This window comes from Bos indicus x Bos taurus, chromosome 3 (assembly GCF_003369695.1).
Source record: "Bos indicus x Bos taurus breed Angus x Brahman F1 hybrid chromosome 3, Bos_hybrid_MaternalHap_v2.0, whole genome shotgun sequence".
Lineage (NCBI taxonomy): Eukaryota > Metazoa > Chordata > Mammalia > Artiodactyla > Bovidae > Bos > Bos indicus x Bos taurus.
Genome location: NC_040078.1, coordinates 89,290,408 through 89,357,396, shown reverse-complemented (window position 1 = coordinate 89,357,396; position 66,989 = coordinate 89,290,408). Strand labels below are relative to the sequence as shown.

The 66,989-nt window shown below is 44.6% G+C and overlaps 1 protein-coding gene across 1 annotated transcript; it reads right to left on the bottom strand.

Annotated features, from left to right (window-relative positions):
• Positions 1-10,302: 10,302 nt before the first annotated feature.
• C8B (complement C8 beta chain) lies at positions 10,303-54,171 on the bottom strand. Its single transcript, XM_027537121.1, has 12 exons — positions 53,589-54,171; positions 46,267-46,423; positions 43,218-43,359; positions 41,105-41,246; positions 37,817-37,949; positions 34,629-34,826; positions 29,547-29,787; positions 27,356-27,484; positions 24,718-24,881; positions 16,550-16,703; positions 14,123-14,191; positions 10,303-10,863 (listed from the first exon to the last, which is right to left on the bottom strand). Exons 1-12 carry the CDS (start codon positions 53,678-53,680, stop codon positions 10,712-10,714), a joined length of 1,773 nt encoding a protein of 590 aa, XP_027392922.1. The 5' UTR covers positions 53,681-54,171; the 3' UTR covers positions 10,303-10,711.
• Between the last annotated feature and the right edge of the window lie 12,818 nt (positions 54,172-66,989).

The following is a 66,989-nucleotide window of genomic DNA, read 5'->3' as shown; positions in this document are numbered from 1 at the left end:
CAGAGGGAATTAACAAGCATCTGTGGGTGAAGGGAGGGACTGAACGAAGAGTCACTTCAGAAATGTGGTCTCTCCTCCACTCCCAGAGGGAAGTGTGAAATCCATGCATCTGCCAGACACCTCAGGCTTCCCTTCGGTTTCAGCTGGTAAAGAATCTGCCTGCAATGCAGGAGGCCTGGGTTTGATCCCTGGATCGGGAAGATCCCCCAGAGAAGGGAACAGCTCCCCACTCCAGTATTCTGGCCTGGAGAATTCCATGGATTGCATAGTCCGTGGGGTCACAGAGTCAGATGGGACTGAGTGATTTTCCCTGTGCTGTGACTTTGCCCACCTGTGGAAGAGCCAGTCATATCAGCCTGCCTCACTGTTCCCACGGTATTCCAATCAGTCCTCAAAGAGTGAACATGGGTGTTGCATTGAGTTTTCTGTTGACCCAAAGATTGTGAGCTCCTTGAGGGTAAAACCTGCCCTCCCAGTTGGTACAAAAACTGTGTATTGACTCACACACACACACACACACACACACATACACGTATATATCTCCCTATCCTTCCAGAATTCTCAATCATGCATGCTAAGTCACTTCAGTCATGTCCACTGCTTTGCCACCCTATGGACTGTAGACTGGCAGGCTCCTCAGCCCATGGGATTCTCCAGGCAAGAATACTAGAATAGGTTGCCAAGCCCTCCTCCAGGGGATCTCCCCAACCCAGGGATTGAACTCGTGTCTCTTATGTCTCCTACATTGGCAGGCAGGTTCTATTACCATTGGCACCACTTGGGGAGCCCCCTCAACCATTCATATATATAAAAAACATCAGAAGTTAGGGTCACAGGAAGTTAACTGCTGAATTAATGCCAAAATATATGGCACATAAAATTAGTATCAAAGGAGACAGGTGAAAGAGAGATTTGCCTTTCCTTGTGTATATTAAATATACGGAATGGGGCTTGACCTAGACCTTGAGGGATTTTTGAACTAGGTAGAAAGGGAGAAGAACTTTAAGACAGAAATACAGCATGTGAGAAAGTTAGAACCCGAGAAAGTGTATTAGGGGTGTGTGTGGGTGCGTATGTGTTGGAATGGGGAGCGGGGAATAAATTAAGTTACATAAAACACTTGGCACAATGCCAGTCATATGTGACATTATTAGCGTCACTCTTACTGTTACTATTATGAACTAAAGCTTATAGTTTAGAAGTTTATTTCTGTATTCTAGATTGATCTGAAAGGAAAAAAAAAAAGACTCATATTGCTTCTCATCCTGTCATTAACTTACTTCCTACTTTTTAAATTTATCATAAGTAATTTCCATTTGTTATTTATTGGGGGCTTCCCAGGTGGTGCTAGTGGTAAAGAACCCACTTGCCAAAGCAGGAGACATAAGAGACATGGCTGTGATCCCTGGGACGGGAAGATTCCCCAGAGAAGGAAATGGCAACCAGTATTCTAGCCTGGGCAATTCCCAACAGACAGAAGAACCTAGCGGGCTATAGTCCATGGGGTCACAAGAGAGCCAGACACAACTCTGCGGCTAAACAACAATAAGAAATATCTATCTATATCTATGTATATATACATAACATACATAACATATGTATATATATATCTGAATCTCTTTGCTATACACTTGAAAGTAACGCAATGTTGTAAATCAACTGTACTTCAATTAAGTAGTATCACTTCAATTAAAAATAAATAAATCAATGAAAGCTTCCCAGGCAATTCCAATGCAGTCAAGGCTGAGCGTTCCTGAGAGTGGAGGACTCGTTACATGCTTGTGAAACGCGTGACAAAAGGGCCCCGCAGTGAGGTTTACCTGTGTACTCTATCTGGTCTTAAAGAATACCTCTTAGGTGTGTTTTACGAGTTCCACTTTACAGCTAATGAAACTGCGTCTCAATGAGGCTGCACCTGGCGGGTCACAGAGCTGACAGGCTGGCGAGGGTGTGAACGCAGTCCATCAAGCATGCGCTCCCCAACCTTTGCTCTGGGCTCCCCGCCAGTGGAGGGATGTGGCGTGTGGGGTGCAGGGGAGAGAGGAGAAACAGAGGCCAGGGAGCTCATTAGCAAGTGTAGTCTTTAAGACTACAAGACTACAAGATGAGAACACTGGGATTAAACAATTGCCTGGTTCACCTGTGAGCCAAAACGACCAGCTGAGCAGTGCCATCTTCCTGTCGTCTGAACCACAGAAGCAAGCAGTGTCTGCCCTGCTCCTCCGAGGATGCTGAATCCCCAGCATCTTTAGAAATGAAAATACAGCACCAGCAGCAGCAGTTTCAGCAGCAGCAGCAGCCACCCTTCACCAGATCAGCATCTCTCCCTCTCCAAGAGTGTCTGGCTCTCATCACGCAAAAGGCATAAAACCCGTCAAATGTATTCTCCCTCAGGTCTTTTCAGAAGATCTATAATCTACAGTTTTATAGGTAGTGGATGTAAAAACACGGTTTAAAGATATAATCTTCAGCTTGACAAGGTGTCTTTTGAAAAGTAAATTAATGACAGAATGAAAAGCAATAAGGAGAGGCTTTTTTCTTTTTTTCTGCTTTGAGATAGAGGAAGATCTAAAGAGTTCAGCACTCAATGAATCTCTTCTGAACTAGATGCCTTTAGGGTGAAGAAAATGGACAGAGAGAAAGGGGAGGCTTCAAAAACCACGGTGCAGAAATGAGAGACAGTAGAGGAAGCCGCCGGGCACTGTTTGAGGAAGGGCAAGTGATTCAGCTTGGCAGAAAAAGGCTTATCCTCTGTGAAGAAAATCGGGGAGGCTACCCCCTTGCTTGGGATATGGGCGAGCACTCTAGGGACCCCTGTACCAGGCCCTAGGCTGGGTGCTGGGGAACAGAAATGAATCAGACACAGGCCCAGCACTGGAAGAACATCTGGTCTGATGGAGGAGGCCTGTGAACGGGGCCTCAGGTCCCAAATCAGCAGAAAGCCCAACCTGGGGAGCAGTAAGACAGCCTGAATAGGACAGGAGACGATGGCCAGCAGAAGCTAAGAAGTGTGTGGGAGTTGACCCAGTCGGTAAAGAATCTGCTTGCAATGAAGGAGACCCAGGTTTGATCCCTGAGTCAGGAAGATACCCTGGAGATGGGAATGGCAACCCACTCCAGTATTCTTGCCTGGAGAATTCCACGGACAGAGAAGCTTGGTGGGCTACAGTCCATGGGGTCACAAAGAGTCAGACACGATTGAGCGACTAACACTAGAAAAGCAAAGAAAGGTGAAGAAGGGGTTGGACATCTCGGAGGAAATAGTGTGTGCAGAGCTGAGAGGTGGCCAATTTCATGAGGGGGTGGAAAATAGTTACTGCTCAGCTCCTGGGGGTGGTCACTGGTCCTCCTCAGGCTGGGAAGAGCTGAGTTTGACATTTTGGTTTGGTCATGGGGCCTTTCCTGAGGGCAGCAGCTTGTGGTCCCAGGAAGATTTCCACAGAGGGCCACTTTCCAGTCATGACCCTGCCCTCCTTGAGAGGTCCTGGAGCTTCAACACTCCATAGACATCATATTGAAGCATAAGAATCTAAAGCTAGATTCACAAGGTTTTCTCTGGTCTGACGCCATGGGTCACACCATCTTTTCTCCCTTTGCAGACTTTGTGAGCCAATAGACTAAAAAATCTGTTGTCCCTAACAGGACAACAAAGCCCTGAATGCTGAGCCCTCACCACTCGCTGATGTCATTTCCTTCCACTCACTCTTTCCACAGCCCTGCTGTTCCAGTCATGGGAGCCTTTTTGCTGTTCCTCATACATGTCTGGCTCTCTCAGGCCTCAGGACCTTTGCACCTGCTTTCTCCTGCACCTGAAATGCTCATCCTCTAAAGGAGTTCATCCACGACTCACTCTTGATTCACTCCCCTCTCTGCTCAAATAATTCCCCTCTAAATACGTTACCCTCTTTTATTTTTTCTCGTATGGCATTCATCACTACCTGAGATTATAGATATTTTTTTGGTGTGCCTCCCCTCATTAATATGAAAGCTTTTTCATGGCTGGATCCCCAGTATCTAGAATATTATTTCTCCTTAGGAGTGGACTAAATAAATATTTGTTGTCTGAATGAACTACTGAATTGGCCAAAAAGTTTGTTTCGTTTTCTCCATAAGAGCTTATGGAAAATGCTGAACAAACTTTTTGGCCAACCTAATATTTCCAGTTTAATCCCCTTTATAGGCTTTGTGTCCCCTCCAGGTTTTTGTACATACTGCCTGAGAAGCACTGCTGCCTACTGGCCCCCACCTTCTCCCAACTCTTAACCAGCACTCTGCAGGCTAAGAATTAGCTGTCCGTTTACCCAGAAAGCCAACTCTGACCTCTTCTGCTCCCCTACACTTCATCAGATCCTACTCCTTCACATCGCTCTGGATTCCAGAACTTTCCATACCCCATCACTGTAGCCAAGTTACACAGTGACAGCTTGCAGGGCAGATGGGGACTGCGGTTTACTTGTGAAGCCCCAGTATCTAGCATAGCTCTTGAACACCTAGGAGCTTCCAAGTAAAAACTGGGATGTTTTTCTCCCTCTGGTCCCTCCGTGCTAGAGGCAAAGGCTCTGAAACAGCCTCTGCACACAGCATGTAGGAACTGGTGAGAGACAACCCTGTGGAAGATGTTTTCATAGTGCTCTGAGGTCCTACATCCTTCCTGGCACGTCAGAGGGAAGCCCACACCAGACATTTAAGAGAGACCCTCACCTTTTCCACCTTAGTGAAGGGAAAACCATCAAGCTGAATTAAAGATTATGCATTTGTAGCTTAGGGACTCCCCCCTCCTCTGGGAGAGATAAAGGAAAATATGTTTCCCTCCTATATTAACAGCTTAAAATGTGAGATAAATCCTCCCATCCTGTTTTTCACAAATGGACTTTGCTGTCCAATGGCATGATACATGTCTGATGGATCTATTTATCCATTCTATTTCTTTAGAGATAGCAGCTAAGACGTTTTATCTATTATTTGTCTCTCTCCCCCGACCATTCCCATTTTCCTAACCAAGCATGTGGAGCAGGCAGTTGATGGATGGATGGTGTTTGGGATAAAAGGGACCAGAATCAGATAGTTTTCAGGATCTGAACAAACTGGCTTATTAACAAGGAGGCCCCTTTGGCGGGAGGTGGTGGAGGAAGAAGGAATGGGTACCAGACAATGGCTAGTGATGGATGAAGGAGCACCTGGGGTTACAAGGTGTAGACACGAGATAACTGCGGGCCGCAGCCTCCAATAATGGGAGTGTCCAGGCTCCGATGCAGCCTCCTGCACAGAGGTGAATGTCAGACCAGCCACTTGCTTTCCTTTGACAGTCCTCCAAGAATTCCCTGCTGTAAAAGCAAGTCCCATTTCCTCTCCTCTTCCATTCTGTAAAATGCAATCTCCACGCTCAACCAGGGAGAGCCGCTAGGCAGAGTGCTAACGAGCAGATGTCAGGCAGGGTTGGTTTCACAACCAAGCAGGGGAAGGCAGTTGAGCATCGCTGTGGACCAAGCACTCTGGGATGAGAGCAGTCCCTTTGCATGTGCCATGTTATTCAAACCTCATGCTTGTGCTGTGGGGATTACTGACCCTATATTCTGATGAAGACATAGGCACAGAGGGGATAAAGGAATCATCTAGGCTTCTCAGCTAGGAAATGGTGGTGTGGTGTCTGACGCCTCTGTCTGTCTGCCCCAAAGTCTTCTATTAATAAATGACTCTGCTTCTCTAGTGGAGGAATGCCAGACCAGGGGCCTCTCTCTCTCTTCTTTGAAAGCGGGCAGGCGGGTAGGCACCCACCCTACAATGAAACTGGACCAGCAGCAAGTTGGGGAGCCCTGCGGCAGCCACCCATGGACTGAGGCAGTTCCACCACTTTCAAGCTGTGTGGTCTTGGGCAAATCACTCAGACTCTCCGAGGCTCTGTCTCATCACCTGTCAAAGGCAGATAATAAATCCTTCCTCTTGCAGGCATTGAGAGGATTAAGCTGGATTAGGTATGTGAAAGTTCTTTGTAACTGGTAATGCCCTCTGCAAATATTAGTTATTATGCTGTTACATTTTCCCTTAATAACCCAGAGCTTGGGATATAAAAGCCTTCCATGTCCTTTATTAAGATATCTCCTAGGAGCTAAGCTATTTTATGTCTTTCTTGTTCTGGTGTGTTACAGTGGGTTTAGTACCGAAATGTACTAAACCAGTTTAAAGCAGTCTGAAATGACTTTAAAAAAAAAAAACCAAACATACAAACCATAGTTCTTGCTGATGTTTTGAAAATCCCCAGAAGCAGGGATGTCAAGGATACTATGGAGCGCTGACTGTCCCAGGTACTCTCCTGAGTATGGTTAATTCACATCCTCCTGAACCCTAGGAGGACATTGCTGTGACTATCCCCATTGTCTAGACGTGCAAACAAGGCACAGAGGGGCTCGGAACATGTATAAGGCCACAGAGCTAGGAAATCACAGAGCCAGGCAAGGATACAAAAGCAGCAGCGTGGCACCAGGGCACATAGTTCTCAGCACAGCCTCACTCCGTCTCTGTTTGCCTGTTTCCAGCTCTGCCCAAGAGGTCGTGGTGCTCCCCGAAACTAGCCCCCCACCCCCACCCCCCACGAAGGAATCACAGCAAACTTACCCTTGAGTTTCTGAACCCCTCATCCCTCAGTATTGGAATTAACATTCCAGAAAGACAACTCAGAGAGGAAGACAGCAAATAGAAACATCTGATTTCATGACAGATCCAATAAACAGGGGTTCTCAAAGGTGTCAAGTGTACTATCCCGTGTGCTGCTGGTGGGGTTTAGGTGGTCATACTAGGTTTAATACTAATCCACAAAGGAGAAAATAAGGTGAAGGCAGGATGTTAGAAGATTTTTTTCTAAGTTTTTCTTTATTCCTCTCCTACCTCTGACGCACGCTGGGCAGGCTTTTTAACCCTCTTGAGTTTCGGTTTCTTCCTCAATATATATATATGTGCTTCTCAGGTTTACCTCACCAATGAAGACAGTTTTCAGCTCTCTTCCTCTGTAAAGTTTCCCTGGAGATTTCTGGTGGTCCCAGTATGTGTCCCGAAGTCCCCTAACAAGGACTGTACTTTCAGCCTGACCTGCATCAACAATTTTCCTGCCTCTTTTGTTTTACTCTTCTTCTATAGTGCTGTCCCCCAAGCTGACTGGATGCACCTCCCTGTCAGTGCTGTATGGATGCCACTATCTCAAGGTTGCAGTATCCCAAATTTTATGATGCCACCATCATGTACCACCGATCCACTAAAGAATCTATCTGGCCCGGGATGGTTCTGCCCTTGGCCCCACTCACATTGCTTTTCATGAATTCATGCAACAATGACTTATTGTTGCCTGTTGTGCCAGGCCCTGTACTTGGGACACTTGAGTGCAGTAGATAGACACTATCTCTGCTTCAGGGACATGATACTTCAGAAAGAATAGGAGACAGCAAACAAACTAAATACAGTATCTGCAGAGCCTGGAAACACTGGCAAATAGACAGCTGTCATTAAGGACATCTTCGACCTGTAAAACAAAATATATCCAACAAATGCTAATTACAAAGGTCCCCAGGGAGACCTGGCCAAGTGTCCTGAGGGCTTTCTGCTCCAGCCCCACTCTTTCCAGTGGGATTTTTTGTATATGTGCTTGGGAGCAGACCAGAGTCCTCTCCTTTAAAACAAAAATACCATTTTCCTCTGGATTCTCTGCCAGGAGATGCTCTTCTCCCAGCCTCAGCATCTATGTTGATTTTCATAGTCAGCCTGTTCCTGGCAAGTATCATGTTTCCCTTTGAAGCTTTCCCTACATGTCACCTGCTGACTGTATTAATATCTACCCCATCAAATTCAAATAAAGATTAAACGAGATGGTGCAGGTTAAAAGATTTCATAAACAGAGTAGTGCTCTATAATTGGCAGCTATTATTATTACTACTATTGTGAAAATAATTATAATACTTTCTATTCCCACAGAAGTTATATTATTATCCCAAGGTCACAGAGGAAGTGTAGACACAGAACTCCCTGTCTTGACATCAAGCACATGGCCGAGCCCCCAGCATTTCAGAGATTCACACCCTGAGATGCAAAACCCACCCACCTCCAGGTATCCTGGGCTGTGATCAAGCGTCCAGGACCACTGCCAGGCTACACCCTGCCTGGCCCCGGGCCTCACGGATGCTGCAGCTCCTTCATGGGGATGCCGGTGTGAGCTACAGTTGCCAAGGTTTTCCAAAAGCACAGTCTGCATTTATTTTGTTTAATTCTTACATTCTGTTTCAGCCTCCTCCTAAATGCATTTGTTTGCAAAAAGAGCCACAAGGGGAAGTTCAGCCCACAAATAAGAATATAATTATTACACAGTTTAGCTGTGCCTGGGCGTCACCCGGGTATTCACCGGTGCTCTACAATTCAATTGTCTCTCCTTCAAGACTGTATTTAATAGGATAAACAATTTCTGCTAAATGCAATAAACGTGAACCTGCGCTGTCATCTCCATAATCAACTCAAATTTCCCATTAGAAGCGGTGGCTGTGATTGAGATTCAGAATTTAATTTGGCAGTGTTGCCTTCCACGTCCCTGTATCAGCTTCATGGGAGCCTGCCATCAACCCAAGACAGAACCTCTCTTCCCCGTCTCTGGGGAATCTTAAAAGAAGATAGATTATAACACAAGAAAATTATACAGTCTCGGTATAATGAAAGAGATAAAACATTATTGGATTAGCCTGTTGAAATAACAGCAGACGGCAAAGCAATAATATTAAGCCAAACAAGGGCCTGGACCCGTCAGTTCAATTGCAGGGGACATGAGGATGCAGAAGGCAGACAGACTGGACATGCTTGCTGCAGCAAGCCCTGAGCAGTAAAGGATCGGCTTATTCTACATTGTTCTACTGACTCAATTCTAGAGAGCTAGGCGGCATGATTGGTGGGTGCTGGGGACCTGTGCTTTGGTGTCATGGACATTTATGGTCTTGGGTCCATACCTAGCCCAGCGGCAAACTTACAGCAGATCACGTGGCTGAAAACAAATCGGTTGAAAATACACAGGATGAACCAATTCACCTTCAATCAACTGTTTTGTTTTCCCCCACCAGTTTGATTTCAACAAATTCACATGATGTTATGCAATCCAACAGGAAGTGCCTGAGAGCAAAGAAATATTAACGGATGTTCTAATGAGATGGAATGAAAGAGAACAACAAAGCTTAAATGATCACTTGACTCAGTCTAAAAAATAAAAATATTTTGGTGCTTAGTAACCTAAAGATCAACTGTATTCTTATTCTCATCTTTAAGTACTTCCCTTCCCAAATGAGATTTTCACAAAAGCATGAGTGAGCAGACTACAGCGTACAGAGGCACAGAGGGTTTACACTGCCCACCACTCCACGGCCATCAGCTTGAACATTTCCTGATGTGTTTCCTCTTCCAACCACCACAACCTCTCTTTTTTTTCTTTCTTTTTAAACTGTCTCTCATTCAGTGATGAATTTCCCTTGTTCTTGTCTCTTGTTCAGCATCTTCTCTGGGTACCCACTCATGTCACAACAACTCAGCTCTGCCCCAGAACACACACTTACTTCCTGTGCTCAGCATCAAAAGGAGCTGAGGAACCTAGATCCATGCTCTTTGGGATGCAGTGGGTGGGGATTTGTCAATCACTCACACACACACACAGCACCTTCTTCTACATTTCATAAAAAATTCTTTGTTAATCCAATGTCCAATACAGAGAGGAGGGGAGCATCACTGTTAAGAGTTTAAAACTCTGGAGCCTGAGTGCCCAGGTTTGCTGGGCAGCCTGAGTGCCCAGCTCCCCCACTCCCTAACTGTATAACCTTGGAGAAGTAACTGAACTCTTCTAAGCTGGCTCTCCTGCTGTTTGCTGCTGCTGCTGCTAAGTCACTTCAGTCATATCTGACTCTATGCAACCTCATAGACAGCAGCCCACCAGGCTCCCCCGTCCCTGGGATTCTCCAGGCAAGAACACTGGAGTGGGTTGCCATTTCCTTCTCCAATGCATGAAAGTGAAAAGTGAAAGCAAAGTCGCTCAGTCGTGTCTGACTCTTTGTGACCCCATGGACTATAGCCCACCAGGCTCCTCCATCCATGGGATTTTCCAGGCAAGAGTGCTGGAGTGGGGTGCCATTGCCTTCTCCATCCTACTGTTTAATAGGGCTAATAAAGTATCTACCTTATAAGGTCTTGAGGATGGAATGAATGAATAAATGCACTGAGCACCATGGCTGGCACATACTAATCATTCAATAAACCTGAATTGCCAACTGACATGATGAATGAGACAGTATGTCCTTAGGACAGGAGCAGTTTAATATCTATTCAAGGATCCATCATTGGGAACCTACTGCAGGTCACAGGTGGATAGTGGGACTTTCACGTAGACAACTTCCAACACAATCCCAGCTGGTAGTAAATGTGAGTAAGATAAAATTGCTGAGATGAGCAAAGTGAAGATTATCAGGATGGTTAAGCCTTTCAGGAGACCCTAATTACTGTTTAACTTACTATTTGTTCAAATTGATATGCACTTGACAAATAATATCTTTATTTTAAACATTCTGAATGGCACAGCCCTCCACCCATGGGCCAGCTCCAAATGGGAGCAGGTGTGGGGCTGAGCTGACTTGATTTCTAAGGGCTCAGCACTTATGCTGCGTTGAACCCACAGGAGCATCACCTGCTAAATGCTTTTCCTTCCTTAACAGTTAAGTGTTTCTGAAGCAGGACCCGAGCAGGGGTTGCCCCCATTTCCAGGAGGTGGATTGGTGCACTGCCTTTGTCTTGTTTTATGTCCTCCAGAACACGGAGACCAGTTTGACCAGCAATTCCACTTCCCATCGATGGGGACATCTATAAGAAAGAAGGCCAATGAATGTTAATTAGCCTTTATTATACACTAGTGCCCTACAGGAGGGGTGAGGTGTATAAACCCTAGGGCACTGGGAATCTGAATCTCTGATCTCCCCACTCCAGTCCACTATCCTTCTTTCAGGCCACTGACTCACTATGCTCCTTTTAACCACAGGGCCTTTGCACATGCTGCTCTCCTGGCCCCAAATACCCTCTGTTCCTCTGGTCAATCCTATTCATCCTTCAGATCTCAGTTTAAGTGTTATTTCTGCAGGGAAACCTTTCCTGATTCCTAACTCCTCATCAATATTTCATATTTTAAGCTCTCAGAGCATTTTGTAGCACTTACAGTAGAAACAGACGATTCAAATGATGTTGGTCTTTCTAAAGAGCAATCTCCATGGTGAGAGGAATTATATCTGATTTTCCCACCACTGAATGAACTCCAGCACCTAAACTGGCACATAGGAATCCCTGAGTCCATATTAGTGGAATAAATGGTTTCTAGCTTAGACACTTCCAAGGTATACAATGCCAGATAGTTAACTTCTTCTCAGCGTATCCAACGGGAGCTCTGTTATCCACAGTGGTCGTTGAGTGCTTTCAATGAAGTGATAACACCGTGCTCACTCCTCCCTGACATTTGCCTTTCCCTTTAGGATTTCTGGTTGTTGATGAGACTGGAAAATAGTCAATTACATTCACCATGATGGATATGCACATGGCTGAGCCTCTAACTTGCAGTGTAGTTCTGGGCATATTATTTAATATCCCTGAGCCTCACCATTGGTAACATGAGATACCAGGAGAAGGAGATTTCTAAGGTCTCCTCCAACCAGTGGAAATCCTGTGATTTTTGTCATTATACTCTTACTGGACAGATCACTGTCAGGGGTCTGGTTGAGATATAGCAGGAGAGGGGGTGAAGAAACCCCTGATCCCTTTACTGGGGAGGAGGGCAGAGCAGGCACCAAGATCAAAGGCAACAGAGACAAGCTCACTGGACCTGAAACTGGGTCCCTATATATACTATGTGGGCAAGTTAATTAGGTGCCCACTGAACCTCAGATTCTTCATCTATAAAATGGGGGTATTGGCAGTATCTACTTCATGAGGTTATTGAGAGGATGAAAGGATTTAATATACGTGAAATAAAAATTAACTATATATTTTGCTCCAGAACAAATATTTATTTTGCTCTTCTGATGGGTTAGGCATCCTTCCAAGTGCTTTTTATGTCTCAAGAGAGACTCAAGACAACTCTTTGAGATAGTTAACACATTATTGACCAGGGGATTTTTGCAGAAACTAACACATGTGACATTAATATTGCATATGTGTACATGCATGTGTGCTCAGTCGTTCAGTCATATCTGACCCGATGGACTGTAGCCTACCAGGCTCCTCTGTCTAAGGGATTATCCAGGCAAGAATACTGGAGTAGGTTGCCATTTCCTCCTTCAGGGGAGCTTCCTGACCCAGGGCTCAAACCCATGTCTCTTGTGTCTCCTGCACTGCAGGCAGATTCTTTACCACTGAGCCATCAGGGAAGCATTAATATTGGGTTGACCAAAAACTTTGTTCAGATTGTTCCATATGTTCTTATAGAAACATGTGAAAGAACTTTGTGGTCAACCCAATACATCTCTGGTCAATGATGTGTTAATATCATCATCTCCATTTTAAAAATGAGGAAATCAAGGCACAAAGAGGTCAAGTAATTTGCTATTAAACGATGAGATGGAATTTGAATCCATGCTGAGTCAAAGCCCTCACCAAGTTGTCGGCTACCAAATGGTCTGTGTGTGTGTGTGTGTGTGTGTGTGTGTGTGTGTGCGCGTGCGTGCGCGCACGCTCAGTTGTTGTCATATCTGACTCTTAGCGACTCTGTGGACTAGGCAAGAATACTAGACTGCACTGCCATTTCCTCTTCCAGGAGATCTTCCTAGTGGAGAATTTAATATATGTTTGGTGTTTTTATTGGATATGCCATTTCCTTTTTTAATGGTATCACCAAAAATGCACAGAAAGGAAAAGAAACAGGTGGGGGTGGGAGATAGGCGGTGTGAAGAATTCTTAGATAATAAACTGGCTAAAAAAATGGTAATCCAGTCTTTCAGTTGTTAATTAAACAGCAGTAACTGTGTGGGAACCTGAGGACTCAGAGGTATAAACAGGACATGATCCCTACTCACAGACAGGGAGGGAGATACACACAACCCAAAATAGAATGTGCTAAGAGCTATAATAAACACATGTTCGAAGTCCTGTGGGATCCCACAGTAGAAATTAATTCTACTTGGGTTAGAATAATTTTTACAGAAGAAAGGGTATCTATGTTGGATTTTGAGGGCTGAATAGGAGTTCACTTTGCTAAGTCACTTCAGTCATGTCTGACTCTGTGATCCCATAGACGGCAGCCCACCAGGCTCCCCCATCCCTGGGATTCTCCAGGCAAGAACACTGGAGTGGGTTGCCATTTCCTTCTCCAATGCAGGAAAGTGAAAAGTGAAAGGGAAGTCGATCAGTCATATCCAACCCTTCGAGACCCCATGGACCAGGCTCCTCCGTCCATGGGATTTTCCAGGCAAGAGTACTGGAGTGGGGTGCCATTGCCTTCTCCAAGGAGTTCACTACATTAAAAAAAAAAAAGATAAACATTCCAGAATGATTTGAAGAGATGACTTGTGGCTGCCATACATTAGCAGTCTTGTAACATGGAGTACTCTCAGTTGTGAAAATATTAAGTCAGGAGTCAAGATGGATCTCAAGGGCTTCCCTGGGGGTCCAGTGATTAAGAATCCACCTGCCAATGCAAGGGACATGGATTCAAGCCTTGGTCGGTCCAGTAAGATCCCCCATGCAGCAAGGCCACTAAGCCCAGGCGCCACGACTACTGAGCCCGAGTTCTAGAGCCCAGGCACCGCAACTACTGAGCCTGAATGTTGCAACTACTGAAGCCCACTCTTTGCGAGAGCCCAAGCTCCACAAGAAAAGAAGCTATCACAATGAGAAGCCCGCACACTGCAATGAAGAATAAGCCCAGCTCCTTGCAACTAGAGAAAGCTTGCACTCACATCAGTGAAGACCTGGCGCAGCCAAAACAATAAACAAATAAAGCTTAAAAAAAAAAGATGGATCACAAGTTCATAGTGTCCAGTTCCCTAGTCCATGCCCTGACTTTGCTCTTACTCTTTTGAATTATTTTCTGGACTTCCCTAGACTTTCCTTTCCCAACCCACCCTCACAGACTCCTTACTTTTCCGGTGTGTGACCTCACAGGCCGAGCCTTGGAATCCAGCGGGACAGATGCACTCACAGCGTGTTCCTGAGAAGACAAGGCAAAGAAAACATGAATCACACCATGTGAAACACAGAGCTCCTGGAGTTCAACCCTCCCTCCACTTCACAGCTTTTCCATTAGGTTAAAATAGGACAAACGTTTAACTGAATGGTTTGAAATAAGAAGGTTCAGTGCCAAGAATACCCACTCCTTTCTTGAAGGTCCTTTGCTCATGAAAGGGTGTTTATTCCACCACAGAAAATGATGTAGAGCTACTGAGAAAAATTACCCATTAGCTGACCTTTGACCTAAACTTATGGATTTTGGGGGTCAGAAGATACATTACTGAGGTCATTGGGGCCAGTGGTCACTGGTGCTCAATTTCACATCAAGTAATTTCCTTGTCTCTGCTTGAACACCTCGAGTGATGAAGAACTCACTACTCTTGGACGTCTCATGCTACCTTGGGCTTCCCTGGTGGCTCAGCTGGTAAAGAATCCACCTGCAATGCAGGAGACCTCGGTTCAATCCCTGGGTTGGGAAGATCCCCTGGAGAAGGGAAAGGCTACCCACTCCAGTATTCTGGCCTGGAGAATCGTATGGACTGTATAGTCCATGGGGTTGCAAAGAGTGGGACACGACTGAGCGACTTTCACTTTCTTTCACTTTTCACATTTATGTTCCCTTTGGCCGGTTCTGACATTTTAGAAATTATTCTTTATGTTAATCTGTCACATGTCACCCTGGAGCTTCTCTCACATCAACCACGTGAACTCTTTTTACAGGACTGTCCTTTACAGGTAAGGCCCTTTCAGCCTCTGGCTTCCTTTGCTCCCTCACCTCCAAAGTAGAGCCTCCAGGGAGTCCCAGTCTCTAGGTCCAAACTACACACAAGGCAAGGAGGATTTCAGCAACCCTAGATCAAAATCTGGAGCAGGTGAATGGATCCCACTTCCTGCTGAACTGACCCTCTCTTACAGGTCCTGTTCCTGAAGGAGAACTCTCCATCCTTAGGCTGTCGCTTATGCCTGCTTTGCTCATCTCCATCCCCTCTGAGAAGCAAGATACATATCCATCCGTCTCAGCTGAGCAGGTGGGATCTTTCTCCCCGAGAACAGATCTCCTCTCGTGTCCCCTCTGTTGAGCTCACTCTATCCACATGAGTTCTGCCGGTTGGCTCCCTAGGCTGGGATCTGGCGTACCCAGGTGCTCTTGGCACCCTGTTTCAGCATTATGCTGGACGGGACCCTTCCTCAGCCCATCAAAACAAGAGCAGATGACCCCAGGCTCCAGCCCTGCTCATGTTTGCTCTGTCCACTGCGGTGACCCCGGATGTGACCCTCAAGTTAGCAATGAAGTTCTCGTGGCCCATCCATGCTGCCACCTCCCCATCCTCCAATTGTCTCACCATGTATTGGTCAGGATATGCAGGAGGGGTTTCCCTTGCTCGGCCCAGGGAGGGCCTTTTGTCTGACCAGGAATCCCTTCCCATTCCCTGTTACAGGCGATAGCGTCTCATCTCGTCCCTGCCTTCAGTTTAATGCTTTCCCTTGTGGCTATAACCTAGGTATCCTGACAGCCCAAGCAGCCTCTTCTAGCTCCCTGCATTCTGACTACCTGGTCCTAACACTGGTACATTTCAATGCAACCTTTGGGTCAAGTCTAGCTCTCCTGCTAGTCTAAAAGCTTGGCAAAATCATGGATTCCGTCTGCTAGTGAATTCAGCTGTGTAACAGCTGCCCAACTCTCACTGTACACCGAATTATCTGGTAGGCTTTTTAAAAGGCCAGTCCCAGTGACTGGCTTCCACTGTTTCGGGCTGAGGCCCAGGGCTTTGTGTCTGTGCAAAGCTCCCTGGGTGATTCTCACACGCACCTTGACAGGAGCATCGTGCACCTTGCCATTAGTGCCACCTGAGTACAGGCGCCTCGTTAGTCCAACCCCACCTCACTGTGCTCCAGGAAGGTGGGGGCTTCAGCAATGGTGAGTCACACCCCAGCCACAAATTAGAACTACCAGAAGAGGGGAGGGTTTAGCCATCCTGATGAGGGTCTCTTCCCTAGAGTTTCATGTGATGATCACATTTGGGGCTCTAGCATCAGTAGTTCTAAAGATCCCCACTGGTTCAAATGCCCAACCAGGGTGGAGAAGCTCAGCTTTAAAAGGCTCCAAATGGCCAGGGGCTCATCTTTTTTTCCTCTGAGACAAAGAAGGGAGCTTTATGACAGTCCCTGGAGCTTGAGACAGAGGACCGGGGAAAGACCTAGAAATTGCCCTGGAGATACACATCAAACCTTGACCTAGAAACACACCTCTGGAGGCTGTGTGGATTGACAACATGATCTGGCCCCAGAACCAGCCCATCCAGGTGGTAGCTTCCACAAACGACACTGGAAACGGTACCTTTCAGAACAGGGACTCCGTTCCCCTGGCAGGGAGCACACTGGCAGGAGTCGACTTCCTTCTGGAACTCCTCCAGGGCCTTCTTCATGTTCTGCTTCACTGTGCTGGAATAGGCAAAGTCTGTGGCTGTCACCAGTTCATACAGAGGCATTACCTGGGAAAGGAACAAAGGCGTTGATTTCAACAGAATACATTGGTCATATAGTAACAAAAGCCCAAAGTAAGGCTCCATAGGAATGGGCAGGTTTGGTGCATGCAGATCACAGTGGATTCATATGGAACTGGATGGACAGTACAGCACACAGATGGACACCCCATCCTTTCTCTTTCCCATCCCACCCAATAGCCACAAACAAGCCCATTCAAGTTCAGGTCAACAAACACTTGCTGAATACCTTCCAAGTGCCAGGCAAGAAGCATAGTAAGGAATAAGATAAAATCCCCACTTCACTCCCCCAGAACTCAGAATCTAGAGATACAGACAGTTGTACTAATGGATACTTACAGAACAGTGGTTACAGGTAACAGTGGTAACTTGTAATGGGTAGAGAGGAAAATGAAGTCACTCAATCATGTCCGACTCTTTGCAACCTCATGGACTGTAGCCAGCCAGGCTCCTCCGTCCATGGGATTTTCCAGGCAAGAATATTAGAGTGGGTTGCCATTTCCTTCTCCAATTGCAGGACAGTAACCAGGGTAGAGAGGAGGAGTTTGTTAATCTCTCTTTGGTGGGAGAGGGGAGGTGATTTGCAAGCTGCTCTTTGGAAGTATTATAGGAGCCCTGTTTCAGCAATACCTCCCACCCCAAACCTGTGAAAATCCTTCATGTCATGTAAGAGCCACAATTAGGGAAACTTCCCCTGAGCTGTAAAGCTTCCAGAACACCTTCCTACTATGAAATGCTCAGCATACTGTCTACACTACTCATCCAATACAAATTCTACCTCTTTTCTCCCTTGTGGTCAATGTTTTGGGCTGAAGTCCCTTTTCCTTCATCTCTAAATAGACTGTAAGCTCCTGAAGATCAGACCTATATACTGCTCAGCTGTGTCTCGAGGGTTCAGCCCCAAGCTTAATGAGAGTGGCTAATAAGACTGGGTAGAAGAATGAAAAGGGAAGGGGAGGCCTCATTAGGGTAACAGCAGCTGGCATGGAGGCCAGGGTGTGGCAAGCAGAGAGAAAGATGCTCTCAGTGGGCATGGCAGTGTCTGAGAGCAGGAGGCCACAGATGGATGTGGGGGTGTTTGTGGCCTTGGAAAAGACAGAGGCAAAGTCCAAAGAGGTAGTTAAACATGTTCAGAGCCTCTTGGCTCAGAGTTTCAGCTCCAGGGTCAGGTTCCTCGCCAGATTTTGTTTGTGATCCTGTGCTAATCCGGCCCTGGAGAGTTTAGGGTCTGTCTAAACACAGGCAATCATGCCTAATAGAAGCCTCCAGTGGGAAGAAAATTGCTTCCATTTCTTAATGCATCTGATGCTGACCTTCACTCCAGTGGGCAAAGCAAGGCCCCTTGGTGGTCCCATTGTCTCACCGTTTTGTGGTCAATGAATTGATCCAGAGGCTGTTTGCAGAATGGTCCAGCTTCTGGCCACACATGGTAGGTAGGTGGGGGTACATAGGGGGTTGCTGTACACCCACAATGAGCTCCTCCAACAGCCTGCTCTCCCTGCCAGAGCACCTCGAAAGGCTGCCTTTAACCTGCTTTTAACCTACCAGGCATTTTCCTACTAGTTCTGAGATCTGCTTCAGGAGATAAAGTCAGTGGCACCGTGTGCCAGGGGCTGTGCTATGATCCTCCTTCATCCTCGCACGGGAGCAATTACCAGCGCCATTTCAGGTGAGGTTAAGTTGAAGAACTCATTGAATAGGGGTGCCAGGACTCTAATCCCAAATCTGTGCTTCTCCTACTAGTTCATGAAAACTGGTGATAAAAATGGTGATTATTCTCCTTTCCAACCTCTACCCCAGGGTTCTCCAGGACAGTCTGCCTTGCAACTTGGCAGCAATTCCTAAGATTCCCTCCACAGTTTCCTTCTTAACTTAATGCGGCTCACTTGTCTTTTTTTTTGGTTTGCTGGTTCCTTTTTCCTGTCTTTCTCTCTTTTGTCCTCGTCTTCCTTCCTCCCTTCCTCCTCCTTCCTTCTACATCTCTCCCCCAGACACCCAATCCTAACTACTCACATTGATCATTGGTTTCTTAGCACACCTGCAGTAGTGAAAACTTGATTGATTGATTACATTGCTGCACAGAGACGGTGGTGGTTGTTCAGTCGCTAAGTTATGTCCAGCCCTTTGCACCCCCTTAACTGCAGCACGCCAGGCAGGCACGGTCTATAAAACTCCCTGCAGGTGTCTATGATGGACCCTGGTGATTGGCATTCTTGATTATTGCCATAGCCCGCATTCATTAGCTGCTGAACTAAAAACATATGTGATCTAACTTAATCTTCACAACAATCTTAGGAGTCAGGTAAACTTCTGTATTCCCGTTTTATAGATGGCAAAGCTGAGGCACAGAAAACTTAAAGAAATTTACCAGAGTAACACTCGGTAAGCAGCAGCAGATAGGAACTGTTACCATTGTGATTTGTGCCCTTTCAGAATATATTTTTGGAAGGGTAGATGGACAGATACTTATACCAAATTGATGGCATAAGAAAAGCACATGTTTACATTCCACTTTTTTCACTTAATGTCATATTATGAACATTTTCCTATGCTATTCAATAATCCTTGATAAAATGATTTTCATGACTACAGGGTATCCTGTTGTCCTGGTGGACTACAATGTATTCAACTATACACTGTTATTGAATCTTTAGGTGGCTTCCACTTTTATGTTTCCTTTGCTACTACAAATATGGTTGTCCTCCCTTATCAGTCAGGATACATTCCAAGACCCTTGATGATTGCCCAAAACCAGGAAGAGCACCAAACTCAACATATACTATGTCTTTTCCTATACCCATATACTACGATTAATTTAATTTATGAACTAAGCATGATGAGAGATTAACAATGGGGACTAAAAGTAGAACAATTATAACAATACACTGTAATAAAAGTCATGTGAACGTGCTCTCTGTCTCTCAAAATATCTGATTGTACTCTATTGCCCTTCTTGTACTTGTGATGACATGAGATCATAACGTGCTAACGTGATCAGGTGAAGTGAGTGAATGACGGAGGCATTACGACATAGTGTCAGGCTACTGTTTATGTGTCATCAGAAAGTTCACCTGCTTCGGTGGTCCTGGGTTACTGAACCATGATCATGTCAGGGGTTGGATGTCAGGAGCAGATGGTGCTGATGGCTAGGGATCCCAGGTGGGGATGCAGTGGGACAGTGCAAGATTTCATCCCACTAGTCAGAATGGCTTGCAATGAAAAACTGAAAAATTGCTTCTTTCTAGAGTTTTCCATTTAATATTTTCAGATCATGGTTGACCATGAGTAACTGAACCTCAGAAAGCAAAACTTCAGATAAAGTGAGACTACAGCAGCATAAAATCAGGCGGGTCTTTATAGATACATCTTTACCAATTTTTAAAATGATTTCTACAGACAATTTTTGCATTTAGGGTTATTGGATCAAACACTGTAAACATTGTTAATGTCTTGGATATATAGTTAAATTCTTTTCCTAAAGGGATGTACCATTTTATAGTCCTATTTCATAATATAAAAGTTTCCATCCCATTGCTCCCAATAAGGTTGAGTATTAAAGATTTTTAATCATCATTAATCTGATAGGCAAAAGATACTTTGTATTGTTACTTTAATTTTCATTTTTATTGCTGAGAAGTTAAAATTTTGCTTATTTATCATCTGAGTTCTTCTGAGAGTTTTCTATTTTTTTGAGATATTTTTCTTATAAACAGTATCATTCCTTACACATGAAAGATTTCACATGTGGCAAATTATTTTGTTGTTGTGTTACCTTCCACTTAATAATATTTGTGGGTTTCCTTATTTGAAATTCAGAATTTATTATTTCAAGTGAGATCTGACAGTCTAAGTCCGAAATATCTTACTGATTCTTGCTACCACAGCATCTACATTTTAAACCTTCTGTTAATCAGAGTAACCTGCTTTTAGAGAATCTTTGAATAAATTGCTTCAGTAAAGTGTAATGGTCATTATCACTGTTTACCAAATGTATCAGCTTCTTTTCCTTCTGGGCACTTGGCAGTATTGCTTTTCCCTGAACCATCCTTAAGGGTAGGTTTGCAACGTGACTTTTTCTGAGCTGTGAGAGGTAAGCAGAGGGAGCATCCCTTCCAGGTTGAAGCTTTGGCAGGAGAGTGTGGTGAATTTTCCCATTCCCTTACCATTGCTGTGATGGCAATGGCAGAGAAGAGATTGCAGAGAAGGCAATGGCACCCCACTCCAGTACTCTTGCCTGGAAAATCCCATAGACAGAAGAGCCTGGAAGGCTGTAGTCCATGGGGTCACTGAGGGTCGGACACGACTGAGCAACTTCACTTTCACTTTTCACTTTCATGCATTGGAGAAGGAAATGGTGACCCACTCCAGTGTTCTTGCCTGGAGAATCCCAGGGACGGGGGAGCCTGGTGGGCTGCCCTCTATGCGGTCGCACAGAGTTGGACACAACTGAAGCGACTTAGCAGCAGCAGCAGCAGCTGTGATGATATTGGGGGCACATGACAAGATAAAACCTCCACTGCCCAGATCCCACAGTGATATTCAGTAAAGCCTCTTTACCAGTATACTTTGGACATGAATGTGACTGAGCAACAAACTTTTGCTGGCCTAAGTTGTTGAAATTTGGGGCTGTTTCACGGTGGCATAACCGAGGCTCTCCTGATGCCTCATTTGAACCATTCAGCACTGTATTTTCCCTTCTACACTTGGTCATGCCATGTTCTGTACCATGGAGTCTCCATCAGCCTGAACCCCAGACCACAACCTTGCCACCCAAACCACAATGGATATGTACATAGATGACAGACTTTGTGACTAAAGTTGACAATCAAATATAGTATTCTGAGTTAAATTTGAATTTCAGATAAGTAACAAATGAAATTTTAGTATGAAGTGAAAAAGTGTTAGTCACTTAGTCATGTCTGACTCTTTGCCATGGACTGCAGCCCGCCAGGCTCCTCTGTCCATGGGATTTCCCAAGCAAGAACACTGGAGTGGGTCACCATTTCTTTCTCCAGGGGATCTTCCCAATCCAGGGATCGAACCCAGGTCTCCTGCACTGAAGGCAGATTCTTTACCATTCGAGCCACCAAATATGTCGCATGAAATATTTGAAAGATGCTTATCCTAAAAAAAAATATTCCTTATTTGTCTGAAGTTCATAATTATTTGGACACCCTCTATTGCCAGGCTCCTTCGAATGTCTTGGGGAATTTTTTCATCCTTTAAAGACCATTTCACTGGGACACAAGCTTTTTCCTTCATGGTTGTCACTCTACAATCTTTAGGCATTTAGCACTGCGAATAATTCTAAGATCAGTACGACTTCTATTTCTGTAGGATCTATTTGTTCCTCAAAGTAAAAAATTTCACCACGCTGTGTTTCAGTATTGTTTTATCTTCAGTACTTTTGCCTGCTTTTCAATGAGCTGTTCATTTTGCATTATCAGCTCAGGGAAGTTTCCCTTATTATGTGCTTGATTAATGCATCTTCACATTCACTCCTGTATCTTTCTCAGGAAGAATGCTCTGGGTTTTAGATTTCCACTGCTGTACTCTGTGTCCATCATATTTCTTTTATATCATTGTTTTAATCTCTTTGTCTTTTGCTTCTGCATTATAGGAACATTTTTACAGCACCTTCCACATCACTGACTCAATTTTCTGCAGTGTCAATTCTGTTCTTTATAGTTTCCAGTGTAGGTTTTGATTCTACTATTGTGCTTTTGGCTTCCTACATTCAGCCATTTCCCTTTTCATCTGATTAGTGACTAAACATCTCGGCTTCTATTTTTTAGTTCATAAATTCTTTATTTTCTTATAATCACAAAGAAAATATATTGTAAAATTTGCTTCTATGTTTAGATGTATGCTTGTCTATTTTATCTTGGATATAATCTCAATCTTTTGTGTTCAAAGTCCTCTTTATATATGTCCAGTGATTTCGCTACCTCTTCTTTGAACAAAGCACCATGTCTCTATATCTAATGTTCACCAGTAAACAATGTGAATGGGCTCTTCTCTGGTCTTCTTTCCTGCCTACCTGGCTCCTATAGGAACTGTGTTTCCAGATATTAATCTTTAAGACTGGTTTATGTACATGAGCCTTGGCCAATACTCCATGTCTAGGAATTCCTTATCGAGTGGTCTCTACTCTCTTGGAAAGCACTTGCTGCTCCAACTACCTGGTAAACTGATTGTGCAGAGAATTATTTTAAGATAATACGAAGTCATAAACAGTTTTCTCTTGCCAGAAAGAATCTGTGACTACAATAGATGTTTCCAACTCAAGTTAGGGATATATAGGAGAAATGCACAAAAGCTTTCAACAAATTCACCTCCGCCACTACTGGAAACATCTCTGATTTTCTAATCTCTCCCCTTTCAGTCCCCACAACTCTTCACAGCACTATACTCATAGTAGATAGGATACTTTCCAGGGCATCACATACATGCTGTTTGAAGCCTCTGTGCCATCAGTGAAGTACCACATCTCTGAGGATGGTGGCAGGTCTGAGATGCTTAGCATGCTAACATGTGCTCTCTCTCTTTCTCACAAACACACAAAACACACATCCCTTTATCATATCCCATGCTGCTGGATACTTGACATTCCCAATGCCCATGACGGCACTTCCAATCTAAATGGATAGGTAACCAGAGCAATCCATTAATTTTAAGTTTAAAACAAAATTCAGGTAAGATATCAGTAAAAAGTAAAGACCAGGGGTATATTTTTCCATGAACTCTCTTCTCTCCCATGCTTGTTTGTGATACCAACCAATGTCACCACGTCATTAGCTCATCCCAGATTTCTCTAGAGCCGCCTGCAAGCTATGGCTCACTTTACCTTTCTCGATGCCTGCCAGCGACTAAACCCTAAGTGTAACTACTGAATACGTGGCAGAGGAGAGGATTTGAATGGCAGCCTTCTTGTTCTGCAGCAACCATGCAATTGACATATAAACAAAGACACTGGAAAACTGCCAAGTTCAGGAACTGCACAGCCTCTCATCAGAGCTCCAGTCCCTTAACTCCTCTCCTTGGCTGTAAGAGTAAATCTCCAGAGGGTGAATGCTGGACCATCAATAATTGTACAGACAATGGCAAGAAGAGGGCAGTGTAAGATGTGACATGGACACCGTGCTGAAGTACCCACAGGCAAGGACCAACCCTGCTGATGTGTATGACAGCACTGCCTCTAGCTAACGTCTTTTTAGTTTAAGGTTGTAAAACTGCCATTGTTTGGGTGACAGGTGGTTGGGATCATTATTTTCTATTTACCAAACCCACAGGAAAATTTGGAGGGGAGGGAAGAGGTCAACTTTTCAGGTCTGGACTTTTGAGCAGTCACAGACGGATGAAACCTCTGTGACCTTGATTTTTTATCAGCCATAAAATGGAGATAAGCATACTAAATTTGCAGGCTATTAAGAATTAGATGAAATAACATTCCCAAAGTCCTTGGCAGAGTATCATGAACATGGTAGGTGCCCAAAACATATTGGTGATTACCATTATGTATTATGCTGTCCTGTAAAACAGTAATGCATCCATGGATCTTACTGTTCAGCACAGACTACATTTTTCATCCTCGCACCCTCCTCTGTTCTCCTCCAGTGCCTCAGTTCCCATCACATCACAGAAACTTAGCAATGACTTGTTGGTCGCAGGAATGAATGTTTAAATGAACAAAGAACTAAGTGAGGGATTCCCCAGTAAACTGCAAACAATATTGATTTAAGAAGCCTGGAATTAGAAGCTGATGGTTAACTTACTTGAGCAACTTGGGAGCCCAAGTGAGAGGGAGTGAGGGGTCTGTAGCTGGTGTTGTGCAGCGTATTACAATCAGTTCACTCTGGATACATTTTCTACTATAAGGTATCTATCTCAAGGTTAGGGCTTGTGTCTTACTGAGCTCTGTATTCTATACCCTGGCTCAGGGAAACCCTTCAGAAGCTGTTTTCTGAATAGAGGAAAGGATGGGTGGGGTGGGTGCGTGTACCTTAACTTTGATGATGTCCGGATTGTACTGCACTGCATCTCCCCATTCTTGCATCAGGTCCGCTGTTGGCAGCTCTTTGTATGCCAGGGCAGTGACATACTCACTCGCTCCTCCTCGTACAAGGACCACCAAGTCTTTCACCATGCTGTCTTTCTTGTTTCTGTCTGGAATGGATACGGAGCCCTGGCATGTCAGGGGATCCATTTTCACACCTTGAAATTTGCTGCAACCCACCTGACAACCTGGTGACTATGTTCAGGGAGGTCACCCTGGAGATGTAAGTGGGACAATACGCATCCCTGCCAGCAAGGGAGTCACAGTGCAAGGGCAAAGGGTACTGCACTCAGTCGACACAAGCTGGAGACAGGACAAGAAAGGGATATTTATTTTTAGCATCTGTAAGCGATAGTCGTTAAGTGAGTCTACGGAAAATAGCTGAAAGACGGATATATACATACATACATAGGGAAGATCATAAGTAAATAGACAAAGATTATTCATCATTTATGGGCCATCCACTAATCTAACATTATACATGTACTAACTCACTTATTCTTCAGTATGAAATAGGAAGTATATAATCCTTCCTCTGCAGATATGAAATCTTAGGCACTAAGGGAAAGAATTCACTCCCCGTACCACGCCCAGCCTCTGAGCTATACCACTTCTTTGTCTCGGACAACAAAAGTGGGAAAATAATGTCTACTGTTTTTATTTCTTTCAATGTCTACTGTTATTATTTTGACTTCTCAAGCAGTTTCCCAGGAAGCCCTCAATCATATCAGTAAGTCATTCCTATTCTAATTTTTCTTGTGCCCAAAGCCAAAGAAACTGGTATAAAGTGACTATTCTACTCTGAGCTTGCAGCACTTGAGCATCACACAAACGGAGTCTTGTATACTACTGGTCAGACTGTAAACTGAGACCGCCATTTCAGAAAAATTTCAGTATTACCTGGTGTAGAATAAGTACATACTCTACAACCCAACAATTTCACTCCTGGGTACATTCCCTAGAGAATCCTTGCACATGTGTGTCAGAAGACTGTGTAAGAATGTTCACAGCAGCTCTGAATATAATGGCTTGGCACAGGAAAGAATCCAAATTTAACAACAGAAAGAACAAACTGCATATATTTTCATATGATATATGAAACTGATATATTCATACAATAAAATACTATGCAGCAGTGAAAAAGAAGTAACCATAGTTTTACACAAAAACATGATATCAAAGAAAAACAAAAATAAAAAAACCAGAACTGAAAGATTATATTTCATCCATATAAAGTTCAAAAACAAGCAACTCTAAGTCATTGTTTTTATTTAGTTGCTAAGTCCTGTCCAACATTTTTGCAACCCCATGGATTGTAGCCCTCCAGGCTCCTCTGCCCATGGGATTTCCTAGGCAAGAATTCAGGAGTGGGTTGCCATTTCCTTCTCCAGGGTATCTTCCCAACCCAGGGATTGAACTCGCATCTCCTGCATTGGCAAGCAAATTCTTTACCACTGAGTTACCAGGGAAGCCCAACTCTAAGTCATAGAGGTTAGCAATACATGTAGGTGGTAAAACTATCATGAAAGGAAGGATGTGTTTAACAGAGACTTCAGGATGGTGTTATCTCCAAAGGGAGGGAGGAGTTGTAACTGATAAGGGTCCTGGGATACTGGGTAATGCTCTATTCAGTAACTTGGACGGGAGTGACTTTACAAGTTTTCTTTGAAGAGCATGTATGTCTTCTGCCTACCTCCCTATGTAGGATGCATGTTCCAACACAGCCCCACCAAAATAAACAAACAACAGTATCCACTGCACATCAGTCACAAGAAACTCTTCTAGACCAGCAGTTCATTTTGTTGTTGTTTAATTTTGTTTTGCTTTGGCTGTGGAACTCTTCATTCACATATGATCACAGAAATAAGGACAAGCTTAGTCTGTAGAGCAGATGAAGGAGAGTAGCTCAGGGTGCAGGAGAGGTCGGGACTAGAGCCCTGCTGATCCCTCCCTCTCCTACTCTACTTTCGGTGTTGATTCCCAGCTCCCCTGTGTGGCCTTCGAGATCTCTGCTCCCAGACTGGCTCTAGCACTCACTCCTAGTCTCACCCGCCATGTGAACTCTGCTACATGACTTGTGGCATTGCCTGCTTTTCTAGTTTCCTTCTTGCCCATTGCTTCAGGTAAGGACTAGCTGCCTCAGTTGTATCCCCCACGGCCTCCACCTGGCTCCTACCTCTCCATCCTAGACCATCCTACCTCTAGCCAGGCCCACTTCCGGCCCCCAGAGCAAATTTTCATTGTTAGATTTTTTTTTTCTTCCTCCCTAAAAGCAACCTTGATACCTTACTCCTCAAGTTGCCTGTTCCTGGAAGCCAGACCAAGTTTGGTGCTTATCACTGCCCGGTCCTTGATTTTTTAATTGTTTGCCTACTCATGTGAATATCATGAAGACAGGAAGACCATCTTATTCATTTCTGCATACCAATACAATAGTAGGAGCTAGGTAGGTTTTTATTGAATGAATTAGTATTTTAATTGAAATGTCTTGGAATATGCAATCTTTAGCTTAAAGAGTGATGGGTCTGGGCTGCTGGAGAAGGAAGGATGATAAGCAGAGAAGTCACACGCCCTTGCCACTCACCTTTTATCTCATTGAGAATGTCACTGCACTTGGCCTCCGACACACCCAGCTTCAAGTAGACCGATGTTATGGCGGCGCCGATTTTAAAATCATGTTTAGCACAGTCGTGGATGTTCTTAAGAGAGTAATCTGAAGGAAGCAAGAAAAAAGGTTTATGACCTAAAATGGCAATTTGTCCTGGGCCTTTTCCTGTAGTCGATCCCTGACGCCAAACCCTTCCTGGAGGCCCACAGGGACTCAGGTGTAAATTAACGGGTGGCCAGACTAGGGACAAGAAATGCAGCAGGCAGCTCCTGGCACCAGGCCAGAGACCCCATTTGAGATCAGCATCAACTTCCCCTTTCAGCTTCTTCAGATACTCAGAGGGTTTTTGCTGCTCTCCAAAGACAGGAAGAGCTCGGAGTCACTTTCTAAAAATATGGCTTCTTATCAAGTCTCTAGGTATTGATCCAGTGAATAGAGGCTGCTGTGAGCTGTCCTCCCTTCTCTACTCTTTGATGTTGTACGAACAGTTACTTGGTCAGTTGAGATAATGTTTATGAAATGTCTGGTACAGTCCCTGGAAAAGAGAAGAACCAATTTCCCTTATTTCGTCTTCATTTCTGGACCATTTCCCATCTATTCCTCTCCAATTCTCCCCAGGGCATCTTCCCATCCTGGGCTTGCTGAAGTCTTCCATATGACATATGAGCACCTTTCTATAGCATTTGAGGTCAGGGAAAGGAGAGGAGAATAGCTTTAACACCTGGGATTGCTGGAAATATTGATGTGGATCAGTTTTCCCCAAAGCATGTTCCCTGAAACATGAATCCCATGATGATATCTCTTATATTTCTTTAAGAGCAACAATGACAAGAAACCAGGCTTCTGCAGTTGAGTCAGTGTGATAAATGTGGTATCAAAAGTGATGGAGAGGTCACTTGATTTCAGTATGCCTGTGAAACTCTCAAGTGGGATCTATTATGTTTCCACAATTTGATCATGGAACCTTTCTGTAGAAAGCAATCAGAGGAATTATGACAAGTACTTTTGAAACCTCTGGTATGGAGTACAGTACCCTTAATCTTGGCAAGACTGAGGGAGGCCACACTGACCTTAATTTACCTTATATGCCTTCTGTCCTCTTGCAAGTTCACTGGACCTATTACCGAAACCCGGCTCTGCCACTGTAACCTGGGTGACCTGGGGCAGGTCCCTTAACCTGATAAATGCCATATTGCAGGAAAGAGTACGGAATTGGGAGGAAGAAATCATATCTTAGACTTGACTTTGATTACAACTAGAAAGACCTGTAATATCTGTATGGAGAATGGCCTGTGGAAGGAAAATGGGAGTTGAATATTAGTTTGGAAGCTCTGATAATCTAAGACATTTCTGCTCAAAGTGTGGTTTAGGAACCCGCAGCTCTGGTATCACCTCAAAGCTGACTGAAAGGTGGAATCATTCTGCAATGCAGATGACTACAGAAGAAACATGGGAAAGTTCTCTTTGGGGGCATGTTAAGTTTTTGATGGTCAGCAGACATTCAAATGGAGATCTCAAAGAGGCATTTCTACATGAGCTCTTCAGTACACAGAAGAGATCCAGGATAGACATATACATGTGCACGTATAAAGCATTTAGAGCCAGGAGATTAGATGTTATTGTCTAGAGGGAGTTATGTAGAAAACAGGACTGCCCAGAGAGAGGGCTGGCAGAGGAGAACCACCATCAACACATCAACAAAGGATGCTACTGCTGCTGCTGCTGCTGCTAAGTCACTTCAGTTGTGTCCGACTCTGTGCGACCCCAGAGACGGCAGCCCACCAGGCTCCCCCATCCCTGGGATTCTCTAGGCAAGAACACTGGAGTGGGTTGCCATTTCCTTCTCCAATGCATGAAAGTGAAAAGTGAAAGTAAAGTCGCTCAGTCGTGTCTGACTCTTAGTGACCCCATGGACTGCAGCCCACCAGGCCCCTCCGTCCATGGGATTTTCCAGGCAAGAGTACTGGAGTGGGGTGCCATTGCCTTCTCCGCAACAAAGGATGAGGAATCTGCAAATGAAACTGTGAAAGGAAAACAAGGGAGGGAGAAGGAAAACTGGGAGCATAACTTATAACCCCTCCCCCAACAAGGAATAGAAGCCTCTCTCCCTGTTAACTCATAGTTCCATGCACCCCATCAGTAAAGACATGGTCCTCGGGCGGTGTACCTCCTCTGTCCATCGCCTCTTTGTTCATGATGAGTGTGTATTCATAAATGCCCCCAAGCACAGCCTCTGTGATGTAGTGGGTTCCAAAATCACGGAAGAGATCTCTGTACTCCCCATAGCTGTATTCCAAGGGCAGCTGCTTGACTCGCTGAAGGAATTCGTGATGCAGCATAAGGTTTCTGGTTTTCAGCTTGTAATGCGCTACTTCAAGGTCAGAGCGTGCGTGCAGGAATTTGCTTTTCTAAATGAAACACCAACAAGGGAAAAGCAGACCTTTAAAGTTAGGAATCTGGAACGAGAAGATGAACTTTGCAAATATCATCCAATGTTCTGGCCAGGGGTCATCACTCATGATTCCTTGAGGAGACCTGAGGGAAGACGGCCCCTTTGACAAGACTTCATTTTTTCAGAAATATTCTGATGTCCTTTTCAGCTTGGAAGAGCTTGCTCTTTGCTCACTTCCTTACAGTGGCAAATAAGCAAGGAGAAGGAAGAGAAGCAGCAGCAGACACGGCAGGCAGCAGTGGGTGCCTGTGCTGCATTCCAAGGGGAGACGGGGTGTGCTAACCGCCAAAGGCAACGTATTGGTTGATGCTTCTTTTGTTAAAGAGAGGAAGTGTTACTCAGTGGTGCCTGACTCACTGAAACTCCGTGGACTGTATATAGCCCGCCAGGCTCCTCTGTCCATGGAATTCTCCAGGCACAATACTGGAGTGGGTAGCCATTCCGTTCTCCAGGGGAGAAGGGAAACTTCCTGACCCAGGGATTGAACCCAAGTCTCCTGCATTGCAGGCAGATTCTTTACCATCTGAGCCACCAGGAAAGCCTCTTTTAAAGAGAAAAACTGTTTATTCAGGGAGCTATACACTGCACAGGCAGAGTGTGGGCCATCTTGGAAGGTAAGAGAAGCCATGGGAAAAACACACTCCATAGACAAAGGATGGGCTATCTCAGAAGGTGAGAGGGGGCAGTTGATGCTGTTTAAACTGAAGAAAAGGCACTCTAGAAAGAGTAAAAGCGATGCTTTAGGAAGGCTGGACACTGCAGTGCATGGCAAGGGTCAGCAGACCACAGCCTGCACACAGGACGTGGCATCTGGTTTTGCAATCCCGTTTCATTGCAATGCAGCCATGCCCACATATCTGTTCATTGTTCATCACTGCTGTCAGCCTATGATGGCAGAGCTCTGTGGTTGCTACAGAGATGCTGCAGCCTTGCAAAGCCTGAAATATTTACTCTCTGGCCCTTTAGAGAACAAGTTTGGTGACCCCTGGTGTGTGGAAGAGACTGAAAGATGGCAATGCTAGATGAAGGGCAAACATCCAGGGATGTTGATATAACCTGAGACGAGGCGTTCCTACACTGCGGTGAAGGCTGAGGAAAAGGTAAATGAGTAGGAAATGCACATTCCTCCTGCATCTTAAAACTCTTACCCAGCTTGACCTGTCAGCTCTGTAAGTCATGCCACCTCTGCTCCCTGCCCTGCTCCCCCACCCTAGTCCTGCCACAGCCATCCATGACTCCTTCTTCCTCATCTTTCCAACTTTGCAGCTGCTAGATGCTCTGTTCATGGTCTTTCTAAATATTTTAGGTTTCCTCTCCTGCTTGGGTTATGACAAAAGCTTTCCCACTGATCTCCCTTCTCCCTCTAGCTGCCCTCAGTGCTCCAATGAGAGTTGATGTCCTAAAACTATTAATACCATTAAATGCCACTCTGTGCTTAAAACAAAACCCAGTCGGCCTCTCCATTGCCCAAGAATAAAATCAACTCCATTACTCTGAAGGTAAGAATGTCACGATCTGTCCCCAAATAGCCTCCTGGCTTCAGCTTTTACAACCATGAAATCCACCCTCCTCCATACTGTACTTTTCTCTAATACCTACATGATACCTCAATATCCATCTAACATCTTACTTTCCCCCACATCTGTCATTCTCTCTCATAATATAATTTTGCACATGTTCCTTCTGCCAGACATGCTCTTCCCTCTCTTTTCTGCCTGGCACACACCTCATATTTAAATTTTCTGCTTAGCTGGGCTTTCTCTGTGGTGGCACCCTTGAACTTCCCTGACTCTCCACCTCCCAGGACTGCATTGCACGTTGCTTATCTTTCCTTTATAGAATAAACCATGCAGTATTGGGCTTTCCCAGTGGCTCAATGGTAAAGAATCGACCAGCAACACAGGAACCACAGGAGACATGGTTTCAACCCCTGGGTCGGGAAGATCCCCTGAAGGAGGGCATGGCAACCCACTCCAGTATTCTTGCCTGGAGAATATCATGAACAGAGGAGCCTGGTGGGCTACAGTCCATGGAGCTGCAAAGAGTCAGACACAACTGAAGTGACTTAGCGTGCACACACACACACATGCTGTATTACAACTGATGTCAAAATCAGGACCGTTATCTGCATACATGTTTGCTGCTCCTACTAGACTGTGAACTTGAAGGCAAGAATTGTGCTGTACTTGTCTCTAGGTTCCAAGTATCTAGATTAGTACCTAGCATGAGGTAACATTATGTAACTGGCTGTTTAAATCAGGGAGCTGGGAGGGAAGGGGAGAGAGACGGAGAGACAAAAGGAGACGAGGATGGTACCCCTCTCTTTCCCTCTAACAAGACAAGTTCCTTTATAATCAGTCCTGTCCTTCATCACTATATTTTAGTCTTGAGCACTTATCAAGTGCCATCCTGAACCTAAAGATGAAAGAAACAGCCTCTGTGCCCAAGCTGCTCACAGCTGAGAAGATGAAGAAAAACAACCAGAGACGATTACAGTCTAATTCATGTTTATGGCTCATTTTCTGCTGGTTGGTAATTTGGCAGCAGAACTTAAGCCCCTCACCATTCCTTTTTTCTCACATAAATCACTGTGGGCTTTTAATTTCTTCCATGTTCCTCTCAGGTTAGTTTTCTACAACATCACGCCCATGCGGCCAACTCTCAGTGACCAGGGAATAAATACACCTGGTCCTTTCTGGAATCCAAGGTTTTCCAAGCCCTCACGTCACCTTACTTCCCATTCCAACTGCTCCGCTTCCACTAAGTCACGGGCTTTGACCTTCACCTTATAGGCAATAGGGAACAGGTGATATGACCAGGTTAGTATCAGAAAAGCATTTTTCTGGCAGCACATACATTTGAAGGGGAAAATTGAAAGACAGGAGGCTCATTAGGAGGGCTGGAGCCAGAGGTGAAAGGGCCTAGGCTAGAGAAGATGTAATTAGAGTTTGATTAACAAATATTGGATAGCCATAACTTAGTCGGTAAAGAATTCGCCTGCAATGCAGAAGACCCGGGTTTGATTCCTGGGTCCAAATGATCCCCTGGAGAAGGAAATGGCAACCCACTCTAGTATTCTTGCTTGGGAAATCCCATGGACAGAGGAGTCTGGTAGGCTACAGTCCATAGGGTTACAAGAGTGTCTGACATGACTTAGCGACTAAACCACCACCACCGAGACATGGAAACAACCTAATGTCCATCAACCGATAAATGGACAGAGAAGACGTGGCACATATACAGTGGAATGCTGCTCAGCCAGAAAGAGAACAAAATAATGCCATTTGTAACAACACGGCTGAACATAGAGACTATCATACTAAGTGAAGTAAGTCAAACAGAGAAAGGCAAGTACCATATAATATCACTTATATGTGAAATTTAATATATATATGTATTAGGACTGAACCTAGGACTGAACCACTTTTTTGTAGAGCAGAAATTAATACAACATTGTAAATCAACTAGACTGCAGTAAAAAAATGAAGAAATATTGATGAGTGAAGGATCTGGTGGCCAACAGAGGTGGGCTTCCCAGGTGGCACTAATGGTAAAGAACCTGCCTGTCAACGCAGGAGACAGAGAGACATGGGTTCAGTCCCTGGATCAGAAAGATCCCCTGGTGGAGGGTATGGCAATCCACCCTAACATTCTTGCCTGGAGAATCCCATGGACAGAGGAGGCTGGCTGGCTACAGTTCATAGGATCACAAAGAGTCAGACACCACTGAAGTGATTTAGCACAAGCCACAAGCCACATGTGGGAATAAAGAGAAAACAGAACCAAATATGACTCAGATATTCTTAGCCTCGAAAGGCAGAAGGAAAAGAATGCTATTTAACATAGAGAGCTTGGGAAGAGGAACTTGCTTTGGAGTGTCCACAAGGCATCTGGGTAATGATACCCAGAAGAGAGGGTGGTGCAGGTCTGAGCTTCCCAGAAAGGGCAGAAGTGGTGGCAAAGGCTCATGCTTGCCCTGGCAGAGGAGCAGGGTGAGTAGAAAAGGACACTTAGGGTGGCTGGCTATAGAGGAAGAAGAAAAGATGACCAAAAATTAAATAGAGAACAAGTGGGGCTGTTAGAAACCAGGAAGAAAACTAACTGATAAGGAGCAGAAAGCAACCATGAGAAACAGGAATGTGACTCCATCAACAGCTCCAAGAAGCTGGAGATGAGGTCTTGGATAACATTCTGGAAAGGAATTTCAACTGAAGGTTTAGAATAGAAGTCAAGTTGCTGGGAGTCGAAAAGTCTCCAGAAATAATTTAGTTTTGGCAAAACTATGCTCCTTAGTTTAATAAAAACCAAGTGAAAAGCTTATTAGTAAATAAGAGTACAAAAAAAAAATAAGAAAAGAAAATGAGAGTACACAGAGAGCTATATTCGCTATCCTATGATAAACCACAATGGAAAAGAATGTGTATATATATGTATATCTGAATCACTTGGCTGCAACAGAAAGCACACTGTGCATCAACTATACTTCAATAAAAATATTAAAACTGAAAAAATAACACAACACTGTAAATCAACTATACTCCAATAAAACTAAAACAATTTAAAAATAAACAACGCCATACTAAAAAAGTAGAGTAAATAATTATAGACGGCCACCACTGGCTGATCTTTCTGAAAAGTAAAGTTAATGTAAGACCAAGGTATTTTTTGTGAAAAGCTTTTCAATGTAACAAATATAATTGGTTGTCAGGACTAATAGCAACACGGTATACAGACATCCGTGGATATGAAAATTCAAATGAATACATAGGAATGGAAAAGCAAGCAAAGGGTACCTACCGTATGAGAGAATCGTTTGATCCTGCTAATAAAATGTTGGCCAATATTACTCATGCTGCTGTAGCCAAGTTCAAATATTCCAGCAATTTTGAAACCCAAGCTGAAACTAGACTTGCTAATTGCCGTCCCTGTGACGTTATGTTCGAAATCTGAGTACGATTCATATTCTGTCAACGTAAAGTCATATTTGCCTCGGGTCTGAAGGAAGAAAAAAACAAATGTTCCATATGTCATTTGACTCACATCAGTTCAATTCAAATCAACCGACACACACTGTACTCTTACTATGTTGCAGGTATTAAACTAAGTACATTGGATGCAAAAATCTCAGAGGCACCCACACCTCCACTCCCAGGGCTCTTGATCCAGCAGGAGAAACAGATGAGCCCAACACGGTGAGCAGACACTCAGAGGTGGGTGCTTGATTTGGGTTTTGATGGGCAGAAATGCAGGAGAACATTCTAGGCTGTGGACTTGGGTGCAGGCAGAAACGTGAAGGTACGAGAGGGCAGGGTGGGGCCAGAAACTGCAGGGGGTTGAAAATGCGAGTGTGGTTGTACCAGAAGAAACAAGAGAGAGGAGAAGACAGCGTCCATGAGAGAGTGAGAAAGTGGGCTGGCATCCAGATTCTGGGGCTCTGGGATGACTTGCCGAAAAGCCAACAGAGGCAGTGGCTGAGCACCAGGAAACTCATGACAGGACAGAACAGCAGTTGGGTTGGAAGGGATGGATTTGGGGTCAGAGAGGCAAACCCGTGCAGACGAGGAGCTCAGTGGCAGCTCATGAGGGGCTGGTGAAAGGTCTTGGGATGGGGTATGGGGGTGGGCAGATGCAGGGACAGAACAGCAAAAAGCCTTTGCGAACTTAGAGGAGCTGTTTGCTCAAAAATTGGTGCTCATGGTGCTGTGCACAGGGAAGTATCTAGGGCGCTGCCTCGGTGGCCCCCAAGTGACCAGCCCCAAAGTGTCTCCATCCCCATCCACTGGCTTCTGGAGGCTTGCAGTCCCCCATAACAGCTCAGCTTCTGAGGAAGAAAAGCAGACGTGATTCCAAACATGGTCTGGAGTGAGAGCCCTAAGGCGGAGTGCACCATTTTCTCACTGGGTAACCCTGGACATTGGGCTTCACCTCTCTGTGCCTCAGTTTCTTCCTGTATAAAATGGAAACAGTAACAGTTCCTGCCAGCGGGCTTGTTCTGAGGTTGAGTCTGTATGGGTAAAACACTGCACAGTGCCTGCCACGTGCTCCAAACACAGCTACAGAGAGAGGAGACTCCGAGCTACATAGCCGGCCTGGGTTACCAGGAGAGAAACGTCTGCTCTGAGATTCTCCTTTGAAAGTGGAGGCCATGTATGGCAAAACCACTACAATATGGTAATTAACCTTCAATTAAAATAAATAAATTTATATTTAAAAAAAAATAGAGATACCAAAAAAAAAAAAAAGTGGAGGTCAGAGGGATGGTGCTGGTCAACATGGGGGAGGGTGTATTTATCCCAAGACTCATTTTGTAATTTTTAGCCAGTATGTATGGGGGTGTGGAGGGGACCAGGAAGGAAGAGAAAGGAGAGGTAGCAGCTTAACATTCAGGACTATACCATTTTATTTTATCTTATTTTAAAATTTTTGCTGATGTATTTATGTATGTATTTGGCTGCAGCGGGTCTCAGTTGCAGCTTATGGGGTCTAGTTCCCTGACCAGGGATTGAACCCAGGCCTCCTACATTGGAAATGCGAGTCTTAGCCATTGGACCACCAGGGAAATCCTAGGACTGCACAATTTTAGACGTGAAAACTACCAACCTGGTCATCCAGTCCAGTCCTCTCATTTTACACATGAGGAAACAGGTCAAGAACAGAGCAAGAATTTAGCCTAAAGTACACCGGGGTCCTGGGGTACACCCAGATCTTCCCCCTCTGCCTTACGTGTGCATTATGCAGTGACATAGTCTACTCTGAACCCCACTCCCTGTGAGATTGCTTTTAAGTCTGTGTTAATAACACAGGCTTATCTTGGTAGAACATTTTATAACTTACAGAAATGCTTAGAACAATGCCTGGTTCTAATAGGCAAGGATTTGATAATAACAGAAGTTGATTCCTGTTGTCTGGCTGTCTCTGGTTGCTAGGATTCTTGCATGACTATCGGGATGTCTCTAGTATCACCGGGCATCTGGGACATTTACATCTTTGCCACTCAACTGACTACATTCATTCAAATCATTGACTGACCAGTGATTCCAGTCATGAGGTTAAGTTGCTTGGGTCACTTCCTACCCCACTGATGTAATTCTTTGGGGCTTCCCTGGTGGCTCAGATGGTAAAGGATCCACCTGCAATGCAGGAGACCCAGGTTCAATCCCTGGGTCAGAAGTTCCCCTGAAGAAGGGAATGGCAACCCATTCCAGTATTCTTGCCTGGAGAATTCCATGGACAGAGGAGCCTGGTAGGCTACAGTTCATGGGGTCGAAAAAGAGTGGGACATAACTGAGCGACTAACACACACATACATACACACACACACACACACACACACAAAATGTCTGGATGAACTCTGGAAGTCTAGCTGGCAAGTCCCAGCTGTGATACCCATGTTTATATATGAAAGTCTATGAAATTTTTCAAAGGCAAAATAAAGGACCTACAGTGTCTGCATTTGCTTTTGATCCAAATGTGAAACTGAAGCTATCAGTTATAAATAAGAAGGCAAAAAGAGCCTTTTTTCATTAAAAAAAAAAAAAAGCACACCCTGAGACTCACAATTAAACCAGGTATTGTGTGTGTGCTAAGCCTTTACACTCACTTATCCCCTCTGTGCAGGCAGAACCTTTAAAATCCCAATTTAAAGATAGGAAAATGGAGGCTCAGAGTATATAGATGGTAAGTTGCAAAGACATCTATGAGACTCTAAATCCTAAGCTGTGCTTGTCTCTTTATGGCAGTTTTTGTTATTGTCGTTGGTATAATTATGCTACTACATATCTGCACTGCCTCTACTATACAGCATAGGTTGGCCTCACCGCTGTGTCTGGAGGAAGCAACCACCCATTTTACATATGAAGAACTGAAGCTCAGAGAGAAAAGGCGAAGCATCTGAGCTGGCCCAGCAGGGGGCTGCTGACCTGGTCCAGACCCCAGCTTCTGGCTCCTCTGCCAGTGTCCTTGCCATGGCCCTGGCTGGCACATACCTGTGGAATGAAGTTTTCCACGTTGTATGGCTTCCGAAACCTCGTGTTGAGTATGTAATGCGGGGAGCACAGACCGGCATAATACCTATGATCTAGAACTGGGCCCTCCAAGTTGTTTGTGAACAAATTAATCCTGCAGGGAAGAAGAGGCAGAAAAGGGGGTGAGGTGAGTATATAATCCCAACTGGTGGACCTACTAAAGGACACCCAAATTCCTGGGCACAGCACACATGGTCCTCAGTATCTGTTGAGGCTTTATCCCCTGCCACTCCCAGCCACAACCACAAAGCCTGTCCCCTACTACATGGAGATGTTCTCTCTCCAGTCTGTTTTGCTCTTTCTCTTCTTGGTAAGGGCTGTTCCCTATGCCTAAATACCCTTCTAGCCACTCATCGCTTGCTTAGTTGCTCAGTTGTGTCCAACTCTTTGTGACCCCATGGACTGTAGACCACCAGGCTCCTCTGACCACAGGATTTATTGGGCAAGAATACTGGAGTGGGTTGCCATGCCCTCCTCCAGGAGATCTTCCTGACCCAGGGATCGAACCTGATTCTCCCTGCATTGGCAGGAGGATTCTTTACCGCTGAGCCACCAGGGAAGCCATACTCACTCCTTTATCTCTTACTTATCTTTCTAGACTAAGTTCTTTTGTTGTACTAAGCTGCAAGGAGATCCAACCAGTCCATCCTAAAGGAGATCAGTCCTGGGTGTTCATTGGAAGGACTGATGCTGAAGCTGAAACTCAGCATCAGTTTTGGCCACCTCATGCGAAGAGTTGACTCACTGGAAAAGACCCTGATGCTCGGAGGGGTTAGGGGTAGGAGGAGAAGGGGACGACAGGATGAGATGGCTGGATGGCATCACCGACTCGATGGACACGAGTTTGAGTGAACTCTGGGAGTTGGTGATGGACAGGGAGTCCTGGCATGCTGTGATTCACGGGGTTGCAAAGAGTCGGACATGATCGAGCGACTGAACTGAACTGAACTGAACTGTACTAAGCTGCATTAGAGGCCCTTACTAGATCCCATGCTTGCCCCATTCATGCATTTATTGTTCTGCACCTACTGTAGTTACCTTACAAGAATGGTCTACATGGGAGGTGATGAGCCAATGTGCTGGCATTCACAAGTTATGTAACCTCAGGCATACCAGTTAGCCTCTGTACCTAGGTCTCCTTATCTATAAAATGAGAACAAAGAAAACCCTATCTCTTGGAGTGCCTGTGAGGATTACATGTATCCATATTTACTAAGTGCTTAGAACATGGCTTGTTCTGGGATAAAGACTTATTATTATTTACCTGTCATCTCCCCAAGCGGAGAAGGCAATGGCACCCCACTCCAGTACTCTTGTCTGGAAAATCTCATGGACGGAGGAGCCTGGTGGGCTGCAGTCCATGGGGTCGCTAGGAGTCGGACACGACTGAGCGACTTCACTTTCACTTTTCACTTTCATGCATTGGAGAAGGCAATGGCACCCCACTCCAGTACTCTTGCCTGGAAAATCCCATGGATGGAGGAGCCTGGTGGGCTGCCATCTCTGGGGTCGCACAGAGTTGGACACGACTGAAGCGACTTAGTAGCAGCAGCAGCAGCATCTCCCCAAGATTCTGTGCTCCTTAGATATGGTGGTTTTCCTTTTAATTTCTGTATGCCTCCTATCACAAGACACTAAATTAATTCCAATTTACTGAGTTTCTAACTGGAAACAGGCACAGTCACGGATGGCTCAGGACATCACCTTATGTAGTGTCCCTAAAGCCCTGGGTAGTAGATGTCATTATGTCCATTTAGAAAGGATGAAAATCTCATCTCTACCTCAACATTATTATTTCTCACCACCTCCTAAGGCAAGCCTCCATTTCCTGACCTGCTTTGACTATGACTGACAGCTGTTTCTTTTGTTAAAAGGAGTTCTGTCTCCTTTCAGCTTCTGCCTATTGGTCTGCTCTGCTCCTGCCAGAATCATTTCAGGCTGTCTTTCCTGCAATAGGGTTTCCTGTAGCATAATAATGTATATTCATTTATTTTCTTTAATACCATAATAATCAATTGCACATGTTGGTTCAATGAATCCATAGGTATTATTACTATACTCATTTAACAGATGAAGAAAGTAAGACACAGAGAGGGCAACTGACCTGCCCAGCAGCTGGTAGGGCCAGGACTCAAAGTCTGAGCGTCTAAGTCTAGTCAAGAGCAGAGTCTGCTTTCTTCCCACCACATATTTTGCTTCTCATGTGTTAGCTTATTACCACGGCATTAGCTTATTTATCCCTCACAGACCTGAAAAGAAGGGTGTGACTGACTTCTGTCTACGAATGACAAAACTAAAGCACGAAAGCCATCCTTCTGCCCCTCTTGCAGGGTCCAGCTCCTTCTGCTGCTGGCTCTGTATGTCCATGGCCACCCTCATTGACCTGTGACCCCCCAGGAGCTCTAACTTCCCAGACCTCAGTGTCCTCATCAAGGAGATGGGGCTTATCATCGCTAGTGTCTAAGGCGGTCCTGGGAGGAGGTCTTCCCCACATGAGGAGGCTGTGTCTCTAACAGCAACCTTTCAGGATGGAGACCTGATGTTTGCTTAGGAAGGAGGAGAATGCCATCCAGGGCCTCTCTGCTTCCCACACTGTGTCACATATGCTGATTTGTGAGGAGAGGCCCTGACTTTTCCCCTAGAGGCTGAGAGGCTGCACAGCACAGCAGGAAAGGAGGCTGAGTGCCAGGCCAGTCAGCCCCTTTTGATCCCTCACCTCCCCGGAGGATTTAACCAACTGAGAGCCCCCAGACTAACTGCACACAGGCTGCCGGCAGAGCCATGCTGGAAATGCACTCCTGCACTGACTAGTCACTTGGTGGCCTCTGCTCTGCACCGGCCTCTCTTGCTGAGGCCTCGGGACAGAGAAACAGATAAAGCTCCCTGGCAGTTGTCAATAGCATTCAAAGGTAATGCTTAGAAAGTACCTGACATGGTCACAGAGCAGGCATCAAATAACTCTTCCCCCAGCCCTCGTGTGGAGCTGCCATGCACCACCCCCCCCACCCCCACAGCTCTCTCCTCAGTGCTCCCTCCCTGCAGTCACATCTGGTCCATCTGGCCATGGCACGTGCTCCCAGAGCCCCCGGGTCTGTCGTCAGGAAGCAGCTGCGAGCGTCTGCTAACACACCAGCCTTTTCCAGAAGGGAACAGAGGAGCCACTCTGTCTACCGTTCCCTCCTTCTCTCTTCTCCAGATCACATTTACTTGTATGTTCTCCCCACTCCACAACAGAAAAAGGTAACTTACCCACTGGCCAGGCTGCCAATGGCCCAGTATTGCTCCATTTCCTGCTGACATTTTTTGTAAGTCTTTCTACAGTTCGCCTCATCTGACTGGTCTCCACAGTCATTGTCCCCATTGCAAAGAAGTCTTCGGTTTATGCACCTCCCTGGGAAGGAGAAATGGGGTTACCCACAGGTCAAGGCCAGGAAGGGTCAGGGGTGGTGGTGGTTCACATGGCTTCAGACCCACCGTGACCCAAATTCTTGGCTGCAACTTTAATGCTCTGTTTGCATTAGTCCTCGTGTACTGGGGGTGAGTGGTCATGGAATTCACTGTTTATTCCCCGTCAGAAGCCAGTGTTGTGTTTCTGAACGCTCTTGAGGGCAGGTTTGCTAGGCAGACCGGAAGGAAGGCTGGACTCCTCTGCTTGGGACTGGAGAGAGGAGGTGGGTTCAGAGGGCCCTGCAACAGTACCTGCTGTGGCACCTTCCGTGTGTTTCCCGACTCCCTGTCTCAACGTATTCATCTGTAAAGTAGAGACGCCATCATACCTACCCCCAAAGGTCACTGGGGATTCAGACAAATAAATGCAACAGTACCGACTCATGGTAAGAGCTGGGTATGTGTTATTACTATTATTAGTGCTTTGATGGTCTAAATGCATACTGCTGGTAAGAACTGGCAGGAGGATTGGAACCTATAGCTTTCTTATCACAAACTCACCACATTAAACAGCACTGCCTTCAACATCAGAGCCACTCAGACTAGTAGATATTAAAAATATTTAGACTATATATTTAAAGTTATTTGAGGCTCCTCCACTTCCTTGAAACTCTTTTCCCCATTGACTTGACTTCCTTTCTTATTTGCATATCTTTTGGGAGTAAAGCCCATAAAACAGGTGGCCATTTTTACTTAAGCATGTCTGTTCATTTTAAACCAATGTTCTTTGGGTATTAAAGGCAGAAGAGTAACAATCTGGTCTTCAAATGTTTGTTACAAGGCATTTAAACTAAAGCTGGCCTGAATAACCATTATTGGCTTTGGTCAGAATCATGGAACACCAGTCATAATGAGTCCATGGATATATGTAAACATCTTTCAGATTTACTGGATGGAGCTCTGCGTTTGCAATAATGCCTAGAAATTGCTCTAAGAATCCCTAGTTCTTTCTGAAAAGATACTAAAGCACAGTTCACAAAGTTGTGGCAAATGTAGAGAGTTGTAACTTGCGTCTAGGTAATCTGGGTCAAAATACTCTCATTTTTGCTGCAGCCTTTGAGAAAAAGAGTCAGGTTTGCCTGAATTAGTTAAAGGAATTAATTGAAAAGAAAGTGTTTACTGAGTTCTGCAGCTCATGATAATTCATTTGTTTGCTCCTTCCTTCCTTCCCTCTGTCTGCCCATCCATCAGTCCTTCGTTTTTTCCTTCCTTCTTTGAATCAAAAATGTTTCAAAGACTATCTCATGCATTAAGGGTTATGCTAAACTTGGTGATACAGAAATGCAGGGACTATCTCACCAAAGTTTTCAGAGATAAATGATGCTACCACCCCTTTGAACTATTGCAGAGAGTGTGGCTACATTGTAGTTAGCCCCAAACCTCTGAGAAAGCCAGCAGGGCTCACGGTCTGCAAGGACCTCTTATACCCACTGTGTACTTGATGCTTATAGCAAACTTATAAGGTGTTAACATCACTTCTGACTTTCTGTGTAGACAGCCAACATGAAGAAAGGTTCAAATGACTTCTTCTAAATTACAAAGTCAAAATAAAATTTGATTTAGGATTTCTGATTACAGCACACAGAATTTTGGTGTTCTTAATGTCAGTGAATGTAATTTGAATTTCCAAATTCCTAATTATATCTCCTCCACTTACCTCCTAAGTGATTGTGGGTGAGTAACTTCTCAAATCTCAATTTCTCAATTAGTAAAATAGGGGTAATATTAACACCTACATGGTAGGGTTGTTTTTATGAAATAACATGTGTAAAAAGAGGTCAAGGAGGACAAGGAGGCCTCCTGGCCTGACACATGACTTTGATCTTGAGCACTAGGCAATAGCCAGTGCTCCCATCATCACATGCCATCACCTCACTTGATACCCATCCCCTCCCACTCCTGTGTCCCTTTATACCTGTCTGTGCACACACAAAGCCTTCACATCGCACTTGACTTCTGCATGGTCTATTGGAAACACAGTCTTCAACTTCTTTGTCGGAGAAGTTGCATTGTTCCCCATGGAACTGAGAGGGCCGGATCAAGTAGGCATGTCTGTACTATAGCAGAGAGGAGCAAGGTGAGACAGAGCCAGAGCCTCAGGGACATGGGGAGCGGAGGGCACACTTAAAGATCTATATTGCCACTGGCTGTTTACCTATTTCAAATAGCCTGGGAACTCTCTGAGGGCAGGGACTTTATCTTCAGTCTCTGTACCACAGTGATCAATACAGGTTTGTTGAATTTGGGGAAAGCATGGACTTTCAAGTCAAAGGTAGTAAGTGAATTGATGGGGCCAGTTCAGTCTTTCAGCTTGATTAATCCAATGGGTTGATTCAAGTATTCTCATTTACTAAGTAGCTTAAAATGCAGAAGTATCCACTTTGGAGCCACTAACTCTGTTACTTTCTAGTTATGTGATACTGGGTAAGTTACTTAAGCACTGTGATCTCAACTTACTAATCTGTAAAATGGGGATAATTATGTACAGCTATGTAGTTTCAATTATATATGAAATCTCATTGTTGTCTGGTACAGAGTAGGCATTCAATTTCTTCTGCTTACTTTTCTTTTGAATTATTAATAATTTTAGCAGTAAATATTTCTCTGTCTCTACTTTCCTGTTTGTTTATTCCAGAAATATTGACTGGATTTCCAAAATATTGATTCAGCTACACAATGCTGGAAAAACGTGGGTGCTTTTTATGCTTTGTTTGTATTTGATCATAACCATGTCCTGTGGACTGTTCTCAAGGAGGTCACAGCTGCTGGTGGTGGTCATGATGGTAAGCACAAGGCAGTGAACACACAGTGGGAGGGCAGCCGTGATAGGGCCAGGACAGAGTGCTCTGTAAACAGAGGGAAGTCCTCAGCGCAGACTTAGGAGACGGGGAAGCGACATCAGAGCTGAGCCCCAAAGGGTGAGGAGACACGTCAGGCAAGCATGGAATGCTGGCATGAGGAGGGGAGAGAAGGGCAATCCGGATGGAGGGAATTGCTGTGCCAAACCTGAGAGGCTAGAGAGTACATGCCTTATTCCAGGAAACAAGAAATCCACCCTGGCTGGAGAGAAGAGTTAAAGAGGGAGAGTGAGAAGAGACGGATGGACGTGGAGCCAGGAACAGCTAAGGCAGGCCCTCCTGGGCCCTAATAAGGTTGGATTTAGTACTTCTTCGTGGTAAAATGAGAAGCCACTGCAGGGGAAGGAAATTATCAGATTTGGGTGACTTCCATGCTAGCTGCAGTCAAGATTTTGGTGCTACCAAAGGCAGGAGACCTGTTAGCAGTCCCTCTGAAGACTGACACGTTAACCAGCCCCAGTTATTATGTGCATGGCATCCGGAAATCTAGAAAAGAAATATAGACAACCATCCACCTCTGCTCCTTTGCATTTCTAGAGCATCTTTCTTCCTAGGAGACAGAGGCTGGCAGGACAGGGATAAGGTCTGCAAAGAAGATACTAGAAGACTAGCACCAGGCACCAGAGACAAAATGGGTTTGAGGACTGTGGAGATGATAAAGGAAAGACATCTCTCAATCCCTGTTGAAAGAAATGATGAACTCCCAGCCACTGACCCTGCAGACATGATGTCCAACTGAGGGAACATGCATAGCAAAGTCTGAGTGTAGAGCTCTGACTGGATGAGTGGATGGATGGCTGGCTCACACTGGGTCTTCCTGGTTTATGGTGCAGATGAAGCAATTATCCAAATAATTGGATCAATGTTAATCACGTCAGCAATAAAGCCTACTTTGGGAACTGAATGTATCTGTTTGGCTCTCCACATTGATCCAATTAAGTGTGTAATTGTCCTGGGCTTATTCCACAGCCTCTTTAGGGTCTTAGCTCATGGCTGCTTTGGTTTCCGGAGGAGCTGGGGAAAGTGAGAACCGTTCTCTATTCTGTGATAAATGTGCTGTTCTTAGGCCTGGATCCTGCATCAGCCTTCCTGTGACAAGAAAGCTCGAAGAACAAATACCACAGAGATGGTGTGTTTTGATTGGTTGAACTGGCTAGACAAGAAGCCGATGGCCCAAGTTCAAGATCTGTCTTTACTACTAAGTGAACCCAAGAATTCACTCACCTGCTCTGGGTCTCTGTTGATCTATCTGCCTAACAGAAAGGGTAACAATTATCCTCCCTTACAGAGATTTCAGGAAATGTAAGGAGATCAAACACATATTTATAGAGCACCTCAAACATGTTCAACATTGGCCTATACACCAAAGACACAGAATTGAAGAAGTTTTTAAGCACTTGCAGTTTAATGGAAAGGCAAATAAAAGAAAATGAGGAGTGCTAGGACACAGCAGGAATAAGGAGCTGTTTCAGTTCATAAAGGAGTGTCTGGCTAAGAGCGAGGGGTGCTGAGAACTCAAGGAAGGCTTCTCAAAAGAGGTGGCCCCTAGCAAAGTTTCAAATCATGAGTGGGTGTTAGTCAGTGAAGGAAGTGGGAAGGACATTTCAGCCTGAGAACAGAGGATGAAATGGTTAGAAAAACACATATATTCTGTGTGCTGGTGTGGGGGATGTTCTGTGAAGATGTGGGCCAGGTCTATCTAAGGTGTGAGGACCTTGAAGACCATGAGTCTGGACTTGATCCTAAGGGCCATGCATAGGCTTTGGATGTTCAAGCAGGGGACAGACCAGCCGGACTTTCATTTCCAACGGCTCCCCTGGCTGCCCCATGAAAGATGGATTGAAAGAATAAGGCTGGAGGCAGGAAGTCTAATTAGGAAGCTGTTAATGGGAGAAAGGACAGATATGTTTCAAAACAAACCTGAAGGATCAAAGGCAGGATCTGATTGCTCCTTGGAAGCTCAGAGGAATAAAATTCATTTATTAAATCAGCCAACATTTATCAAACTCCTACTATGATCAGCTACTGTCAGCAGTACATTAACTGATCTTGCTGAGGGACAGGGCTCCTGGAAGCTTAGAGGTCTCCCAAGGTCTGGGTACCTACCCTTTTCTTCTGACAGGGATCACACGTGGTCCAGGAGGACCAGCTGGACAGCTCGCAATCAATAGGCAACGGCGTGACATCCACACTCCGCGTCTGTCTCGTCTTGGCAAGGCTCTCATTGACTGCATTTGACCCAAGAGGGGGTGGCCTTTCACCTCTAAAGGTCATCACAGAGAAGAGAGTGAAGTATCAGGAGGTAATTAAGTCTACATTCCACTGCCTATCCATCCATTCAATAAATATATATTTGCTCATTTATGCAAAGCTGGCTTCCCTGGTGGCTCAGTGGTAAAGAATCTGCCTGCAATGCGGGAGACCTGGGTTCAATCTCTGGGTTGGGAAGATCCCCTGGAGAAGGGCATGGCAACCCACTGCAGTATTCTTGCCTGGAGAATTCCATGGACAGAGGAGCTTGGCGGGCTACATACAGTCCGTGGGGTCACAGAGAGTCACACATGACTGAGGGACTAAGGACAGAACATTAGTTTATCAGTCAAGTATCAGTTAACTCATTCAGCAATATTTATGGAACCCTCAGTTATTGCCTCAGATTATGGCTAGCTACAGTCAAAAGAGTATTGCACTCTGAACAGAAGATCATCCATCAGCAGCTGGGTGATCTTGGTCTGGTTTTTCAGCCCCTGTGCACTTCACTTTTCTCACCTATATAATGAGAGAACATACCTCATAAGGCTATTTGAAGGATTAAATAAGAAAGTATATGTGAAAACACTTTATAAGGTCTAAAATGCTTGAGATAGACAGGGATTACAACCACAGCTAGATGTATGACCTCAAGCAGTACCCTCCCCATCTTAGGGCCTCTGTTTTATCCCCTGGAAAATGAAAAGTTTGAGTCCAGGTTCGATGCACGATACTGGATGCTTGGGGCTGGTTTATTGGGACAACCCAGAGGGATGGTATGGGGAGGGAGGAGGGTGGAGGGTTCAGGATGGGGAACACATGTATACCTGTGGCAGATTCATGTTGATATATGGCAAAACCAATGCAATATTGTAAAGTTAAATAAAATAAAATAAAAAAAAAAAGAAAGTGAGAAGTTTGGACTAGGTGGTTTTTAAGTCACTCTTTCATGTTATGAGTCTATGAAACTTTTTCTGAGAACAAATCATATTCAGGATACTGTGCTCAAGAGAACACAGAAATATAAGACACAGCTTCTGCTCTGGAACCCACAGTTTGTCTTAGGATAAGAGAAGACAAACATGTATCCTTCCTTGGCTCTTCCAGACTTTACCAAGGAGGCAGGGTTTTTAAGCATGCAGGATGGATGGTCTGAGTTGAGCTTTAGGACATCACCATGGTTGCAGTATGGAGGCTAGATGGAGGTGGGGAAAGCCCAGAGGCAGGAAAAGCAGGTAGGAGGCTCAAGCAATAGTACCAATGAGTGATGTGAGCCTGAACCACTCCGGCATCCAGGGGATAGAGAATGGGGGAGACAGACATATGAGATGTTTTTCAGGGGGAATGGACAGAGTGATGGGTAACCAGACGGGATGTGGATTAGAGAGAGAAAGGGGCTTAGGATGATGCTGGTTTCTAGTTTGGGTGTGTGGTTGGGTGGGTGGGGAAACCAGGAGCAAAGGAATTTGTTGCAGAAGATGGAGTTGGGGCATGCTGAGTTCCAGATGCCCGTGGCGTCACTCAATAAATAGTTCCTATGTAGATCTGGAACTCAGGAGAGAGATTTGCACTAGAGATACAGATCTGATCACGAAAAGCCACGGGAGAGGATAAAAATATTCCTGAGAGATACCAGCCAAGAATAAGCCCTGGAGAGACTAGTGTCTGCCAGGCTAGAGTGAAGATAGTACATAGAGGTGAGTGGGGGATGGGAGAGGTAGGTGGTGCTACACCTGCAGAGGAGTCAAACAACATGAAACCTGAAATCTGTCTAGAAAATAAGGTAACACTTTTTGTTTAGTCCCTGGCACTCATGGGACATTGAGTAAAACAGGCAAAGAAAGGTCATGTTCTTTAATCTGTTTATGCCTCCAGTTTCCCCATGTGTAATACGATGGGTATATTATAATTTCTGTTTTTCTTCCATCTGAAAAAATGTATAGCAGTGTAAAATTCTTTGTAATTTGTGTTTCTTTTCAAGGCATAAAGGGAGAAAAGAAAGAGAATTAAGATTTGTTGAGCATCCAGGACTTGTCAGGTCCTGCATGAGATGTTTCACCCTTGCCATCTTATCTAATCCTGACAGCAATGCTAGAAGGCAGCAACCTCCTAGACAGATGAGGGATATGGTCAAGAGCCACGTGGGGGTCCGAGCTGAGCTCTGCTTGCCTCTAGTCTCTGTGCTGCATTCATTTCCGTACACTACCCAGAAAGAACAGGGCCAGCATTCCCTCTACCAGTCCCCTCCATCTCCAGGCAAGGCCTCCTTCATCTCCTTGTCCAAGATTCAGTCCTTAGGCAGAGGCATCACATAATCTCCACTAGCACATCACTTCAGACAAAGTCATTAACAATACATTCTCACTTGGCAAAAGTCCTAAAAAGAGAATAATATTAACTACAGTGAAATCCATCTCCATGACCACCCCAGAGACCAGCAAAAATCAATTGCCTCGTAAAGTTGAATGTTTAATGAAAGGTCAAAGACTACTGGAAACCACAGGTGGGTTCTTTAAAATGGTTACTTGAGGCAGGACTTGCACAGCAGTTGGGGGTGGGGGGGGTGGTTAGAACTGTGCTCTTATCTACTAATTTTCCCAGGTTTGACAAAACAATACTGTCTGTGATTTGGCTTCACCTTAAGTATGCATTTGACAGCGCTGCAGGGTATCCTCTTCCTGTTTTCACTAAGAAACCGTTACATTGTGTTTTTAGCAACTATCCATCCATTTTGGCCCACAGTGGAGACTGAGCAGATAAGTAATGTGTACACATGCTATTAAGAGTCACAATTACTTTCTTCTCTGAGATTTGAAAGCCTGTTAATGGGCAAGATGATCACTTACAGAAGGAACTTAGTAAAAAGTAGTTATAACCACCAGATCTCTCATTTTTGCACCCAATTTTCATTACAGAGGTGGCAATATAATGAGGTAATCAGCTGAATGAATAGTCTGTTTGTAAATTACACTGGATAAGATGTGTGTGGTTTATTAGTACTACAAAATGCAAATCTGAAAGCAAGAGTGTGCATGCTAAGTCGCTTCAGTTGTGTCCCACTCTTTGTGACCCTATGGACTGTAGCCCACCAGGCTCCTCTGTCCATGGGATTCTCCAGGCAAGAATACTGGAGTGGGTTGCCATGCCCTTCTCCAGGGGATCTTCCCGACCCAGGGATCAAACTCTCATCTCTTAAGTCTCCTGCATTGGCAGGTGGGTTCTTTACCACTGGCACGATTTGGAAGCCATCTGCAAGCGAGGCTAGCATTCAATTGCATCTTTAATTCCTGGGACTAGCATGGACCCAACAGAAGACAGGGGCAGTCAGGACCTCTGTGTATGGCTATTGTAACATGTGCCTTCACACTATGAATTTACAGAGATGAATCAGATGGGTGTTCTGACCAACGGACTTGACTCTGTCATTCAAAATTCTCTTTATGCTTTAATGTTGAAAAATTAAACATGTCCAGAGAACTACAGAAAACAAATAATAAATACTTAGGTACTCACAACCCAGGATTGGCAATTGCTAACATTTTGATATACTTCCTTCAAGTCTTTTTTTTTTTTTAATAAAAAATAACCTTATAAATTTGACATGTGTGGTTGACACCAGCTCCAGATCCATTTTCCTCTCATATTCTTCAGAGGATACTACAGTCATCAATTTGGTGTATATCCTTTCAGTCTTTCAAATGTTTACATATACACATATAGACAAAAGATACAGCATTGCTTTTGTGAGCTGCACTCATACGAGGCATAGTATTCTATAACCTGCTTTTGTCAATCAGCATGGTGTTTCCAGGGACTGCCCTGGTGGCCCGGTGGCTAAGGCCCTGTGCTCCCAATGCAGGGGCCCAGGTTCAATCCCCAATTAGGGAACTAGATCCCATATACCATCCCATGACAAAAAGATTCTACATGCCACAGTGAAGACTGAAGATCCCATAGGCCACAGCTCAGACCCAGTGCAGCCAAACAAATAAATTTTAAAAATAAATATTTAAAAAACACTGCATTTCTGGCCCATATATGTTGACTCATAAAGATATCTTGTTCCTTCCTTTTATCTAAATGTTCCATCATAAGACAGGCGTTTAACGTTTTCTTTTTGAAGGACATTTACAGTTTTTCATCGTTTGGCAATTGCAAACAATGCAACAGCAAACACCCTTCTACGAGGTGTTGGAATGTATCCCCCACGTAAAGTCTGACAAGAATGAACCTGCCTTTCCTCGAGGTGTGTGGAATGCTGAGGACATATTTCACTCAGTTCTTGTCTCCTAGTCTTTCTAACAGGAGTCTCTGATCAAAATAAAGATGGATCCACCATGCACGGCAGGATTAGGTCAGCAGTAAATTGCGAGCCATCAGTTTATATAGATGGGGTATGTCAATATATTTTGGCTTTCTGTAGAAATGCCCTGACACAACAACTTTCTTGTCACACACAATTTGTTAGGCAGCTGCATCTCCTTTGCAAATAAAATCCTTCCTCTTTGCTGGAAGGGGCAGCTTCTGGGTGGCAGATTTTCCATTTCTCTTCTCTGTGTCATTTGCTGTTGTAGACATGGAATTTAAAGCCACATCTCAAGGCAACACATGTGTGGTCCAGAGATACAGAAATGGCCTTGGAGTCCAGCAAGTCAGATCCACAATGCAGTGGAGAAAGGATAATGTATTAGCAAGAGGCAGAAAAATACAGGGGCTCTGGAACCAGAAAAAAAAATGGATTTGGATCCATATTTTGTTACATATTAAGTGAGGAATCCTGAAATAGTTGCACTCTCTCTCCAAACCTCAGTTTCCTTCTCTGTAAACTGTAAATGATAGCACTTACCTCAAATAGCTGTGAGGATCAGACCTAATACATCTAAATGCCTTACATAGAGCAGCAATAAATAAACACACGTCTGTCTTATGAAGATGGAATGAGAATTTCATCTGACTTGATTAAAAGAGTAACTAAAATTGGTAGCCTTTCTTAGCTAATATGAAGGTCTCAGCATTTTCTGTTGCAGAACTGAAGGCTATTCTTCCATTTCATCTAAGGGATTCAAACATATGCCATGTTCAAGACTGCTCCATGGGAATCACAGGTCGAGGCCAATGCACTAAATCTGGATTCAGGTAAGGGCTTGAGAGTCAGGAGATGGGAATGAATCTCTTCTCCTTTCTGAGGACCCACTTGCTCCTCTGCATAGTGTGAATAGGTACAACGGCCATCTCATGACATCACTGGAGGGTTCAGCAAGGTTTCCCAGCCTGTCAGCTTCACTCATCTTACCCCTTCATGTCCTACATCCAAGTGAACTTCCTAATATGGAAGTCTGACTGTGTCAATCCTTCCATGGCTCCCCACTACTGAGGATAAAGTTCAAGGTCCTTAGCCAGAATACTGGTGCCCCCTCCGAGCTCTTTCCAGGATCTGACTCCTGCCGACTCTGCCTTGGTCCTGTCTTTGGCAGCTCCTCACTTTAGCTTGCTCCCTGAGTAGCTCAAATGATAAAGAGTCTGCCTGCAATACGGGAGACCTGAGTTCAATCCCTGGGTTGGGAAGATACCCTGAAGAAGGGCATGGCAACCCACTCCAGTATTCTGGCCTGGAGAATCCTATGGACAGAGGAGCCTGGTGGGCTACAGTCCATGAAGTCACAAAGAATTGGACACGACTGAGCGACTAACACTGTTACTATACCTTGGCCTGGACATGCAGCTGCAGGAACAAGCCAGGCTCTTTCATCTCCACGCCCTTGTCCAGGCTGCTGCTTCTTCCTGGAATGCTCTTCACCCTCTCCCATTTGGCAAACACCTACTCCTACAGAAATATTCAGCTGAACCCTCGACTCTTCTAGAAGCCTCTCCACACTGTCTTCGGTAAAGCCAATCACCCCTTCACCCTCTCCCATTTGGCAAACACCTATTCCTACAGAAATATTCAGCTCAACCGTCCTCTCTTCTAGAAGCCTCTCCACACTGTCTTCGGTAAAGCCAATCACCCCTTCTTCTCTGGTTTTCCACTTGTTCCTGTACTCCCTCTTGCAACAGTACACCTAGATGTGCTCCCATGTTGATTTTCTCCACGAGAACATGACCCTTTTGTGTCCTATTCATCTCAGCATCCTGAGAGCCTGTGAGAGGTCCCACACAGGGGTCCACATGTGGGTAGGGTTGCTATAACCCCTTTAAATCCTCCATTCCAGACACATTTCCTTGGATCCTGATAGACACATAGTACACACAAGGAAGGCCTTGGCTGCTTCATTCTTCTCAGGACCAAGTTGAGGTTCTTTCTATCGTAATAGCTAACAGTCATTGAGTGCCCAATATGGGCAGTGAAAACTCACCCCCCTGGTCTCGGGTGGTGCCCAGCAGGGGCTGAGTGCTCAGCAGAGCTGACACCAGGGGCCGTCCAATGGGCACCAGCTGCTCCTCCCATGAGAGGCTGTGCATGCACAGCCTTTATGTGATGAGTGAGAGAAATGACGTTAACAGTCCTTCCTCCGATGGAACGGCTCACAAGGAGCCTGGGACACGACAGCTTCAGCCTTTCTCTGCAAGGGCAACAGCTTCTCCCACACCAGGACGATCCCCCAGCTGATAAATCACTGAGGCTTCCTTCACTGGATCCCACCTTGAACTTTCACTCAGATTAAGTTTGAGCTTTCAACTCAGATAGTTTCTTTAGCCTGTTTTGCACCCAATTAAAAATAATCCTAAAAGACTGAATATCTGGAGTTTGTATGTGGGGGGGTGGGTGGAGGGTGGTTTGAGAGCAAAAATTTAGCCTGATGAACAGGTAGAGTAGGTCACTCTTGCATTAAAATCATTGCTATAAGTTGGCTTTTCTTCCTCCATACATAACAGACCTTTTGCTTAAGGAAGTATGCTGAGGCTTTGTTCAGAATACAGAGCAAGGATCCTATTCTTCTTAGCGTGATAAAATACCTTTAAACGCGTCAGTTTCCTACGAGAACTTTTGTTGAAGTCGGTGGCTGGGTTCCACAATAATTTGAAGAGTTGTTGATATAGTGTAATCAGATGCATGTAAATTGCTTCAGGAGATGTTCCTTATTCAATAGGCATGTGACAAGGAGAGAGGGTCAGCATGATATGGCTTTATATTCCCCAGCATATTATTGATTAGGAAGTCATTTGGAACTATCACCTACCTGGAGCTGGGCACACTGAAAGATCCCAGGGCAGCACAGAGAAGAAACAGCTCTGCCGGTACCCTCCAAGCCCATGTCCTGGAGGTCTTCATTTTCCCTCTGCGACAGGAAGTCTGACTGCAGCTCCTGGTTCCATGAAGAGTCTACCCAGGGAGTTCTGTCGTCAGCTTCTGTTTCCGGAGAGTAAACAGCGGGGCAAAGTAAACAGAAAGCCACCAGTGACCAGAAACACCTAGACTTTGCACAGACAGAAGACTTATCTGGGACTCCAGACACCAACGAGAATGGTGGAAAGCTTAGATTTTATTCACGTGTAATGGATTCTGGCGGAGAAAGCAATGGCACCCCACTCCAGTACTCTTGCCTGGAAAATCCCATGGACGGAGGAGTCTGGTAGCCTGCAGTCCGTGGGGTTGCTAGGAGTCAGACACGACTTAGCGACATCACTTTCACTTTTCACTTTCATGCACTGGAGAAGGAAATGGCAACCCACTCCAGTGTTCTTGCCTGGAGAGTCCCAGGGACGGGCGAACCTGGTGGGCTGCCGTCTGTGGGGTCGCACAGAGTCGGACACGACTGAAGTGACTTAGCAGCAGCAGCAGTAACAGATTAAACATTTGTCTCCAGCATTTACTGATAACCCTGAGAGCCACAGTGATAGCAGCACATGAAAAAGTTCAATAAATACCTTTTACTTATCACCTGCACCCTTCACCTATCACCTCTCCCGTGTTAAAGGTAAGAAGACTTGATGGTTTAGCACAGCAAAAGCAGGTGCCACTCATGTAGGGTAATTCAGACTTGTTTTATTTGAGCCTGGAAAAATGCTTCCCCTTTGAATTTTCATCTCTGAATGGCACTCTGTGCCCTGTCATTTTTACGTACCATTAAACAGGATGAAGACAAAATGTGATTCTCAGGGTCTCCTGTTTTCATTTTTGGCCATTTCACAAGGCATGCAGGATCTTAGTTCCCCAACCAGGGACCATACCCGTGCCCCTTGCATTGGAAGAATGGAGTCTTATCCACTGGACCACTAGGAATGTGCTCTAAGGGTCCCCTGAAATGGCATAATCCAAGCAAACGTTCACTTTGATACCTGTAGAAATGATTCCTAGAAACGATTGCCTGTGGCCACATGTGAGGTGTGTCTTTACATTTTCAGGTCCATTGCAGCCGAAGCGTTAGCCCTGACTCCCAACCTGGAGGTGGTACCCACCCTGCCTGGCAAGGAGCACAGAGGTGTGGTGTGAAAGAGGCATGGTGCAAACTCAAAGGTCATATACAAATGGCCCCGGCTCCCAAATGTACCCCTACCACTGACCTCTCAGAATCAACAAGTTAAAGTCCAAACTTCACTGACCAGGCATTTACAAAACCAATCTTCAGACCATAGAGAGTTAAAGGAACGGGGCCGACAACCATCCTATCTCTGTTGATCAGGCGGGTGTAGGTGAGGGTCCTAAGAGGGAACAGGCAGTGGGCAACTTGAGGGTGGTCTGGTAGAAAGAACACAGACTGGATTTGACTTCCTTGAACAAGCTACCTAATTTCTTTGAGACTATTTTTTTCCCATCTGGAAAATGGGGATCATGATTCATTAATACTTAGCTCATAAGGTTGTTTTGAGGCTTAACTATATAAAACATTAAACCCTTGACTTATTCCTGACATGGGTTGGAAGCACCAGCCTGCTCCCTGTCCTGCCCTGTCTGCTGAAACAGCTGGGCTGGGGTTTGGGAGGGCAAACAAGGAAGAGTGGCAAGGGGATGGATGGAAAGCCACAGAGGGCAAAGGCCCTTCACAGTAATTGTGCCCAGAACACGGAATACAAGCTCTGCTCTCAGACACTCCCGTGTGCATTCCACTTGTCATTATCCCAAGCTCAAGGCACCATCTCATCGCTGTCCCAAAGGATGCAGTGACCTGAACTTTGACACAATTGATTGTGGTAGTTAATCATTTGTAAACAAGCAGAAAATTGCATTTCAAGAAAGATCCATGTCCTTTCTCGTTTCAGCTTGCCTTTAAGAGGAGCCACATCTTTACACGATGGGGTTCTTGTTCAACCTCCTAAACTTGAAGGACTCATGGAGAAAGCCACACATTTTAGAGAAAACAGTTACATGAATGTGTCAGGTGCTCACTCACCTCTAGATTTTTTATACATGCTGTTCCTTCTTCTCAGAATATGTGCCATGTAGCTAAATATAAGTCATTTCTTATGTTTCATATTAACATCACTTTCTCAAGAAAGTCTTCCCAATGGACTTTTCTGGGCTTGATTCCAGGCACCAATGGGTCTCCTGGAATTCCAACCTCATAGCGCCCCCTGGTGGCTTTAGGTGCTACTCGGCCTCAGGCTGTGGTGATAATACAGGTATTTTTCATGGACAGTTCTTAGCAATCTAACAGTTTTCCCCATATATCATCTTGTTTGATCTTGACAAAAAAAAGCGAAGTGTCATCTTATATGCCTCTGAGATAAGGTTCCTCAATTGGTTCTATAGTTGATAAGAGATAAATCTATGGCTAGATTCAAGTTGGTTTTTTTTCTTCCTTATTCCTAACCTCTTCTTTTTATAATTCCTACGCTTTACAAATGTCCTCTTAGGAATTTACAGGACTGATGAATGTCTAGTACAATGATCATGCCTGCCTCTCCATTCTCTGGCCATAGCTCTCTTCTTTGGCCAGGAAAGCGGTTTTTAAAACAATCATGGGCCTTCAGGCTTTTAAATGATATGTAGCAATTCATAGCTCCAGGTCTATGGACCTACTGACAGTGTTGTTTTTCCCCACTTTGATAATTAATTTTCTAGCCTCCAGTTCCACAATCAATGCTACATGGTTTAGGTTTTTGTTACAGTAACATTCCACTCCTGGTACCCACTTTTTTGTAGTAGTTAGCTTTTGCTGTATAACAAATACTCCCCAAACTTGCTAGCTTAAAAGAATGGCCATTTATAAGCTCAAAATTCTTTGGGTCATCAAGTAATTCTGGGCTAAATAAGCTGGGTGGTTCTGCTAGTCTTGCCTGGATTCACTCATGCAACCTCAGCCAGTTAAGAGGGTTGGCAGGGGGCTGGTTGCTACAGAATGGCCTTACTTACCAGCCTGAGGATCCATCCTTTCAGTCTATACATCTGGGTTGTTGGCCGATGTGATGGGATAACTGAGCAGCACGTCTCCAAAAAAGACTAATTAACCAAGGCTCTTTGACGGTGGTCTTCATGGTTCCAAAGAGCAGCAGGAAAGCATAGGCTCCAATGCACAAGTGCTTTTAAAGCTCTGACTGAAGTATGTCTTAAGACATGGCCAAATCCACATTCAAGAGATAGAGACATAGATAATATCTGTTGATAGGAGGAAAAGCAGAGTCACTTTGCAAAGGGGTGTGCATCAGGGTTTGTTGGAGAGAATCTGGGGACATTTTGCAATCCACCTCAAACATGCTACTTTCATGCTGAAGCAGTTAAGAGCCAGCGTGCCTTGTCCATTTCTCTCTTCTTCTGTGCTGGTGACTTCAAAGCATGTGCTAAGGTAACAGTGTCTTATGATGGAGGGAGCCTACAGCCCTGACACTGGTTGAGGAGAGTCCCTGCTGATCCATGAGGAACTTCCTATGAGTGAGATTTAAACTTTAATTGCACTATTTCGTTGAGACTTTGTGGTCTATATGTTACTACAGCAACAGCTACCCTACCCTGGCTAATATACTCTTCTGCTACATACAAAATTCAGTGTGCACGTGTGCTTTTCTATAGGAAAAAGTCTATAGCCCTCCTCAGATTCCAGAAGGATATGAGACTCAAAAGAAGTAAAAATAAAATAACACAAGAAGCAAAAATTCCCTCAAGAGCTAGAACTTCTTCAGCTCACAGAATTATCTGTGGTCTCTTTGAAGGCAGTGCAAAGCAGTCTGAAATGTTTGGGACATCAGACAGACCTAGATTGGCATTTCATTTCTCTCATTTATTACCTTATATCCTGAACAAATCCCTTAAGCTCCCCGAGCACTGGTTTCCCTCGTTTCCAGTGTAGGCTTGTTGAAATAATATTTCAATAATCATTTACTGAGAGCTACTAGATGCCAGGTACAATCCTAGGTGCCTAGATATACAAATGAATATGTAATAGACCTTCCTGTAAGAGCTGGCACCATGGTGAGAGGGACAGACACAGTCATATATCAGGGCAGTACCGTGGTTTGGATTTAGCCGAGTGTGTGTGTGCACATGTGTGCACCCGCATGGGTGTGCATGTGGTCACTGGGAAATGTTTCTCAGAAGTGATGCTTGAGTTGGCCCCTCGGGGGTCAGGAGGAGTTAACAAACCAAGCACCAAAGGGAGGGTGTGTGGCAGTTCAGCGAGAGGCCAGAAAAATCAAGATGCAAAGGTGAGAAATTACACTGCATGTGCGGGGAACCTAAGACAGTCAGTGTCGCTGGAGTCTGGAGTTCAGCTTGAGTAGTGGAAAGGAATGAAGCTAGAGAGGCAGATGGGAGTCAGAAGTGGGGCTCGATGGGCAGGGCTAATGATATGGATTTTATCCTCAGTGCAAGGGGGAGCTCTCGATGGGTTTCCGGAGAGAAGGAAGGGGGTAGCTTTCTTTGTGAGAGAGATTGCTAGGCTGCAGTATAGAGAATGGATTAGAGGGAGGCGAATTGGAGCAGAGAGACCGGTTAGCAGACTGTTATAATAGTCCTTTGAAAGATGATGAGGGCCTGAATTAGGGCAGTGGTGGTGCCAAAGCAAAAGAGGGCATAAACACAGTATCCGTCTCCTGTCGTTGAGAAAAGCAAATAACATACTCTGTGAATGGCTTTGTAAACAATGCAACTGTGCACAAAGGTGGGATTATTATGACCGAGATTATGGTTCTCTGTTAAGAAGGGTATATTAAGTACCCAGGGCTGAGCTTAGCAGCTGTTTCAAGCAGCCGCCCTCCACACAGCTCATGCTTTCTTCTTGGTCACCTGGTCCTGTGGATTAATGTGCCCAGACTTGTCTATCTTAAGTAGAGTTCCTTGTCTTCCAGGCTCACCTCCCAGAATTCTGGAGGTAAAGCTTTATGCCCCTCCTGCTGTTTCAGAGTCCTCATCAGGGTCTGGGAGTCCCTCACCTCCAAGGTTTCCACTGTAGGTTTTTCCGTGAGTCTTGGGGAACCTGATTTAAAACAGCCCTTGGCATCCCGCTGTGATAATTGCATCACCAGTGGTGGTGACTCATATTGGGACTCATCCGTGGAGGGGTGTTATCACCAGGGTGGTGCAAAACGGGGCCAGACAGAAGTATGAATGGGCTGAGAGGGCAGCAGGCTCTTTGGAGGACTAACTGGCAAAACAATAACCCACGGGAGAAAAGGAAATGTCTCTATTCTGAAAATAGAAACATGAGAAGGGAAAAAAAAAAAATAGCCAGTAAAATGAATGAAGAGTCCAATCTTCTCATGGAAAGAGAATATGGATCCCCAGCCCCTTCCTCTGAGGCAGTTGGCTTCACTACATTCCTGGCACCCCCACAATTCTGCCTGGGTCTATGACTAAAGTCATGTGAAATACAGGGAGAAGTGTGAGTGCCACTTCACCCTCCCTTGTGCCATTCTACCGTCAACTACAAATTGGCACTTGCCATCTACCTCTGCAAGGATTCAATCAGGTGCTGCTGTGGCTGCTCACCTTCAGCACCCCCTGAAGGGAGTTCAGGTCGGAGAGCAGAAATGAGGCACTCTGTGCTCTGGAAAAACTGGCAGAACAGACCTCCAGAGAGAGAGATATTTTCAGGAGCTGATTTTATGAGCCCAATTCTTGCATTCCCTCATATTTAGAAAAGCACTTAATTCCTTTATGGTGACATCTGCTCCTCAGGACTAGCAGAAAACCTTCTACCAAAAAAAAAAAAAAAAAAAAAGCTTGATTGCATGTACTTCCCTTTTACCAAAATCACATATACACTGAGCCTCCCCACTACCTCTTTGGAGCAGTTTCTCAAGAGCTACCTAGGATGCCGTCTCCCAAGATATAGTTCTCATTTTGCCCCAAATAAAACTTAACTCACAACTTTAACATTGTGCTTTTGTTTTGTTTTGTTTTGTTTTGTTAACACTACTCTCCCTCTTTTCCTTCAACCACCTGCCAAATGTGGATACCTGTGGTGACCTTGGGAGTCGGTATTGGAGAAGGTGGAAGCTCTGGCAGGTTGGATTCTTGTATGACTGTGGAGCAGAAACTCTCCCCACTCCCTGATGAATGGTCTATGCCTGAGCAAGAAAGTAACTTCGACTGTGCTGAGCTGCTAAGAGTGTATACAATGAAATTCTACTCAGCCATAAAAAGAACAAAATGTTGCCATTTTCAACAATATGGATGAACTTCGAGGGCGTAATGCTAAGTGAAAGAAGTCAGATGGAGAAAGACAAATACTCTGTGATGTCACTTAAATGTGGAACCTAAAATGTAGAACAAAATAGTGACTATAACAAAAAAGAAACAGACTCACAGATACAGAGAACAAACTAGTGCTTACCCGTGGAGAGAAGAGGGAAGGGACAAAAGGCGTCAGGGAGCGGGAGGCGCAAACTGTTGGATGTAATGTAAGTTCAAGGATGTGTTGTACAACACACACAAAAAATGCCAATATTTGCAATAACTATAAATAGAGTGTAATCTTAAAATTGTATAAAGACTAAGGAAAAATTTTAATTAAAAATAAAAACATAAATGCCAATAAAAAGGAAATAAACTTCTATTGTGCTGAGCTGCAGAGATGTCAGTGTTTTCCTGTTATGGCACATTACCTAAACTAATACACTCTCTTTCCCACAGTTCTCATTCCCACCCCCATGGAACTGGCAAATCTCCCTTGGAAAGGAGTCATGGGTTCTAAACAGTAGCCAGTATCTTCGACAGTGCTGGTGCTGGCAGAAAAGCAGCAGAGGAGGCTCCCTGTCTACGCCAGGGTTTGGTTTGTCCTTTCTGATGATGGGTATGGGATTCTGTTTCTCTATTATATGTATATCTCTGCAAATAAATATGGATAGGTGTTTCTCTCTGGATCCACACAGATGCCTTGTTTCTTCTATTCTCGACGGTTGATAAAGGGTAGGTATGTATTTCTCTCTGGCTGCAAGTAGACAGAACAGACATAAGACACTGAGCATAAGCAGGACAGTTTGGGAAAACAGAGGGAATGTGTCAAGAACAGAGGATCAGCACTGATGGGGTGGTCAGCACTGTAAAGGCCAGATAGATGGGGAAAGGTAGTGGTGGGCTCCAAAGGGAGGGCTGGCCAGAATGCCAAGAGGAGAGGCAGCTGTGCAGGTTCTGCCTCCATCATCTGGGATGTACTTATCAAATGCAACTGGAAAGATCGGGAGAGCCCTCCTAGGTACAAATAGGCTTAATGCTAGTGATTTAGAGCTGGAAAGGGCAGACTGCTTGGTTCCTAGTTATTGACAAGAGCACTGATCAGAGAGACTCTACAGTATATGTAAGAAGAAGGGGTAAAGAAGAAACATTAGCAGACAGATGGGTCATGACAGTGATGAAGAGTATACTTTTAATGCAGTCCTCAAACTGGGGGAAACTTCGAGGAATATCATGAAGCAGCAGTGTGTCTGGGATCCACACATGGGCAAAGTGGATGATTCATAGGTTACCTAGTGGTTCTCAGAATCTATACATAATTGCATGTTTCATATTGGAGCACAGTACATCATATTTTCTATGAAACACTTCTGGTTTCCAGTGTCTACGGATATTTCACTGACCCTGTAAAGTCCATTGGTGTTACTGGCATAGGCAATAAAATGCCTGGAGTTCAACACAGAGTAACAGGCTTTTGTAAATGTTTTTAGATTAAAGTACAGGCAATTATTTAAAAATAAAATATTGAGTACTCATTTTCTAATTTCAGATTATTTCCAGGAATGCTAGAAATGCGTAAGGAGGGGAAATAGGATTCTGCCTGGCAATATGCCAGGAAACTAATTACCTGGGGGACTTGAAATGACTCAATGGATTATGTAGTTGCATTGATTTTGTGGATTAACTGTGGAAAATGGTGAAATTTAAGCCCCCTTGTTCATCTGTTCATTCACTCACTAGTGGATCAAGTTCAAACTTCTTAGCCTGGCAAATGAATATTTCTCAGTCTATGCTTTAGTTCCTCTGAACTTCATATCAGTGTATCTATATTTATTCAAATATCTAGATATTTTTGACGTCTACTGTGCAGGGAGCCTTGGGTTAAAGTGGGGGATGCAGCAGTAAATAAAGCCCATGTTCCTTGCCAACACGGAGCTCCCAGGTTCCTAGAGGAAATAAACTTGAGTAATTGTACATATCTATGATGACGACCTGAGTAACTATAAGTAAAATCATATACTTGCCCGATATTATTAGGGTGATGTCTTGGGGAGGGGAAGGAACTCTGGGAAAGTTTACTTACACTTGGAAACCCAAACTAACAGTATAGTGGTTAAGTGATCAGATTTTGAATTACTGATGCAATTAATAACGTTACCAGAGTTTCTGTTATCCAGTGTTGCCATGAATAATCATCTCAAAGAACCTCTATACCACTGATACAGCCACTATGGAGAACAGTATGGAGGTCTTCAAAAAACTAAAAACAGAGTTGCCATAAAATCCTGTAATCCCACTCCTGGGCATGTATCTGGAGAAAAGTATGATTTAAAAAGATACACGCACCCCAGTGTTCACTGCAGCGCTATTTACAACAGCCAAGACACAGGAGCAACCTAAATGTTCACCGACAGATGAATGGACAAAGAAAATGTGGTGCATACACACCACAATGGAATATGGTGCATACACACCACAATGGAATATTCCATATTCACAATGGAATAATGAAATACAATGGAATATTACCTAGCCATCAAAAATAATAAAATAATCCCATCTGCAGTGACATGGATGGACCCCGAGATGATCATGCTAAGTGAAATAAGCTAGAGAAAAACAAACGCCATATGATATCAGTTATATGTGGAATCTAAAGGATGACACAGATGAACTTATCCACAAAATAGAAACAGACTCATAGACATATAGAGCAGACTTTTGCTTGCCAACGGGGAGGGAAAGATTAAGAATTTGGAATTAGCAGATGCAAACTATTATACAGGATGGACAAGGTCCTACTATAAAGCACAGGGAGCTATATTCAATATCTTGTAAAAACTCTAATGGGAAAGAATATGAAAAAGAATGTACACACACACACATATAAACATATATAAATGTTTATATATATATACGTATAACTGAATTATTTTGCTGTATAGTAGAAATTAACACATTGCAAATCAACTATATTTCAATAAAATACATTTTAAAAAAGGATCATCCCAAAACTTAATGACTTAAAACATCAATTATTTTACTATTACTCACAATTCTGGAGGTCAAGAATTTGAACAGGGCCCAGCAGGAGTGGTCATCTCTGTTCTATATGATGTCCACTGGTTCTGGAACATTCCAGATGGCTTCTCCACTCATATGCCTGTTGACTCAGCTGGGCAGTTTTCTGGGGCCTCTGTCCTCAGGGCCTCTTCTTTAGGTGACCACTCCACTTGGGGATTCTTACATGCCAGTTCAGAGCTCCAGGAAGCTGCCAGACCAAAGCTCTAGTCTGGAACTGGTGCTACTTTGCTTGTGTCTCATTCTATGGGTTATAGTGAGTCACAGGGCCTGCCCTTGTGGAAGGAAGAGACACACAGGTGTGAATACAGGGAGGTGTGGTTCACTGGGAACCATCTTTGGAGACCAGCTTCCTCATTCAAGAAGTGGCATCGTTTAATAACACTGTTGTTTTTAAATATGTCTTAATCAGGAGAGCCTCCTTCTCCTCCAAAGAGTCTGCAAATACCTTTCTTTAACCACTGTTTCTAGAAGCTATGGCTCACAGAGGGAGGTGGGCGTTTTTGATTAGACAGCTGGGTAGCCACTGTCCCACCACCATGGGAGAACACCATCTCCAGGCTCACAGGTAAGGCAGCAATTCTCTGATCAGGAATCAAGACTCACACCAACTTTGAGAACTGGCAGGTGTAAAACCAAGGTCTTCCTTCAAAGGATTTAAAGACTTGTGATACATGGAAATGACACAATGCAGACACAGAGCATCAGCGAGAAGAGCAGGGACACTCAGAAGAGAGTCAACAGACCTGACAAGCAAAAGAAAGCAGGAGGCGCAGCTCAACCTGGACTGAGGCTGCACCCTCAGCTGAGGAAGACGGCAACATCAGGACCCCAGTCTAGCGTCTCCTTAGCACGTTCTACATTATTTCAGCTTTACTGGGTCATAACAGACATATGACACTAGGCCTGCCTTGCATACACATTAAGAGAACTGGCTTTGCAGTCAGAATGGCCGGTTGTAAATAAAGCCTGCCTCTTGCTGGATGAGTGGACTTGTGTCAAGTTATTGACTTTTTTGTTTAGGTTGGTGAGGGTGTTTAGCACAGTGCCATGTACAGCGGGATTTCAAAACATTTTAACAATTAATATTATTGCCATTGTCCTGATGGTTAATTTCATAAATTCCAATGTATATGTCCCTCTGGCAGGATACACAATTCAGATGGGCTCCTCTATCTGTCTACTGATGAGAGAATTTTAGCACCCAGAGTGGACAAGACTAGGATGGCAGCCCTCTTGGCAGAGGGAACATTAATGTCTCTCTAGGTGTAGCCAGTACCCACCTTGAAGCTTGTGCTGGGGAAGAAGGCTGTGGCCTTGGTTCCTACACAGCATTGATGAATAGCAGAGTCAATGTTAAGGCTGAATCACCTGGGCATCGAAATCATACTGACTCACCAGCTGAGCTATTTCAAGTCCTAAAAGATGATGCTGCCCTCAATATGTCTGCAAATTTGGAAAACTCAGCAGTGGCCACAGGACTGGAAAAGGTCAGTTTTCATTGCAATCCCAAAGAAAGGCAATGCCACAGAATGTTCAAACTACTGCACAATTGCACTCATTTCACATGTTAGCAAAGCAATGCTAAACATCCTTCAAGCTAGGGTTCAACAGTATGTGAACTGAGAACTTTCAGATGTACAAGCTGGATTTAGAAAAGGTAGGAGAATCAGAGATCAAATTGCCAACATCACTTGGATCATAGAAAAAAAACTAGAGAATTTCAGAAAAACATTTACTTCTTCTTCATTGACTAAACTAAAGCCTTTGACTCTGTGGATCACAACAAACTGTGGGAAATTCTTCAGGAGATGGGAATCCCAGACACCTTACCTGCTTCCTGTGAAACCTCTATGCAAGTCAAAAAGCAACAGTTTGAACTGGACATGGAACAAAGGACTGGTTTAAAGGAGTACATCAAGTCTGTATATTGCCACCCTGCTTATTTGACTCACATGCAGAGTACATCATGTGAAATGCCTGGCTGGATGAAGCACAAGCTAGAATCAAGATTGCCAGGAGAAGTACCAATGACCTCGGATATACAGATGATACCACCTTTATGGCAGAAAGCTAAGAGGAATTAAAAAGCCTCTTGATAAAGGTGAAAGAGGAAAATGAAAAAGCTGACTTAAAACTCAACATCCAAAAAACAAAGGTCATGGCCTTCAGTCCCATCACTTCATGGCAAATAGATGGGGAAACAATAGAAGCAGTGACAGACTTTATTTTCTTCGGCTCCAAAATCACTGTGGACAGTGACTACAGCCATGGGATTAAAAGATGCTGGCTCCTTGGAAATAGTTCAGTTCAGTTGCTCAGTTGTGTCCGACTCTGCAACGCTATGGACTGCAGCACCTCAGGCTTCCCTGTCCATCACCAACTCCTGAAGCTTGCTCAAACTCATGTCCATCAACTCAGTGCTGCCATCCAACCATCTCATCCTGAAAAGCTATGGCAAACCTAGACACTGTATTAAAAAGCAGAGACATTACTTTTCCTACAAAGGTCTGTATAGTCAAAGCTACAGTTTTTCCCATAGTCATGTATGGATGTGAGAGTTGGACTATAAAGAAAGCTGAGCACCGAAGAATTGATGTTTTTGAACTGTGGTGTTGGAGAAGACTCTTGAGAGTCCCTTGGACTGCAAGGAGATCAAACCAGTCAATCCTAAAGGAAATCAGTCCTGAATATTCACTGGAAGGACTGATGCTGAAGCTCCAATAAATATTTTGGCCACCTGATGCGAAGAACTGATTCATGGGAAAAGACCCTGATGCTGGGAAAGGTTGAAAGCAGGAGGAGAAGGGGACAACGGAGGGTGATAGCTGGATGGCATCACTGACTCAATGGACAGGAGTTTGAGCAACCTCCGGGAGATCGTGAATGACAGGGAAGCCTGGTGTGCTGTAGTCCATGTGGTCGCAAAGAGTCAGACACAACTGAGTGACTGAACGAAGATAACACCAGCCCAAGAAAGGTATTTCAAAAAACTGCTTGATGTACAAACGAATTATTATAGAAGTCTTGTGTGAATTTCAATACGATTTTGATTTTTATGCAAAATATTACTTTGCTAGTTTGTATTCATCCTGAATGTACTAGTCAAATGGCTCTGGACCCATGTTTAAATAACTGCATTTGCCTAGGTCTATCACTCCTCCTTCTCAGAGGCTCTCTTGATTCTGGAAACTGACACCACAGTCTTTGTGCATGAGCCAGACAAGAAGGAATCCCCTGTCTCCTGAGAGGGCAATGTGGGCCATGGGTATGCACGGACTCTCTACCCCTGCTGCAGGGTGCCAATGTGAGTGTCCCAGTCCATTCGGGTTGCTATCACAAAACACCAGATTGGGTAGCTAATGAACAACAGAAACTTACTTCTCACAGTTCTGGAGGTTGGGAGTCCAACATCATGGTGCCAGCAGATTTGGTGTCTGGTGAGACTCCCTTCTTGGTTCATAGCCGTTTTCCAACTTGATGTATCCTTACGTAAGTAGAAGGGATGAGGGAGCTCTAGCATGCTATCTTAGGGCACCCTAGGGCCAGGTTTTCATCTTAAATTTAGCCAAATCTCAGACTTTTGACCAAAAGCAGACCACAACAATCACCAGAACTCTGACACCTCCAGGCATCCCTTCCTAGGTGGGCAGGGAGAAGAAACCCTCCAAGGAGAATGCATTGCTTTGAGTTTTCAGCCTTGGCCCCAATCACACAGGTGTTCAGCAACAGAGTTGGCATCCTCTAAATACTGAACAAGAACTGCAGTGCTAATGACCATCATAGCATAAGGATAATCACAGCAGATTTTATAAAAATGGGCTTTCATACTGACCACAGATAAGTGTAATCACATGCTCCCCATGGTGCTGCTTAGGCTATCATTTTTCCCAGGCAGCTCTGACCCAATTGCAGAAACATAAATTTTACAGAACTTTTTAAGAAGGAAAAG

Excerpts from the sequence above, each read along its gene's own strand:
- C8B (XM_027537121.1), bottom strand. The coding sequence starts at position 53,680 with ATGAAGACCTCCAGGACATGGGCTTGGAGGGTACCGGCAGAGCTGTTT. Across the intron at positions 41,247-43,217 it reads CTTTGTGTGTGCACAGACAG|GGAGGTGCATAAACCGAAGA; the intron begins GTATAAAGGGAC and ends TCTCCTTCCCAG. Across the intron at positions 10,864-14,122 it reads TGAGGTCACACACCGGAAAA|ATGTCCCCATCGATGGGAAG; the intron begins GTAAGGAGTCTG and ends TCTTTCTTATAG.